The sequence below is a fragment of the Haemaphysalis longicornis genome, unplaced genomic scaffold, assembly GCF_048455015.1.
Source record: "Haemaphysalis longicornis isolate Haplotype H1 unplaced genomic scaffold, Haemaphysalis longicornis Haplotype H1 scaffold_6, whole genome shotgun sequence".
In the NCBI taxonomy this organism is placed as follows: domain Eukaryota; kingdom Metazoa; phylum Arthropoda; class Arachnida; order Ixodida; family Ixodidae; genus Haemaphysalis; species Haemaphysalis longicornis.
In genome coordinates, this window is record NW_027526407.1 from 125,995,091 (window position 1) to 126,067,179 (window position 72,089).

Consider the following 72,089-nt stretch of genomic DNA (forward strand, 5'->3'; position numbering starts at 1 on the left):
TCACGTCATACAAAAGTGCTGACACAAAAGAGCTCTCTTTCCTTGCTTTAGCAAGGAAAAAGAGCACTTAGCACTTTATTTTACCTCATGTCGTCTATAAACCTAATTTCCACACGGACGGTTGACTTACGCATGTTCACACTATTTTCCAAATTGTCCACGCTTCCACAATCTCTCGTAGTCGTATCTTGGTGGTGGAACGGAACCACCGTTAGGTCTAATACCCTCTCGCACTTTCTTGTTGCCGACTGCGCACTATGCGCAGCCAGATGCGTGTCTGGCCGACCTTCAAAGCTGGAGATGTGTTCCCTGAGCCTTACATTTAGGCATCTACTCGTTTGACCGACGTACTGGTGCCCACATGTGAACGACATTTTGTATACAACGTTTTCTTCCGAAATTCAAACGTGTGTGTGGGTGACGCATGGAACATTTACTAGGCCTGCTGGTTGCCCTTTCTTCGTTCAGTCCGCTAACCGCTGTGCAGAGGCGTTCCACTATTTTTGGCTGAAAAAAACAGATTGACATTGCACTTGTAAGCGGCTTTTTGAACCGGTCAGACAGACCGTGCGTGTGAGTGATTGCTCAATTTCTCTTGTTCTGATTGCTCAATTTCTCTTGTTCTCTTGTTCCTTACCCCGAATTTTTACTCATTTTAGTAGCCCTTTGCTAACTGTTAGCCACGTCGTCGTTGGGTACACTACCTTCTCTATACGGTGTGTCTGCTCACTGAACGCTTCTATAACGTTATACCTACTCATTTGATCACGCGCTGATGTTGCCGAAGAGGGTATTCATGATGGGAGTGGTGAAAAAAAATCCAGTTGTTAGTCTGTCCTAGTCTTCGTATCGTTCGGCCCTCATCATTCGGCCCTCATTTTTGTGCGCCCAAGTTATAGTCATGAATTGTCACCACCTAGCCCGCGTTTCAGTGTTATTGCACTTTATATCTTTTTACGTGCATGAGTTCTAAATACGGCCCTGTTCCTGTGTATAGACGTTTTGTAGTTGATGACCTTGCAATCGAAGAAGAAAGCATTGTCAAGCGGCAAGTTCAGCTTGTTCTTTCACCTCCTATTGTTTCTCGCTGAAACGTGAAATTAAATGTCTGTGTCTATGCAAAAAAGCTGTCGAATGCTTAAAACTGTATGCAGTGGTTATCATCGTACACTTCACAGACATATCTCCGGTTTGATGGGAGCGTTGTAGGAAGATAGGGGAGAACTCTGTATTCCCATAATTCTGTATATACGGTTTGTTTTAGTACGATAGTTGCATGGTAAATGGAAGCGTTTATGAGAAACGACGTGAATTTAGCGTTTTGTAACATTTACCGACTTCAGCGACTCTTGGCGCCACAGGGCACGAGTGCCGAGGTCTGATAAAGTTTTGTGCAGGTTTTTGCACAGCCAAAATAGTTCTTCAAACCTGCACCACTGAAAAAATACACCACAGGGAGAAGCAAGCGGAAACCCCGAAAGAAGTATATACAAAAATTTGAAAAATTTGATACACATCGGTTGTCCAAGTTTTTCGCTGTTTCTGCAACGGGGCTTCCGCTCGTCTCTATCAAACTCTCACCCTTCATTCAAATCAAATCAAATCAAGTTTTCTTTTGCAACATTGGTACAGTGGACAATGTTTACAGTCACTCTGGCAAGAAGCTGTAGAGACAGCTTGACGGGGCCAGAGTGGCGGTGCAGCTGCGGCAACTTTGGTAGGAAACAACACATTAAATAGAAACAACATTACTATACACTGAACAAACATAGAAAATCATCTTTGGGAAATATAAAATATATTGCAGAAAACGTTACTAAGAAGAGCAAAAAAGAACAAAAAACATTGTTAATAAGAACATCACTACAATTTATCGTTAAAAATTAGAGAGTGCACTTCTTTGCGACTAAACCTATCACATTCAACAGTATGTGGGTGCAAGCGGTTTAGCATCACAGGAATGTTGTGACTAAGTGACTGTAAGTAGTAATCGGTGCGACGCCGAGGAACCACATATTTATCTCGTTCACGAGTTCGACCTGTTTCAGTTCGCAATGATAAACCTGATAATTCAACAAGAAAAGCATGGTGGGCAGTGCTCGAAAAATGAAGATAATACAAGAGGCGGTACTTATACAGATTCTGAATGTTGATTATGTTGTGTTGTTCGAATAACTGTTTGGTGGGATGCAGATACGGAACATTGCTAATGCATCGGATTGCTTTTTTTTCAAGTAGTAGGAGGGTATTAATGTTCTTTTTAGTGGTCGTGCCCCAAACTAAAGTGCATTGTATACCGCTGTCCTGCCGCTCCTTATAGCACGAGTACCATGCACAATTCAATCATTCAGTAATGTCCTACGGTTTTTCTTGCTGTCTTTACTGGATTGGCTGCTCCGTATGCCGCTTCTTTTCTGTTGGGCTCGAAAATTCTGAAGCCCTTGTGGTTTCTTAATATTTGAGTTTATGTAATCTGTCTTTTTAAAACGCCGTTTTAGAAACAATTTTTTATTTCAAAATGGGAGAAAAGTAGTTTTAAATTTTGCAACAAAGAAAAGACCCTTACACTCGCATTGTGCACAAATTCCTTAGTCAGAACATAGGCCTTAACATTGTATAATGCCAATAATCTTAGTGCTGGCTGCAGTTGAGCTGTAGCAGAGTAAGAAGTGACGTGGCCATTTTTCTGGCGTCGAGACAAGTGGCGGAATAGATCGACAGAGAGATAAAAAAATCCCTCCAAATATGTGCATTAGGGCAGTCACACGTAGGCCATGCCAAAAAGGTCATACACGCGTCCAAACTGAGGCCACAATAAACCCAGTAGTGCACGTTGGCAGGAAACTACCAAAAGAAAACAAAACAGTGACGCGTCATCCGCCGCAGTTAAGAAATAAAATATAAGTGCGTTGCAAAAGATTCGGGGAAGCTTTTAAAGGCCGGGGAGATGTACGTTGTAGTTCACAGGCACTAGGCTTTGAGCACTCATAAAGCGTCAAAATTTCACTATGTTACTAGCTTTCTGAACGGAGCTAAACACCTACAATGACAGGCGCTATAAAGAGCACGGATAAGCAAACTTGACGAACCAATAAACGACAACATCTGGGGCTACTGTTTACGCCATACTCACTAGGTTTCCGTAGTTCATTGCACGTCTTAACGAATGCTCTTGAAATTTTTCTAAGCGTAGGACAGAACACAACGTGCCATTCGTGCCACCCTGGCCTCACAACAACATCCTGTAATAAACTTTTCACGGCCGCAGGGTAGATAGCCAAGTTGCCGCACAGGTTCAAGATAATGACGCAGCCTATACCTTACAGATTATTATCTGAACCCAAAATCCAGCTAATTTTTTAAGAAGCTCGTTATACTCTGAGCTCGGCAATATTTCATTGGTCTAGACAATGGCGAACAACAATATTTGCCGCAATAACTTGCTCAGAGGGATTAAAGCGAACGAGAAGCGTTTCCGCGAATTGAAGTGTTCATCAGAATATACGTTTGTGTGGAGAGTTGGCCACTACGACGAGAATAGGGGAATTACGTGTCCCTAGAGAGGGATGAAACTCTACGGAAATATTCTTCACTATAGCCATACGTGAATAAACAGAACATAAACGATAGTGCGAGTGTAATTATTCAATATTGTTAAAAATTGAAGCTTGATACAAGAAAACTAAACACTTTGTGCAACCACGCAAAAACAGTTCTTTGAGTCAAGCGAACTTTCTACCGAAGACAGGTGTTTCCTATCAGAAGAGCAAGCCGCACTTACCTTCCTCACTTTCGTCATAAAACATTCTTTCTTGTAGCAGAAGTTGTGCTCTGCTTTGCATAAAACGGTAGAAAAACTCGAAAGGATTACAAAAGTCCGACGTATAGCGAAACGCTCGGAAAATGATTTTTCTAACTGTAGGATTCTCGTAAACAATTAAGATGGTTACGCATTGCCTGCACGGAATTATAACAGAAATGCTCCTTGAGAAGTCGTAGTACTGATGCAACCAATTTTAATAACTCCCTTGCACTGTGACTTAAGAAAGCATTATTGTTAGGCCTCTCTCCGTTGCATACGAGGCTTTCTCCTGACGGGGCACTTTTTGTTTTGAGGGCGCAAGTCAGGGTCGACCTCGCAGCTGCTGTAACCAACCATGACGCATTGACGAAAGCAAGGAAAGGAAGACTTGAACGTTGCCCAATTTAACTCTGGTCCTGTTCTACCTTTCGAGTTGACCTTGGCCATGTTTTCGAGTTGACCTTGGCCATGACCTTGACCGCCATTGCCTCGGAGGGCGTAGTTTTTCACTACATATTCAGCACGCCCTATTAGTCATGAAGGGAACGCTCGCAGACTGTTTGCCCCCGTTTTCTGCCTATTTTATGACATAAAAGTCAGGCACCGAACAATTGATTGGTTTCTTAAAACGGCCAGCACGCAAACACAAAACTCAACATTTTACCGCGGAACACCCTCTGAGTCTATCAGGGTTAGTTTTATTGTACGTGCGTGCGCGTGCGTGCGTGCGTGTGCGTGTGTGCATGTGCGTGAGTATGTGCGTGAATGTGCGTTAATGTGCGTGTATGTGCGTGAATGTGTGCGTGTGTGCATGTGTGCGTGCGTGCGTGTGTGTGTGTGTGTGTGTGTGTGTTGTTTTTCGGGGCTCGTACTCTAGTAGTGGTATCTTTGGCCTTTTCTGTTGGCTTGGGCGTCGAAGGCCACTCCTTGTGCTGCGTTGCTCGAAGGCATGGCCCAACATCCCTCTTCATCAGACGTCAGGGGTTGCCCGACGGACCGAGCTCCCTGAACGTAAAACCCTTGTGTGTGCCTTACGTATGAGTCACCATCGCCGCGGTCGCAAGGAGTGCCGCAGGGGGCAGGGAGGTTGTTGGCAAGGGTTCGAGTCAATGCGAGGTGCCTGTTGCCCATCTCAACGGGAAACTTCAATGTTGTGAAGGCTGGGAAAGCTGCGGCAGGAGCGGTATCGGTCCTAATTGTGAGTGTAGCTCCACAACCGCTGCTGGCTCAGCAAGCGGTGTGATGACGGGTTGGGCTGACTGAGGCAATCCGAGCTAATTCCGATTCCCGGTACTGAGTCGGTGTCGTAACGAGACGCTGCTACAGCACACCCGGCGAGTGGCTTTGGCGGTCCTCCCCAGAAGGAAAGAGGAAAACCACTTTCGCGTCTGTGGAAAAGTGATGTTGGCTGTGACCTTCAAGTTGATTATTTGTTTTCTTCTTTTAGAGAGCAACAGGAAGTGGCTGGCGTACGCGACAACTTGATCAGCACGTCCTTGGCATTGGGCCAATACTGCTCCAATGCCATGGTCACTAGCGTCGGTACAAGTTTCAGTGGGAGCAGAGGCCTCGAAGTGAGCAAAAATCGGCGTTCAGGTCAAGGGTCCACTCAGAGCGAATAGTGCTTGCTTTCGGTCGGGGAACCAATTAAACGTTGTGGTCTTCTAAAAATCGGTAAGAGTGCGCGCGGTGGTAACAAAATGTTTGATGAAGTGGCGGAAGTATAAGCATAAACCAATGAAGATACGGTCGTCTTTAGGGGAGCGGGGCTTAGAGAAATCGCGGACGGAACTTATTTTGCTGGGTATGGTCGAACTGCTGTCGAATTAACCAGTGGCCGATGACAGTGGGCTGGTGCCATCCGAAGCCATATTTTTTGGCGTCGAAATGGAGATTGGTTCGAAGAAAAACTGGTAGGATTGCAGAGGTGCGGGAGATCCGGCTGTCAAATGTGGGTGAGAAAACGGTGATTTCGCCTAAATAACAAAGGCAAATGGACCGTTTGCACTAGTGCAAAAACGAGTTGATTATTCTTTCAAAAGTAGACGGCGCATTACAGAGGCCAAAAGGCACCGCTTTAAAATGATAAAGGCTGTCGGGTGTCACAAAAGCGGCCTTCTCTCGGTCATTTTCTTCGACTGAAATTTTACAATAGCCTGATCGTGGGTGCATTGATAAAAAAAAATATTTGGATAAATGCAGACAATAAGGGCATCGTCAATACTGGGTAGAGGGTAAAAGTCTTTGTTATCTTCTTACCATGTCGGTAATGATCGCAAAAGTTCCAGGTGCCATCGTTCTTTTTTCATTACGACGCGATACGTACATGGTTTGTACGAAGGCTCTATGATGTCCTTGTGAAGCATCTTGTCGACTCCCTGCTGTATCACGAGCCGCTCAGGGTGGGACACACGGCACGGCTGCCTGCGGATCAAGTTTGCATCACCAGTGTTTACCCTGTGCTTGACAGCAGAAGCCTGCCCTAACGGGAAGACACTCAAGTCAAATATGTCTTTATATGACTCCAAATGGTAGTACAGCCCTTCCGCTTTTGCTGCAGAAAGTCCTGAGGCAATCATGTCCACCAGAGCGTCGTCCTGATTAGAATCCGGAGGGATCTCGGTGAAAGGACTTGAACGCCGTCCGACTTGACCGCCGTCCAAAGGGCAAATGGTGGCCAGCAAAATATCCTGGGGCAGCGCTTGCGGTGACAGGCTTAGTTCCAAAAAGGAGGTCATCACATTATCAGTAATTGTCACTACAGTGTGGGGAAGAGTGGCGTTGTGCTCAAACAGCACTGAGCGTATCGGCGAAACGACGTATTGGCCATTACGTACGGGCGGCCGCGATTACAAGGGAACCACTGTCATGGCTTTTGCCGGCGGACGCAGAATTCCACCGCAATAAACGGGTGGCGACAGTTCGTCAAATGCTGTTAGAGAAAGAGGCAGCACTAAATGCAGGACACCGGAGGTGCAGAGTTTGAGGGCAGCATGTTCTGATAAAAAGCCAAGACCGATAATCACTTCATGGCCTCACTTTGCAAGGACAGTGCACTATACGGGGATTTTGTGACCGAAAATTTCAACGCGAGTAGTGCATAGCCCAGAGGCGACCGGCATACTTCCGTCGGCAACACGTATGACACTGTTTGGGGCAGGTGTGAGGATTTTCGCAGTTGGCGGCGGAGATTACAGTTCTTCCCATAAATTTGGGCTCCAGCGTCCATAACAGCATTACACAGACGCCTTCTACATGAACGCCGAGTAAAATGCACCCTGCAGGTAACAGCAGGAGAGGATTTTGCGGTCATGTATTCAATGCAGCGTTACTTTAATGCGCTGCATCTCTTAGTTTTCCGGTGATGTAGCGTAAGTAGTCGGCGAGGAAGAGAGCGGCGACACGGCGGCGAGCGCGACTGGCGATTTTGCGGGGCGGTAGCGGAGGAAGTGAGGGTGAAAACTCTGGCGGTATCGTGTGGCTGGCGTCGATGCGAGAACGAACGGTGGGCATCATTGGCGTACTGGAAATCCGCATAGGGGCAGCAGGATAGCCGGAGATGACGGCTTTGGCAGTATTTTGCAACATGGCCAACCCTATGGCAGTTGAAGCAAATCCGCCTGTCATCGGGTGTCCTCCGTTCAGCTGGATTCCGGTAAATGTATGGGCGATAAGCATTTTGGTTTGCCGTCCCGAAAGGGGTTTCGTGCTGCTGGGATGGTTCACAGCGCAGACGGAGCGTGTGCCCAAGTTTTGGATCTTCTGATGTACCACGGCTAATATAAGTGGGAGGGAATGGATGAGTGGCTGCTCTCAGATTCATGCTGAAATAGGGAGGCTGGTGCGATTGCCTCTACCTCGCATCGAATGATGCCAGCCAAACTCTCAGGAGCATCTTGGCCAACGTTAGATGGGTGAATGTCGGCGAGAGGATACGAAGGATGAACTCTTCACCGCAACGACTGCCAGCTGATACGCACAAAAACACTAAGAGTACTGTCCCACTGGCTATGCCAGAAGGCTAGACGTTTTTGCCAATTACCACCACTGGCACTGTACTTACAAAACATTTTCGAAGTGTTACAGCAACGCTTATGCTTCTCCTATTAAAAAAAAACAGCAATGTCGTCAGCGTAAGCCGCCACCCGTACTTCACACGACTGAAGTTAAAACCCTGTGACGTCTTCGCTCCTGATTACACGCAAACAAAATGCTTCAATGTACAAACAAAAAACCAACGAAGACAATGGGCAACCCTGACAAACGTCGCGTTGAACAGCAACGGGTGTGCCGATCGTTCTGTTAATAACAAGCCTAGTAGAACACCCAGTATACGCCATGCGCACACCATTAGGAGAAACAGAACCAACCTTCTCGTGTTCCAACATATTTACAAAAGTTCGTGTGACACCTGATCTAAGGCTTTAGCCATGTCTTCCTGGACCATTGCCAAAGTCCCTTACATGGCGTCACAAAACTCAAGAACACTTTGAGCAGTAGGAATATTTGTAACTATGGACTGCCCTTTGATCCCGCACGTTTGATGCGGCGCTACCACGTCCTTTAGGACAGTCGGTAAGCGGCTAGCTAATAGTTTTATTAAACCCTTATAATCGACATTTGTCAGAATAATAGGATGATACCCAGGGATCTGCCTAAGTTTCGCAAACTCCTCCTATTTTGGTAGAAACACAGTGTGCGACACGAGAACAGAAGGTGGTAGCACACCTTTGGGGTACGCCTCAGAGTAAACTTTACATAAGACCTGGCTAACGTGACCCTTAAACGCATTGTAGAAAGCGGCGTTCAGGCCATCAGGGCCTGGCGTCTTCCATGGGCTCAACGCGCCGATAGCGCCGCGTATCTCTGCTACTGTAGTATCTCTTTCGAGATGCGCCATAACTTCCCCGTCTAAGCACGGTAGCAAGCACGTAAACTCTTCTCTAAACTTGCCGGCATCGACAGGATGACAGGAAAACAATTTTTTATAAAAGTCACAAAAACAACGCTCCATTTTAGCCTGGTCACTAAAAACCACACCTTCGGCTTCAATTTCCACTTTCGCATTTCTGCGAGCGTAGATGTTTTCCGCGCTGAACGCTGTTTTAGTCGGCGCTTACCCGTGCAAAAATCGTTCAGCTCTTGCGCGCACAAGCGCACCCTCGTACTTCTCTTTATCTATTACTTCGAGCTGTGCTTTTATTCCTCTAACGTTATCCTTCAACACCCCGGGCGATTCACATTCTTCCTTAACGTAAACGTCCAGGGTACTTCGTAACCACGCTTCTCTTGGCTTTTCGTCGTATTTTATTGCGGATGATCTGTCAAAGGCCTTTACTTAACTTCTTGTTTCAAGAGAACCTAATTGAGCATTAAGTTAACGTTCTCTTCTTCCACTAAAAACGTCCGTGCGCATGCGTTAACAGCCTTAGTGAAATGGTTATCCTGGAGCAGCTTGTTATTAGACTTCCAAAGCCCCCAACAGAACGCGTTGCCTGGCTTTGCAATTCTACCAACGGTTACGGTCACAAGGGAGTGATCGCTGAAGGAAACGGGGGACACTCGGTAGCTATCACACTCCGGCAGAATATCTCACGAAACATACACTCTGTCGAGACGCACATGACTGCTGCCCTGGGAGTGTGTATAGCGAATGGTACCGCTACAGCCAAGGCTATCGCCCACATCTTCCAGAGCAAAGTTAGTGACGATATCAGTTAGGACTATCGTACTCGCATCGCGAAACCTTGTCGAGCTTCTTTTGTCTTCCGCGGAACATACACAATTAAAGTCCCCAAGTAAATTAACAGCCCTCTTCGTAACGCAAAACCCGCGAACATCCTAAAAAAAGCCTTCTTTTTCGCTACCTTTGTGGGCGAGTACACACAAATCAAGCGCCATTCGCTTGACGATAAAACAAAATCGTAGAGAACAAAACGCCCACATTCGGACGCGGTGACGGTCTCTAGGGTCGCCCCCAAACTCCTTCGTACCAACAGGACAACGACCGCAGACATCCGATCCGCGTGAGCAACGCACACGTCGTACCTCGACGCAACCGGCGCACCATACGATATGTCTACTCCTCTCTCTCAACCTTCGTTTATTGCACCGCCACCATATCCAGGTCCTCTTCGGTCACTAAACAATACTACTGATTCTGCCTTCTCCTGTCAGCAAGCCTCCTGACGGTAATCGTGGCAATACAGATTGGCGTGTTTAAATACACCAGGTTAGGAGAGAAAACAAACAGACCCCAAAGCATTTACGCTGGTACATAAGAAAATAAAAAAAACAAAATACCGTAAAACGACGAAAACACCCCCCCCACCCAAAAAAACGGATTCATCTTTAGCCCGTTGAGAGTGCTTCACTTGACGCTCGTACATATAAAACAGCCGAAACCCCCGCCCTGGCACGAAGGACGAAGTCTTCGACACGAACACCCCCCCCCCAAAAAAAACGCGCAATTACCGTAAGGAAAACCCTTTGACACCCGACACAGAACCAAAAACCCACCTAATGCAACTAACGAGCTTAAGCCCATCACTAGAATACGCCCTGCACTTTCCTTGCTTTTCAAAGACACACAAAGATAATTTAAAAGTACTTTTAGCAGTCCGAAAGCGAAGGCAAGGATGGCGTTCTTACGAATTCCTTGTTGCCGTGGGTCCTGTGTCGCAGGGTGTGTTAGGTTTCGGCTTGAAGCTCGAGCTCCGCGACGTAGGTCCCACACTCACCAACCCCACTGCTACGGAGCCGTCTCCCCTCTTCGTTGCCCGACACTGTGGCCAAGCGTCCATGACTGCTTGGCCAGAGACTGGTCCTGGTCGCCATTTTTCAAGTCGACGCCCTGTTGGGGGGCGGGAGTTTCCAACGACGGAAACTGACCCGCCACGCTCAGCGGGCTCTCACCGTCGCCGTCGTACGTCAGCTGGTATCGTTCGTTGGCACTTTGTGCAGGTAGCACTACGACGGCGACTGGCTCCTTCACCTCAGAGCTCTTTTTAGGTGGCGCGTCTTCCGTCAGCGGGTCTCCGCCGCCCCCTGCTGAAGCCTCGTCTGCCTCCTCCGCGTCCATGATGTGCTTCGTTCAGTCCACATACCCCACCGGTCCGTCCATCTTCGCGTACGTACGCACGCACTCGTTCGCTTCTTGACCAAAGCGGTGGCAAAGAGTGCAGCGCGGCACCTCGCACTAGCGCCTCATGTGACCCGTGCCAGTGCAGCGAAGGCACTGCGGGGCTCTGCCAGCCACGACGACGAGCGCCTGCTCACCTGCGACATGGAGCTGGTGGGCAGGTCCTCAGCCCTTACTAACGCGTTGAGCTTGAGGGTCACGGACCATGTCGTCGAGCCCTTGTCATAGACGCCTTGTACACGCCAGCGCTCTCGTGCAACGTCGCTGACCCTCCCGTAGGGAGCCAGCGCAACTAGAACGTCATCCTCGGTCACGTTGTGAAGCAGCCAGCGGAGCTTTAGCCGCAGCTCCTGGTTGGCAGGGTCGATGACGAGTCAGTATCGACCTTTGACGTGAAGCCTATTTGCTTCCAAGATATTCTTGAAGCCTAGCTCCGACTTCAACGTCACCGCCCATACGGGACGCATTTAGAACGCCACCAAGGCAAGCCGCTCAGGGAGCAATTCCAGCCCATCCAAAGTATCGCGGAAATTTTCAACGCAATACTGACGCGCACGCATGTCACCGTGCAAAAAACGGTAATAAAAACAATACGTCCTGTATGGAATGTCGGCAACGAAACTTCATATCTATCGTCCTGAGCCAACATCCTGTTTCCGCGGCCAGCATTGGCCGCATTACCGCTACTGAGGAGCCCTGCATCGTGCTCAGTGGTGTGATACCAGACCTGCGGTGAACCCATCAAGTAATATCAGACATTGGCCAGCATGATTGTCGTGTCCCACCTATTGTGGGGTCTGCGCGCTTCTATATCTTGAGCCAATCATCAACATCAATGCCGTCGGTGAGCAAGCCAGGTTCGGGAGGGTGGGGGATGATGACGAACTGTGACGCGGATCCTGAGTCTCTAGAAGTACACATGGTTCCTTCTGGAATGCGGCGGCCACTTTGAAGCTCCGTTTGGGCTGCACCTTTACTACCGATGTTGCGGAGAAAGGAATACGCCTATTTACAGGTAATAAATGGGCAATACTTTATTTACGGGAAATTTTCAAGAAAGATTGAGGCAGGCAGATAGGTCGTTCCGTTCGTGCACACTATAGTCCACAAGAGCGCCATCTTGTTCCTCAAGGCTACCTAGGCTGCCCACAACACCTGGCATACCCCCAAATTGGGTGTTTGCAGCTTTGCATATCGAGTCTCTGGATAGTTATCTCTTTGCACATATCGCTATGCGGCAATATATATATATATGTGACAAGTCTGTGGCGCCCCCCATCCTTGATATTCGTTCGCCGCTAAGTTCAGTGGCCCCACCAGGCTCGGTGGGCAACCTTGTGACCGGGCAATAAACACCGCCGAGCACGGCTGCTCGGGGGTCAGTCACCGTCACTACCAGAACGCTGCATGTCGTCTCTCGGCTGGAGGGTATCCCTACCCTCCCAGGTTCACGAACGAGGGTCTAAATCGTGACACTGGCGACGAGAGAAGAAGCCCGCGGAGCGGCCGAAGCCACCGTGAACGCCGCCACCGAGAACGCCTAAGACACCGCCCCGTCAAGCCAGCCGCCATTACGCCATGCCGCTGTACGGGAGGCTCGAGCCGTTCGAGGGTGAAGGGTCCGCCTGGCCGGTCTACGAGGAGCAAGTCGGCGTGTTTTTCCGGGCGAACGACATACCCGAGGCGAAACAGCGCGCCATCTTCCTGGCCAGCAGTGGGACCCGCGTCTTCGCTCTCCTGCTCGACCTGCTCAAGCCGGCCACGCCGCACGACAAGTCGCTGGGTGAGCTTCTCGCTACGCTACGCTCGCACTACAGCCCGGCTCCGACGAAGTTAATGGAGCGTTTTCGCTTCAATAACCGGAGCCGCCGAGACGGAGAGACGCTCGGGCAGTTCGTCGCAGCGCTGTGGGGGTTGGCGAGCGGCTGCGCCTTCGGGGAGCAACTCGACTAGCTGGTCCGGGACCGTTTTGTCTGCGGTATCAACGACCCCGCCTTGTAGACGCGACTCCTGGAGCTTCCCGACCCCTCGCTGGACGACGCCGTGAAGGCAGCGCTGGCGATGGAGGCGGCGGCCAAGGACGCGGGCGAGCTAGCGCGTGCGGCCGGCTCACCGTCGGCGGAGGCGGCGGTGAACAAGATGGTGGCACGGCATGGCAGGTGCGTTCGCTGCGGTGGTGACCACTCCCCTTCACAGTGCCAGTTCACGGAAGCGGTGTGCTTTGCGTGCGGACGAACTGGGCACATTGCTCGGGCGTGCCGAGGGGGGACGACGGTGGACGGATGGAAGCAGCAGCCAGCGTCGAGCACAGGTTTCGCGCCAGCCCACGGCCGAGGGAGTCGGCGCAAGGGTAGGCGGCGGGGGCGTGCGGCAGCAGCTTCGGGTGCAACGGCTAAGCTTCACGTCGTGACCGAAGACCCGCAGATTTTCGACATGTGGCACGCGGACACAGTGCAGCCGTCGGTGCCACCATTCATGCTGACCGTCGAAGTCTGCGGGCGCCCCATCTCCATGAAGCTGGACACAGGGGCCAGTGTGTCGGTCATGGCCGGGAAAGCCTTCAAGCGCACTTTCCCTGGCGTGGCCGTCGATGCGTCGGGCGTCATGCTGCGCAGGTACTCCGGACAGCTCGCCCAAGTCGAGGGTCAAGCCCACGTCAGCGTCCGCCTTGGCGACAGGGAGGCCACCCTGCCCCTGTAGAATGCCAAGGCCGACGGCCAGGATTTGCGCTTGCATGCTCTCTAGCGCTTTGAGAGTTCCTGTTGATGGAGGGATAAAAGCAGGGATGGTGTTACTCATAAGGCCCACGCAAAATGCTTTGTACACTTGTATACCAGAATTGATTGAACAACCGCCGGTGTTGGTGGAGAGCATGCAGAATATGCGTACGAATGAGGTTATCTTATCCTTGAGGTGACGAACATGAAGTGACTAGGTGATACTATCAAATGTTACTCACAAGAAAAAACCCTATATTTGGTTGTTTGTACAAAGTGGTTCTGATGTATCAACGGCGCCCACCGATATCTAAACTCGGTCGCCATTGTGAAGCGATGCAGCAAGAACCCGGCGCAACCGCTCTGCATTTTCTCCACAAAGTTTTGCGCAAATGTATGCTGTTGGCTACGTTTTCTCACTTCCTCTGGTTGTTCGATAACCCACCCGGGGTGGCGCTGTGGTCGCCTAGTTGTGTGAACGTGTTCACGTCGGTCTGCAAGTATGTCCAATTATGCAGTGTTAATTATTTCAATCCACGAAGCTTTTAGCACCATCGTGTTCGAAAGGTGTGGGTCATTTACTGACACCGGATTTTTGGCAAAAGGTGCGGCATTCTCCAATTTATCGCACTTTTCATTTTCGCCGCCGGCGTGGCGCGGCTAAGCCTAACGCGCTAGACGAAGGGTACGCATAACTGCCGGCGTCTCGCCCGGCGGGATGGACGGAGCCTCATCTCCCACGCCAGCACTGGCGGAGCTCGTGACCCAGATGTTTGTGCTATGCGAGGGAGAAGATATTACGCCCGAAGAGTTCCAGAAGTCCAGCAGATGGGTTAGCGGCGGCGGGAACGGCAGGACATCGAGATGGCGACGAGACCAAGGTGAGGTGGCTCACCTTCCCGGCATTGAGAGTTCAGCGCTTGAAAACAAGGAGGACAGTGGCGATAGCGTGAACAGAGAGTTTATTCCGGCCACCCGCATGCGTAGTATGCCCGCAGAGGAGATAAAGATTGTGGTGCGACCCCGCGGCGGGTTAGACATAGCAAAGACTTACCCGGTGCGTGTGCCGGAGGCCATTAAGGTGGCTGCAGGTATTACCGAGAAAACGGAGAGGGCAGAAGACATGATGTGCCCCAATGTTCTCCAAAAACATCGTGGTGATCATCACGCCGACCATGGCGAGGGCGAAAAATACATCCAAGAAGGAGAGACAGAAATTCAAGGCAAGAAGCATTAAGTCAACGCGTACGGGACGACCGCACATCGCACCCTCAAGGGAGTAATTAGGGGTGCCCCTGTAAAAGATTCTGAGAGCAAGCTCAACGAACAGATTGTGACAAAGTATAACCATACTTTAATATGGGCCAAGCGCATTGGCACGTCGAGGAAGGTTATGGTCGCCTTTGAGGGCGAGAAGGTCCCAAGATTTTTGAGGTACGGCTGTATTCTTTACCAGAGTAGCCTGTACATGAAGCAAATTGAGGTATGCAGGTGCTGCGGTACAGTTGGACACCGCGCCGACGTATGCCCGACTCCAAGCGCGAAGGTTTGCGTGCCTGTGGGGTCAGTAATCCAAGGGAAGACCATAAATTTGTACGCAAGTGCAAGTTATGTGGCGAGGGTCACCCAACGGGTGACGGAGCCTGAAAACGAAGATACAAGATTCCGTACGTAGTAAGAATAAGAGGTTGGGAACGAAGAAAGGTCGAATGACAAAAAAGGCAGCCGCGGCAGCGGACGCCTTCACCATGTTCTTCCCCATGGCTTGGAAGCGCAGGTGGTGTTACGACACATGACGTAAGCCGTGGATGACGTGCATTGCGGGGTGAGTCACAACACCTGCTGTCAAGGTCACGTGGTGTGTCACGCGAGTCTATTCGCGAAAACGATGGCGGGGGCCAGAAGCAGCCGCAGCAGCTCCGCGTGGGGGTGAGCTGTACGGCCGCAGCCCGGGGCAACGGCAAGACAGCAGCGAATTGGCGCAATAACGACCAGGGTTACGAGAAACTACGGAGGGCCAACTATCAACTAAAAGCCACTAATGAAAAGCAAATGGCACCCATCGAAATGCTGGCGAAGCGGCTGGCATAGGGGGATACAAGACTGGGGTGTCAACATCCACTACCGCAAGGGCAGCAGCAACGGCATCAATGGCAGACAAGGCCAGCGGGTACCGAGGTAGAGGTTCTAGCGCAGCAGAAGCAAGTCCAACAGCAGTGAAAAGCAGAGCCGCATCAGGAAAAAGTTCCGGCATCGCAACTGCTGCCGATGGAGATCGCCGGAGTCGAAGAGGAAGGAGAGGCATCCGAGGCGCCTAAAAACAAGCCATGCAAGTCAACAAAGGTCAACCTTGAAGGCCTGCTCGAGAAATTAAAGGAAACGGTCGCTACTCTGACGACGGTGCTGGAGCAGAAGATGAGGACAAAAGAGACAGGGTTCGCCAGACTTGAGGAAACGATTAGTGCAATGGCGGGAATTGTATAGTGAATGCGAGGTTCGAGGTTGTTGAGCAAACGGTAAAGCTTATAGTAAGAAGCCAGGTGTTTGCGCGCAGTTCGTCAACCACCCGTATCTACAAGACCAACTGCAGCAATCAGCAGAGCAGCACCCATGCCAAGGCGGTCCTATCACACAGTAGAATTTAGGCAGGCGACCACGTTGCTCACAATGTGGCAATAGAATTGCCAAAGCCTCAACAACAAGAGAGCGTCGATCCAGCAGCATGTGCGGGGAGTGGCGGAGAAGCCAGACATCATCGCGTTACAAGAAACGGTGGTAAAGGAACCGACCTTGCCAGAGTACAGGTCCCGCGCCGATATGTCCGGTCGGCGAGGTGTGTGTACCCTGGTAAGGAAGGGCTTAACCGCCATTGAACATCAACTAAACTGCCCAGAAGAGCAAGTGCGAGCATGTGTGTGTCGAGATCGCGCCAGGTAAAGGCTGCAAGTGCGCCGTGTTCTTGGTGAACGTATGCAGTAACCCGACAGACCACAGCCAGAAGTTCAAGACCCTGATGAGGGCGGCGAGCCACCAAGCCAAGAAAGGGACACTAGTGGTAGCGAGAGACTTCAATGCGTCGCATTAAGTGTAGGGCAACAAGTATTATACGTCCAAATGAAAAGACCTGATGTACGACGCAACCGACAAGGGGTTCACCCTGATCACTCACCCCAAGCAACCAATGCGGACGAGCGGCTCCTCGACTTAACGGGACACCACGCCGGACCTGACCTTCGTCAAGAACGAGGTAGAGGTGACGTGGCGTAACACCGGGGAGGACCTGAAGAGCGACCACTACATCTCAGAGATCGAGCTGGTCGTCGGTGGCGGCGGCCGCAAGACGGAGCACAGGTGGGCCGACTGGAACGTTTTTCGCAACCATAGGCCAGAATACCGGGTGGCGGTAAAAGACATTTTTAATATCGCAGAGTGGACTGCTGGCATCAAGGAGGACGTCAAGCGAGCCACAAAGTCGATCGAGACTCACGATGACATCACGAGCTTCGACAGCAAGCTTGCGCACTTGATCGAGGCAAAGACATCGATCAAGGAGTGGTGGAGCAAGCAGAAGTGGAACAGGAAGCTGCTGAAGAAGGTGACTGAACTGAACCGCACGATTTCGAGGCACAGTGCGCTGCTCTGAAGACAGCAGTGGGACGAGCTGTGAAACCGCTTAGATGGTAGCTTGCACCAGGGCAGGCCTGGTCCTTGATCCGCCATTTATTGGACGAGACCAAGACCAAGTCGTTCCAGCACAATCGCATGGTTCGGGTCATGCACGAGGCCGAAAAGAGCATCGGCAGGGACAAGCTGATTAAGAGGCTGAGTGTCGAGTGTCTTCCTGAAACGCGGACCGAGCTACACCCGGCGTACGCAGGGGTCTCGAACGAGAAACCAGATCGCCACTTCACGACGGTCGAGGTCAAGACCGCTCTGCAGGTGCTGAGCACCAGGTTGGTGGTGTGACCAGATGGGGTTTCGTACAAGGCCCTGCGAAATTTAGATGACTTGTCAACCGAGGCGCTTACGAGATTCTGCAACGTGTGCTGGCGGAGTGGCAAGCTAGCGATGCAATGGGAGAAGTCGAAGGGTATTGATCCCGAAAACGGGCAGGCCACCAGGCATCGAGAACTTGCGCCCCATCTTGCTGATTTAGTGCATGGGAAAGGTCCTCGAGCACGTGATACAGCCCCTCTTGCTCTAGATTACCTAGAGCAAGAGGGGCTGTATCCTGACTCGATGATCGGGTTTCGGAGGGGCCTGAGCACCTAAGACGCGATGATAGAACTGAAAAACGAGATAATCGAGAACGAGACGAGAAACAGCAGGGGTGATCCTGGGATTGGACCTGCAAAGCGTCTTTGATCGGGTCAAGCCCTCGGCCATCCTGGCGCAGGTGACGAAGCTCAACATGGGCGAGAGAAGTTATGAATATATAAAGGAGTTCCTCTCGGGGGGTAAAGATCGAGCTGCACGCAGGGGAGATAGAGCTACCAGAACGAGATATTGGCAGCGTAGGCGCGCCCCATGGGTATGTTATCTCAGCGCTGCTGTTTAACATCACCACGATCCGGATCGCTGAGGCGGGTGTCAATGGCGTCCGGCATACCATCTATGCTGACGATACTACGCGGTGGACGACCGGCGGCACGGACACCACTATTGAGAGGAGGCTGCAGAGAGCAGTCTCGGCTATCGAAGAGCGTCTTGGCGGAGCGATTTCCTCTAAGAGATCACCAAGACCAGTCAGAGAATTCCCGAGGTTCCTGAGATCCGGGTGCTGGGCATGCTGATACTCTGATACGGAAGGAAGGATACTCTGATGAAGAAGTTGGCGATCAAGACAGCAAGTACCCTGCGGCTGACCTAGCGCGTGTCATCCGAGCAGGCGGGCGTGCGTGAGAACGGGTTTGCGATGCTGGTGAAATCCTTCACTGTCAGTCACATAGCGTACACAGCGGCTTAGCACAAGTGGTCGCAGACGGACAAGAACAAGATTGACACCAGGATCAGAAGGTTGTACAAGCGAGCGTTGGGGTTGAAGGAGTCAATGAACACAGAGCGGCTGATGCACTTGGGCGTTCAGAACACTCTAGACGAGCTCATTGAGGCGCATCTGGCTTCACAGCGAGAGAGACTGGCTAGGACCAAGACGGGCCGTGCATACTCGAGACCTTGGGGTGTGGCTATCAAGTCACGGGGAGGCAGCTTCACGAGCTCTGTGATAATCTCGAGAAAACGTGTGGGTGAGTCCCATCCCGAAGAACGTACATCGCGAGCACAAGCGGCAGCGGATGCGAGCCCATGGCCAAGTACCTCATCGAGCACTACAGCGGCGACCCAGAACGAGATACGTGGATGCAGCAGACTACGAAAAGGGCATATACGCAGCGGTTACCATCAATGCGAAAAAGTGGTGAGTGTCCACGCCAGCGAGTATGTGGTGTGTAATGCAACCGAAGCAGGAGATTGCCATCGCCCTAGCAATGGCCGAGCCATAGTGTGACACCGTCTTAAGTGATTCGCTAGAAGCCATTGGAAACCTAGCGGATTGCCGGATCAGTAACAAGGCAGCCAAGATAATCGTACGAGTGGTTGCGCAGGAAGAAATAAGAGTGGAAGTCTGGTGGATCCCTGCGCACGCGAATTAATGCTCTCCCAATACACCCAACCACAACGAGACGGCCCACAGGGAGGCGCGCGCTAATAATTACTGGGCTCCCAATGTGGAGAGTCATCCCGAGAGCGAATGGTGGTCAGAGACGAACGATCGAGCGAGAGGCTATGGCGAAACACTCAAGAACATGTGGCTTTCGAGACGGGCATGCCCGCCACCACATCGTTCGTTGGGTAGCGAGCAAGCAGTGTGGCTAAGAAGACTCCAGGCAGCGTCGGTCGCATCACAGGCAGCGTTATATCGGATGTTCCCGGACGAATACCCCGAGGCCCTGTGCAGTGTGCGCAAGAGAGGACCAGCCAACCGGTGGCACGTTATGTGGGTCTGTGCCACCGAACCAGACCGTGCGAGATTCGAAATGTATCCAGCGAAACTTCAAGGAGTCATCGAGTCAGCAAACAAGATGGATCAGAATGGGCCATTCAGCACATCTTCATGGCAGGGGCTCCGAAAAGGAGCTTGTGCCCAGTAGGGCTGCGAAAGGAGATGCAACGTTAGGCGGCGTGGAGGCGGAGCCGTAAATCGGCCCCTTCTACTGCAGGATCTTTGTCATAGAGTCTTTTACAATTCAATCCAATCCCGAAAACCCACTTACGCACAGTGCTAATCAAGCAAACTTTGCGCCTTCAACAGAGTCTCAGCATTGGCTGAAACAGTTTCATGTACCGCAAAAACTAGGCACATGGCGAGAAACTCTCTTGTACTACGCAGCGGAGCACACCGTGCACAGTGATGTTAACCGCCCAGCGGGCACAGGCAGCGCTGTTCCACCGGAAGCGGAAGGCACGCGGGCCGCCGAGATAAGTTGTTTTGGAGCATTTTCTTCCTTTCCTGCGGCCTTTGAAAAATGGTGTTTATCTGGTGGATGATTTCTTTAGGCATTTCGCTTGTGCTAGAGGGCACGCACTGAGAGCCGAGACGGCACGCAATCTATGGCGACAATCAGGTGCCCAGTGCTGGTGAAGCAGCCCTTTCACCCGCGCCTGGTCACGTTATCCGTTAGCTCTGTAAGGCGCGCACGGAAGGGCGAGGCGGTGGTGAGCGACCAAACGCATCCAAACCAGTCGTTTGCCCCTTGCGTACTCGCGTGGTATCGCAGTAAAAGGCTATGAGCGATCAAAGCGATAAGAAAGCAAGGCGGTGTAGCTGGCTCGCCAGCGGTCAAGGTCATTTGCAAACTCATGAACACTAAAGAAAAACATATAGCATAGCAAAGCTTAGAACATATTGGAGGAATGATATTCCGGTTACTGATGAATAATACGACGTTTTGCAGGGCTTTTTGCCTAGATTAGTATTTTAGTTAGTCACAGGGCATTCAAGGGAAAGTTGGCGTTGCCGCACAAACGCGTCCTTTGTGCGGACAACAAGCTACAGACACTTCAACCGTTATTTTCGCTCTTCTAATGACCCTGTAATACAAGGCAATCGCAATATTCCAGGGACATAAACAGTGCTGCGTAGCATTACCCTAATATTTTCTAAAACACGCGGTATAGCTGAGAAAAGAGACACAACATTCTCCAAAAACGTGGCTCAGAATGGCGAAGAGCAAAGTCAGGTTCAACCAGGCATTGGTTCAATGCGCCCCGCGACGCAGTACTTGAGTGCAAGCAATGAAATGACACTTACCTACTGTCACGCTATCTATCGATCGAGCGATAACTGCGGACGTGCGCAAGATATCTAGAATACAAAGACTTCTCCCATCCACACCCGATACCTGAGCAAAATCAAAACAAACCAAGCACGTCGGCAGTAGGCGGCGCCATGACGGCAGCATGCGGTGCCATGTTAGCGTTCCTTATCGCCAACTGCCGAAGCCTCAGGAACAAAACAGACACTTTTTTTGGTTTGATTGACACGAGTAAACCATGTATGTTTTTGGGCCCTAAATAGTGGTTCGATGGTAACGACAGGAATTGAGATGTCTTCCCAAGCAACTACGTTATTTATTAGATGCGACGCTGAGAGCATCACTTGTCGGCGACCCTGTCATTCCTGCGTGCGTCCTTTGTTGTCCGCGTGCGTCCGTTGTGGTCCGCATCACTGCGCCCCACCTCCTCTCGCCGTGATAGCGTGCCCTCTCCCCCAACATCTGTGGGCGCGCAGTGGGGCGCGCTCTCTCACTCCGCCGGTTGGCGGCGCTGCGGGCGGCGCAAGCGCGCTGTGCGCATGTGCAGCTCCCTCTCTCTCCGCGGTCTCCTCTCCTTCGTACGCGCTGCTCATGTAAGCGGAGTGCCGCACTCCTGGCGGTCTCTCAGTCGACGGTCGTCCGCGCTACGACTGCTCTCTCTCTCTCTCGCCTTACCCGACGATTGCTAACCCAATTCGAGTAATCGACCCAGCGGAAACGCACAATAGAACCCCCTTCAGCGTCGCATCACACCAGGGTTGCCGCGAGGGGAGGTGGGCGTAATGTTTTAAAAGATAGAGACCGTCATGGGGGTGGTGTGTTTATTCGTGTTGATAAGAAAATACAGTCGCAAATGTGAAGCAACTCATATGATTCTACTGAGGCTCTTTGGGCGCGACATCGTTTAAAATGAAAAATCGCTGGTGGTTTGCTTCTTTTACTGGCCTCCTGGCAGTAGGGTACAGGTTCTAACTAAGCTAGTGGAAGACGTAGAGATGAAAAGTTTTGATTTCTTAGTGATCGGTGGCGATTTAAATTTACCCGAAAATAATTGAACGCCAAAAGCCACAATGCCTAAAGTGTCTAGTGCGTCGGCAAAAGACTTGATGAAATTAAGCAACTCATTTGCGCTATCGCAGTTCGTGTGCCAACCTACGCATAGAAGTAATGGGTTAGACTTACTTTTTCCTAATTTGCCTGTGGGTACGGAACCCGTGCTCATCTTGCCAGGCATAAGTGACCATATTGCTGTTTTGTGCAAAGTGAAATCTGAGTACATTAAGGGCACTAATGGTGCATGCAGACAAATATACAGCTACCGAAAGGCTCGAGTCAATGACATTTTGCTGGCACTTGACTCGTATTGCGACGTATTTGTCAGAGTCGCTGAACATAGAAGAAGTATGGAGTTTACTTAAAAATAAGATTTTAGAGTTGCGTGACCAATTTGTCCCATCATGAATAATGACATCAAGACAGTGTAGAAGTAAGCCGTGGTCCACGAGGGACGTTCGTAGGGCACGAGAAAAAAGAATTGCGTATACACTGCGTACAGAAAAAAACCGACACCCAGAAAAAGCTACAATTGCAGCACGCTTCAAATGCCGCGAGGTCAGCAAGTTTACACGCGAAAGGTGTTTTTTATGCTTCTTTTCATTCTACGTTAAAAACTAACCCGAGGGAATTCCGGAAATTTATCAAGAGAAATAGCAAAGACGAAGTGTCGATTCCTGTGCTCGAACAAAATAGGTGTCTTGTTCATGAAAGCCTCGATAAGGCAGAATGTTCTAGCTCTTTCTTCAGCTCTGTATTTTCTGCGTGCTGAACTAACACGGATCCAATGTTTCACTACGGGCTTAACGGAAGCAAACCCATGGATGACGTCGCCTTTGACAGGAGGGGCATTCAACTGCAACTTAAACGTTTAAGTACAAGTAGCGCCAGCGGGTCCGATGACTTGCAAATCTTTCTGCTGTCCGCTTGTACAGGCCCTTTGTCTAAATACCTGTGTGTGCTTTTTACTAAGCCCTTGACATGTGGTTTATTGGCTGCAGACTGGAAAATCTTCGGTGTTGTTCCCATTCCGAATCGGGACCTCGAAAATTTGTGTTCAATTATCGGCCTGTGCCCTTGACTACTGTCCTCTGCAAGAAATTTGAGCATGTACTTTTTAGCAACATCATGAGCCACTTGAACGAGTTTTCCTTATTGATTCCCCTGCAACATGGATTTCGAAGTGGTTATTACAAAATGAACACACGACTTAGCGTTAAACCTGGACAAAGGGGGTTGTGCAAATTGCCTTTTTTTATAAATTTAAGGAAGGCTTTTGACGTAGTCCCTCATTCTTTGCTGCTTGAAAAAATGTCGTGGTACGGCATAAATAAAACGGTTGTTGAGTGGATAAAAGAATACCTAAATTTTAGGACGCAACGTGTGGTCGTTGGCGGTGAACGTTCGCACGGTGTTGATGTGTCATTGGGAGTGTCTCAAGATTCAGTTTTGGGTCCGCTCTTGTTTTTGTTATACACGAATGTTATTTCCATTGGCATATCATCTTGTATCAGATTGTTTGCAGATGACTGCGTTTTGTATCGTGTTATAAAAGGTTCCGATGATTACAATGAATTACAGAAAGATTTAGGCAAGGTTGCAGAGTGGTGTGATAAATGGGGCATGGGTATAAATCTTGATAAAACGGTGCAGATGTGCTTTACTAGACAAAGGTCGCCACATATATATACGTATAGCATTAACGGGACAAATCTTGCACCAGTGTTTGAATATAAATCACTTGGTGTTTACTTGACCCAACAACTATGCTGGCCCCGTCATGTTGACTATATAATTGCTAATGGGTGTAGTGTTGGTATGTTGAGTAGAAATGCGAAGTGCTTTCCTTTAGAAACCAAAAATTTACTTTACAAGACTAACATCAGGCCAGTACTGGAATATGCTTGTACCATATGGGACCCCTGCAACTGTGACCGACATAAGGAAACTAGAAAGGGTACAAAGCTTAGCAGCACGTTTCGTGGTTCAAAATTATACTCGGTATTTTAGCGCATCCCAAACAAAAGAAAACTTAGGCTGGAATACCCTTCAAAATCGAGGAAAGACATTAAAATTAAAATTTTTGCACAGTATATACCATATTAGAAGTGGCCTCAATCGTGATAGCTATAAAAGGCACCAGAGAACACTTCTACAAGGCGCGATCACCCACTTAAGATTAAAAGATACAGATGTAGAACAGAACTTTTTAAGATGTCTTTTTCCCCTAAGATGGTCAGTGAGTGGAACTGGTTGCCTAGTGATGTCATATCACTGTCTTCAAGTGACGCATTTGCTTCAGCCATGTGATTTGCATTTTCGCATTTGGGTTTTCATTTCCTTTCAGTGCTTTCCTTCTTGCGCCACGAGAACCATGTTTTGCTTCGCACATGTGCGAATATGTGTTGCGTATATTCTTTGTTGTCGTTGTTGTTGCGCATACATTAATGGTTCTTGCTCTTGGTTTGTGTCAGTAAATTGTTCGGAACTGTAATTTTTATTTTCATGTGTTCAGTATTAACTGCTTTCTTTGTGTGTGATATATATGTACTTCTTTCCTTCCCCCCCCCCTTGTAATGCGAAACTGGCGCTGTGGGTACCATAATAAATAAATAAATAAATAAATAAATAAATAAATAAATAAATAAATAAATAAATAAATAAATAAATAAATAAATAAATAAATAAATAAATAAATGTGCATACAGAGTCCTACAGAGAAGCCAGCAATGAGGTGCGGTAACCAGTGCCACCGCGTTTGCAGGCAACGTTTGATTTTTTTTCTGCGAGACGTTGTAGACGAACAATACTGCTGCGAACCATGCATTGCATTTGTTTATTTATGTTTTATTCTTTACGCCTGACTGCACCGCGCTGTGGTATCTGCGCGACAAGTGATGTGCGTGTTGCACCCTTTCGCTCTCATGGTGCAGTGGTTATCTCAATTGATAGGGCGAATGTATCGCCCTAACATCAAAAGCCTAGAATAGCGTTTTTTAAGCTACAGTGTCCCGGATGTAATCACGCCGTTAGAGAAACCCCTGCGCCGAAAGTGAAATGCCCTCAGAGCAAACGCCGCGAAATTCAACGCTGCAAAAGACAAGGGCAGCTTCAGCGGCTTCTGCTCGTATTTTCTCCACTAAATACTGAATTCGGCTACCATCGCACGTCCCTTACCTGCTTTCTTCTTGCAACGCAGGTTCTTAATCAGGCAGGCCCCTAGCAGGAGCTCTTTTTAAATTCATTTCCACTATACGGTGTCTACAGTGTTGGACCACTCTAATGGCGTACCCCGACATAGGTCCATGCAGACGGCAGTGGCCATAGTGCAAGTGACGCTCTACCTATATAACAACCCGGTTATGAGTGCGTCGTCACGTAAGCATTCTGTATTTTCATTCCTGAGTGAAATTACTTCATTAAAGAGAGCGCTTACTTTGGCTTGTTGTGAGCACTTGCGGAATTCAAACTCTACCATTATCTCATGTCTTTCTCCGCAAATAGATGAGCACCAACGGTGTTGACTCTCTCGTTAAAGAACCTGATAGGACCGCTGGTCCGCTGGACGTTGAGCTTCTGACAGTAAACCGTTTCGGTGCCCTAAAAGTCAGCCGTTTGTTGCTTGACCCAGATGGCCTCTTCCTTAGCTAAGCCGACCTACACACTCTCCTTGCGAATGACTGTGACACCAGCATTCACGCCAAACCTGACCGACGGTATATACGTGACAAGCAACACACTGAACATTCCGGTACTATAGTCTATGGTCAAAGGATCTGATAATAATAGATGTACAACAAAACAAAAAAGCATGGCAAAAGCTAACAAAATCACCGTTTGTTTTTGTGAGTCCTTCATAGAACAGCTGTAAACAGGCACTGAAAAAACATACGATAAAATAAGGCATAACTAAATTACCACGAGTCTCAATAAAATGAAGGATTACGCAGTGTAATAAAATGAGGCAATATTACACTAGAATGAGCCTCAGCGAAATGCGGTGTTAGTGAATTTACATTCTTGGGCTCAGAGAATAGCACAGTGCGCCAGACCAATATTGTTCTTTGATATTGCTGCCAGCTTGACGAACATAATCTATGAAAAGCGATACAAAAATATTTGAATAAGAAAAGTGCGTATTCCCGAATATTCTTAGCAAACTGTCGTTCTTGTGTATTGGACGCAGTGTCATCAGGACAAAGACGCATAAAAGGTAAAAAATTGTTTCCTTCATATTTAGAGCCAATGCCAGTAAAATTACTGCAGTGTTCATTATTGGTAACGTATGAAATGTATTTTATAGCAATGAAGGTGCCTTTTCTTTTTTCTTGTAATATGGTAACTGTACTCTTCTTAGAAGATCATGATAATAAAAAAGTTACGTCATTTGCTTTAAGTGAAATTTATTGCTTGGGAGTGAAAAGTCGTCATCCCTTCAGGCTGAAGTCAGAAACTGATGTGACCTGCGAGCATCTCCACTGGCAAGACGACTTAAGTGTAAAGACGACTTAAGTGTCAAGACGACTGAAATTGTCGACGCGCGGGCTTTTGTGGCTCTTCTCTAGTACAACTTCTCGTATCACTGGCAGAAATTTAGCTAGTGTGGCGACATTACAAGCTTGATATCTCACTAGCTATTTAACTACGGACATTTCACTTTTCACCAAAAACAAAATTTCCTGGTGATCTTCTTCACCGCAGAGTCAATCGGGAAATTTGATTCGAAGTCAAAAGCGCAAAGGTTCACAAAACTTGCGGTGCAATTTGTAGCCTACAATGTGTGAAAAAGATTTAAAGTTAGTTTTATTTGTTGAATTATCCTAGTCTAAATATCTGTTACGTTACTACAAACATTCCTGACTTTAAGGATTACAGCATACAGCACCCAGGGCAATTATCCTATACTTTTCCTCTCTGCATGTGAACAGCATCCGTAGAAAACGTTTGAGAACTTAACACGGACAGACATGAGTAGACGTAAAATCTGCCAATTGTCTTTGCCAAACCATCTAGCAGTGTTGCCATACCTTTTTTTGTGGAGGAACTTGCGCAATGTAGAAGTTTTCAACTTTCAGCTGTTTGATAGAGGGGGTGTGCTTCGTTCTATTGAAGTTCCTTTTGCGTGCACACCATTTACTGTATTTTCAATGCCTTGACAAGACACCTCTCTATGATGCACGCTCAGCGACTGCGTGGAGGGCGTAATGAACAGTACTTTTTGTCTGCAACGGCAGCTTATTTTGACATCTATTGTCCTAGATGATTAGTTAGTGTCTGAAAAGGTTTTTGTGCGGACGCCTAAAGAGGTCGGGTTACAACAAAATACCCATTAGGAAATATTGTCAGCCTAAAAGCACTCCTAGATGAATTATGGTTAATTAGGCAGACACTATTCGGAAGCTGTTCGTGAATGAACCATAGGTCATAACAAATTCACTGCCTCGTTGAAAACAGTTAGCATGAGAGGCATAAATAGGGGAATCCTGGTTCCTAAAGCCCATATTACTCCCCTAACCAGGTTATTTTGTGTCAGAAATTCACTTGAAAATGAAAGTGTGTACGTTAGTTCTAAACTATAAGGGCATAATTGTCGTGCTTTTTTGTGTCCGTTTCCAGGTAAGTTCACAAATTTGTTTTTTTTTGTATTTTAGACAGTCTCTACAATTTCGCAGTAAAGGTGCAATAATTTTGCGAAGAGCCACCCCTCCCTTTAAAAGCTGTGGGGTTGAAAAATGTTCGTTTTGTTTCGTGCAAGCCAGTTTTACAGCGTTTCAACACAGAAGAGAAGGCAGCACAGCAAAAAAGGTTGTTATGATGTTTTACTTCCTCAGCGAGAAATTCAGATCTTAACTTTTCTCACCTTGTATGTATCGGGATCAGGATGCAGAAACATTTTAAGTTATACGATGGGAGCATGAGGTGTTGTAAGATTGCTAAGATGATAATATTATGGGGTATATTTCTTATCACGGCGTAAAGAATAGGGTTATGCATCAGTGCTACGATGTGGAAAAGTTGATAGCAATAAAAGTTTATCTGGAAACACATTAAAACAATTCGCGTGGGCCGTTCTATTTTCGGCGCTATTAGGTTGAAGATGTTTGGCGGAAACACACCAACAAAAATGTGCTGAGGTTGTGCTTCTTGGGTCCTTCACATCTCGCAAGAAAAAAGACTTTTAGGCAGTGGCCGGCACCTAAGTAAATAGCGGGTAGTCAGAAATTATAAAAATGCTAACAGCCCCTCAGATCGTAGCGAACCTTCCTAAATCCGTATTACGTATATGACGCTATACATTTGTACTTGTAACGGTAACAGCATTGTTTCGGACTACGTTCATGGTTCAGTCTCAGAACAACTGTGTCTCTGTAGCGCACTTGGATGGAAGCTCTGTAAAACCTGTTATTATTCTTGAGTTTTCTAAAAGCCTATACAATCATTGAAGTTACGAAGTCTCATCACCTCCTCGACTTGTTATAGTGTGGTGATAAATAGCTACTTAGTTATGCAGTTGCAAACGTTCAGGACACAGGTCTGGTGCAGTTACTTGGCTCCTATAAAAGAGCGTTGCTTTTAAGGCAATGCTGCCTGTCACACCTGAAGCGTATGCCAGAACTTTCGCGTACAATATTAGGCTGTTACTATGAATTTTTGTCGGGACCACTCTCTCGCGGCTTTTCTTAATACTACGATGTAGCCGCAGTTTTCAGTACAAACAGCACTGGACAACCGTTGTCATAGCTTATTTGTAACCTGCAATCACTTAAGAAAACACCTTTCATTAGTCAAGGTGTTAGAATATATTTTTCCATAATTGTAAAAAATAGCGTCACGCTCAGAGGCACTGTTTGATTTTCCTTTGAAATAAAGTACGCTTTCGCTTAACAAACCGGTACATTCAAAGGAAAACAAGGGCGGAAGCACAATGTTGACCTGTCTAGTCCTATCAAACAACATTTGACTTATCCCTGTGTTTATTTAGATGTCCCCGGTGGTAGAGCGCAGCATTATTATAGATAAATGCCAACTAGGCGTATTCGCTGTCATACACTTAGCCATTGAAAATGTTATTAGTTAGCAAATTATAACCAAGATTTAAAGTCTTTCCATACCAGTTATGTCCTACTGCCTGAGTGTATTAAATAATTGAAAGTACCTTCAACTCTCAATGTTTTGTAACGCAGTTATGCATTTTCGCCGAAGCGCGCAAACATCGCTTTTACTAAAGAACCTCAAAAAAATATTCAGTTTTTATGAAACTTGTTTTAGTTCAAGGCTATCTTTGTGGTCACGTTGTTATTTCTTCCCTCAAGTTTTCGCAAACATTGTTTAATCTGGGCTCTGTTAAATTCCTGGTGTATTGCAGAACTGAAAATTAAACAAACTAGTTTACCGTGTGACTTTCTCAATGTCCAGGGGCTAAGTGAGATGATTAACAGCAGCGGTAAGCAAACACTGTACCAATTTTCGTAAAGCACTTATGCTCAACGATCCCTGTGGATTACAAGGCTTAGTTACCTTGTGTAAGCAGGAGTGAAATAGGTGATGTGACAATTACCAATAATGCAAATTTGTGGCTTCTGGAATTATCCAAATTGCTTAGGAGATAAACTACAACTAAATGTTAAAAAGACAAAATGCGTAATATTTAGAGCAAAAAATAGGCAGTCAAATATGGCTCCAGTGCTTCTATTTCAGCTATCCATTCTGGAAGTGGTCCCCTCAATACGTTTCTTTGGTGTTACTTTCAATAATACATTGTCATAAAATTGTCATGTAAATCACATATGGACGAAGTTATCGCGTCCTGTCGGTTTTTTATGGAAACTTAGGTGTCTTTACCCTGTTGGCTTAAAAAGCAGTTGTATTTTGCTCTTTTGGAGTCCCTCTCGCACTATTGTATTCTGATTTGGGGAGTACTACAAATTCAAATTAGAAAGCTTTACTTGTATTACAAAAAAACAGCTATCAGGGCTATTTCGAATCTATCATATAGAAAAAGTACAGAACAACAGTTGAGAAGCTTGCGCATTTTAAAAGTCTACGATTTAGCTACTTTAGGACGCGCGTAGGGTATACACCACATATTTTATGAACACCCCGACCTATTTTCGAATCTTGAATTTTCAAGTTAGACATCGTACCCCCTAAGAAAAAAACATTATAGAAAGCCGCGAATTAGATCGAATTATGGCATGCAGTTGAAGCAATATCAGGTCATAGAATTTTAAATAATAACGAGGAGATTGAAGTGCTTATAAAGAGAATTAATACATAAAACTGTTTAAAAACATTTGCTTCGGGTGTTTTTACAATGATATGCCCAGTTTACAATGATTTACACACAGTATAATTTTCGCGGGAAAAGGGTTACGTTTGTGTTTCTTACTTTAATAATGCTTGCTTTTTTTATGTTTAAATGAAGCAATTTTCTGTGTTAAACTTGTCTTTCTTGTCGTGTTTTCACTTTTAGTTGAGTTAGACTATAATAAATGTGTACATGTTACGCTTTTTTAATCTTCTCTGCTGATTTGGAAATCAATGCGATAAAATTGGTATTGTTTGGTATATGTGTGTTTATATTTTTATTTCTTTTACAATGACAATTTCTTTTTTTGGGGCTGCGAAAAATGTACGGGCTATGTTGTTCCTTTTCTGCATGGTATAGGGAAATATTTATATATATTTTTTCTTTTCATTTGATTTTGTGATGTGTGCTGCTCCCGTCTTCGGTGCAGGCTACTTTGGGAGGAAGGGCCCCGTCAGGCTGTAGCCTCTTGTCCTCCACCTTACATCTGAATGTACTTTCACCCCTCTAAAACAAATATTAATAAGAAATACACTTTTGTTACATATAAGGACATCTTTTGCGCAAGGGCATGGAAGATTTTTCAGTATTTAGTATACAAAACTAGGATACTTACCAAAGTGTTTTGAGAAATATTCGGAAAATCTCCCCTTCAACAGGTTAAAACATAAGCCTGCATTGTTGAGGTTTTTGCATTCTCAGTGTACCTCTGTTTTCGATAAGTGGTATTTCTCACCCCGAGCCATGGTTGCTAGAAACATTTCACTGGCACTGAACTTAAAACTTTCCACTCTGATACCGCTGTTGCATAAACGTTCAAGAAATGCTCTCAGCTTTAGAATAGTTCTGCTTCTTTGCAAACGCTCATTAGTTATTGGCGGCACGATGCAAAATGCCAACAAAAAGCAGTGCGCTGTGAAATGTAAACAATCATTCTCTCGTTCAAGGGTACATTATGCCTTCGCTGTTTAGTTTTTACGCTTGGGAGCGGAAACAAGATATATTATTCAAAAGCAACTAAACTAGCCAACTGCCTGTTAGCACTGTTTATGTTAAAAGAGTTGACAAAAAAGTCAGACCAACAAATTTGGGCACGATTACAGACAGCCACGAGGAATATTAATCGCTTGCCTAAAGGCAGCCTAAAAGAACAAAGAGTGTGGGCAGTAATTGCGTTTTAAAAGATAAACACAAAAAATTATTTGCTCTCTTTTTTTTCTATGCTTAGAGAGGGAAAAAAAAGCGAGAGAGTGCGTAGTTATACCGGAATAAAGAACCTGCGAGCCATCGTCTCCAACCTTCTGTACCGCGTCAATGACATTCGGCGAACTCTGCCTTTGCTGCGGGTCACTCAGATAACAGGAACTACCTGGCGCAGCAAACATACAGTGATTGATCTTTGAAGCTGCAACTTTTCTCTCAGACAATTTCCCAATGAAAGCTAACATTATCTTATCTGCTTTCTGCTACTGCCGTGTGATAACAATTTGGCATTATTTTGCTGAAAACGCAAACACAGCTTTTTGATTTTTTTGAAATGGGAAAAAGCGGGATCAGAAATTATGTTGTCGGCGATCCGTGATTTCTACAGGTATGCGGCGGGTCGTTAACCAGTCCCTGATACCTGATGTACGTGTTCAGATGTGTGAAATGGATGGATGTTTTATACGCACAGTGTTGCAATTAGGTGGGTAGCATTAGGCAGCGTGTACGAAGCAATAAAAGTTATATCTCTTGATTGATAAAAAAGGTATATACATAGGTTTATGTCCGTTACCCATAGCGCTTTTTGTTTTTGCAATCGCTTGTTTTAACTTACTCCCTGACCGCAAACAAAAAGGAAAAGCTGAAGGTGACGACGGTATAATCGTTAATCATTTGAAGTACGGAGGACATATGGTACTGGAAATATTGCTACGCAGTTTTTGGAATGCTTAAGGACACAAAAATGCCCATAGCCTGGAAAAACGCGAAAAGTTTTCTCATTCATGAAAAGAGAGATACCAAGGACCACTACGAATTGCATATCCCTTAGGCTACTCTTAGTTGTTTACAAGCTATTTACCCAAGATGTAGTTGCCCACATAGGAGACAACCTGTATTCTTAACATACCAGAGAGAAGGCTGGGTGTAGGATACAGAGCATAGCAATGTATCTTGTCCTTGTTGTCAATCAAGGGATAGAAAAATGCAGAGAATACACTAAAGCGCTTTTGATGGTATTTATAGTATATAAGAAAGCGCTTGAATTAGCACAGACCGGAACCTTAATAAAAGCAATAAAGGATTAGGCAATAGAAGAGACCTAATAAATTTCCTAGCCGAAAAATATAAGGTATCACGGTCGGGATAACACCTCATAAGCAAAGCTAAAGTTCCCGATACGAAATGAAGTAAGCCAGAGGCACACCATCTCGACCACACTGGCCACAGCTTGTCTGGCGGGAGTATTCACAACGCTTGACTGGAAAAACTCAACATTAGGAAATAACGGACAATGTTTGAGTGATTTAGGGCGGTCTGCCGAGTTAGTATTGCTGAGTGGGACTTAGAAGATCTGCAAAACACGCTTGAAGAACTACCATCACACAACATGCCGTGGGGCTAAAAGTACATTTGAAAAACTCTAAAATAATGAGGAATAACCACGCCGAAAGCGCTCTGTTGAGCTCAGGAAACAGAACCGCTGTAAGTGGTAAAACAATAAAACTACCTCGGTCAGGTGGTTTGGGCTTACCCCAACCACGAGAGAAAAATCATGCGCAGAATAGGAATGGGCAGTGGAGCAGCCGGCAGGCACTCCTTGAGAAAGAAAAGTAATCTATTTTTAGTATAAAAAGTAAAATATACAAACTGTGGACACCGCCAGTTATTAAATACTAGGACCTAGCACATTACTAAACCAGCGGAACGCAAACGTAGATCGGCTGAACGGGCCATTGAAGGGATGATAATAGTACGAGTTATATTTATGGACTGGTCACCAGCTTACTGGATCTAGGAACAAACGTGAGTAGATGATATCGCAGTTCAAGTAAATAAGAAGAAACGGTCTTAGGCTGGCGATGTAGGAGACAAATAGACAACCGGTGGACAATTATGGTAAGAGAGTGGATACCATGACATAGGTCTTGAAGAAGGTTGAGGGCAATAACACGATGGAAGGATGAAACGCGGAAATTCGGCGGCCAACACTGGAATCGAGTGGCGCAGGACAGGAGCTGTTGGAAGTAAATGAGAGAGTACCTCGCCCTGCAGAGCGCCTGAGTAGGCTGTTAATGATGCTGATGACGCTTTCGAAATTGTCTGCACATAAAGTTGTTCCTTATTACCGCCTTACACCCCATTGTGATATACACTAGTGCGCTGTGATTGTGTTTGCCCATTTATATTTGCATGATTACCTTTGTCTAAACCAAAACCACGGTAAGTTTTAAAAAGCCAACTATGACGAGTGGCCATCACTCTACGTCAATTCCAAGCTGCTATGAAGGAAGTGAAACAAAGCTGGGATTGATTAGAGACATTTCCACGAAAGAATTCCTCTCCAGCAATTCAGTGCAACTGCTATGCTCATTCCAGGATGTGGACGGTCAGAGCCACGAGGGAGAATTGTCAATGGCAAAGAAGCTACAAAGAAAAAATCCCATGGATTGTAAGATTTTTATGTTATTCATAGAACTGTGCAAATGATTTTGATATATCTTGGTGTAAATGTAGGCAGTAAAATTTTCCGGTCGTTGGGAAATACTGTAACCAGGAAAGATCTTACGGCACTTAGTACTGATATAAGGAGGGTAATCGGGGTCCCGGTGAACCACGGTCTCTTTTCATTAACCTGGATCCTAATTTAACTAGAAGCGTCAGACCGGCCTCTTTTCCTCTAGAGTACAGGACGTGTAATTAGAATCCGGATTTTCATGTTCCGAACATCAGTGTTCTCCCAACAAATATGCTCTCAAATATAAGACCATAAACTTATCGCACCTAGAGGGCACGGTTTCACACCGAATCAGTGCTAAGAGAGGGCAAAATGGGCATACCAGTGTACATTTGCCGTTGGCTGACAATGACCAGCTGTCTAAGAGCATTTAGCTGACCAATGACAGATGATTCTCTGGCAGAGCTTTTGTAGCACCGAGGTCAGAAAGTTTAGAGCTGTTGCTGCACATCGGTAGCATGGCACTAATCGCGGAGCGAAGAAAAGATCACACGCAGGAAAAGTTACAGGACAGTGTAACGGAAGGGGTTGCGAAAAATATTGTCTGGTTCCAAACGAGGGAGCAGAACCTTTATCGCACGTTTAGCAACCGGAGAGGGTAGAATAAGACCAAATATTTGTATCGCGGGTCTATCGTCAGTACTAGTTGCGTCTCGACCACAGAAAATCATGGCCAGGTCACCTAGGCATACGAAAAACAAAAGACCGCCAATTGCATGAGTACTACTGCCCAGGATGCTTTCGCGACGCCGAGAATCTTGTGCGCACTTGTGATGTGTTCCAGAGAGTGGACAAGGCCGGATACATAACCAAAGCGCACATTAAACTTGTGCCGGTTATCACAGAGCCCTTTCGCCGCCTCGTGGTCGACGCGGTTCGACAACTGCTCACGACGACCTCTGGCTACTGTCACATCTTGAGAGCGTTCTGTTCTGCTACTAAGTTTCTCGAGGCCGTAATCTTGCAGGGGTTAAGGCCAGTGCAAATTGGGAACGCACTAGTGTCAGCGTCTGCGAGGGTTGGCTTCCCGACAGTAATATAGCCAGATCAAGGTATAGGTTTTACGAGCGCACTAACGATGGCGTTTCTCGAGAAGAGAGGTATGCAGTTCATGCATACTTCCATGTATCACCCTCAGTTGAACTCTGTCGACCAGCTACACTTGGTAATGAAGCGCGTTCTAAGAGCCATGGTTACGAGTGAAAGGCTGACAGGAAGCTGAGTTCACCTGCCGCTATATTTGTTTGAGAACGGCTCCTCACAAGACGACGGGTTCGTGCCTGAGGAATGTGTTTACAGACACTGGTTACGTTTCCATTTCCGCATGCTCCTGAATCGTGGGAAGGTAGGCGTGAAGACCCGACAGTTGGGGATCGCGTATTTTTGCTGATGGACCGCTTGGACATGGCACAGCCGCTAGCAGGCACCGCAATGAGCACAGCCGAGAAATAGTCGAAACACTACAACGGTGAAGGGTCTAGGACATGTCAATTTGAGGTTGCCGATCAGGTAACGTTTTTGTGGCCGTCTCAACGCCACAATCTAGAAGTTCAGTGGGAAGGCGAGTCAAAAGTCTCAAACGTTGTCTCTTACCAACTACCCGTGAGTGTTCCTGGAAAGCACAAGCTCAAGGAAATATACTACAGCAATCTACAAAAGCCTTCACGCAGCGAGGTGTGGTGGAGCAAATGCTGGTTAACATTCCTATGGAGTTTCCCCCGAGATAGCGGAAGTGGATCCGCTTACCAATGACGGCACCAGCAGAGTAGTCAACGGCGTAGTAATGACGGCGGAGCCGAAGCATGACCAGAAACGGGAGTTGCGGGAAGAGTTATAAGAGTTCTCAGACCGGGTTTTGTGTAAACCAGCTGGAACGTACCCCTTATTTATTTCTTTATTTATGTTTATTTATTTATTTATTTATATTTTTAAATATTATTTTATGTATTTATTTATTTATGTATTGTTACCCCCAGGAGTTACAAGAAGCGTTATGGAGTGTAGGGGCTACATCAACAGTACAATACAAGGGACGTAAAAAAAGGTAACTCAAAGAAATAAACCAACAATAATAAGGCATAAGCCAACACACGCTTGTTGCGGTAAAATAACACGTATAAAGTGAATGCGATGAACAACTGAAAAATACAGTGGTAACTAAACATAAAAATATAAAGGGAACATAAGCAAGAACTCACAAATTCAGCGCTGCGAAAGAAATTCAGAGATGATTTTAGTGCGCTCGTTTTCACGTCACCGCGATAAAAAGAGAAAGACAAGCAGAAACGATTTAGGGCCGTACGGTTTAGATAAAGTTTGTATGAGCAACGAGAAAAAGACAAGTGTATGTGATAATGACGATTGAAACAGCCAGACGATTACGATCAGCGCACGTCTCAGGGAGGAATGAGTTGACGCATGACATCGAGCTTAGGTCTTCGCAACCCGGTGCGTTGAAAGGCGTATCGAGTGTCGCCGAGACAGGGCAAGATTTTGAATACTGAAATCCTGAAAAATGTTTGCTCTTGATGTAATACAGCCTGCAAAAGGCACTATACTTCGACCCTGATCCACGTTCAAGTTCCTGGCAAGGCTCCGCAACCATGTATAAACTATACGAAGTTAAACGTTATTAATTCAGACCAAACATACCCGATATTGTATATACAGGAACGTACGCAGAAATTAAGCAGCCTTAACTTTCCACTGATGAATTAGTGCGCGGCTACTGGCCGGTTCTACTCACAAAGAAGCTCGCCGATATGCGGCTTTATTTTACTCACGAGAACCTTCCGACAAAACATTTTGAGTTTTGGCCTTAAAACGCGCCTTGCTGTTTTTCAAGTCTCAAAGACAAAGTGTTAAGGGGGTTCGACGACGTGGCTATCTATTCCGCCTCGTGGCAAGAGCACTTGGAACACCTGTCCTTCGTGCTTTCCGTTTGCGGAAAGCTGGAATAAACTTCAAGCCGCCCAAATGCCAAATGGCTCGCGGGAAGGTTACGTACCTTGGTCAGGTTTTAGTTAAGGGTGATCGGGGACCTTTCAAAGTTCAGATATCGGCAATCCGAGACATTCCACAGCCTCCAACAAAGACAGACATTAGGTCGTTTTTGAGAATGGCCAGTTACTGACAGACGTACATTGCGATGTAATGTGAGGTGGCTAGCACTTTAACCGTTGCTGATCGTCATACGATCCGTTAACAGTCAAGTGTTAGGGCAAAAGTGGGGTGATTTAGGTTTCGCTAACCCTAGTTGATTGGAAAGCTTCACTGCTCGGGCTAGGCTCATTGTCGAGGTGTGGTCGGCGTGATATTTCGCAATGATATGCAGACATGTTTGCAATGAATACACTGAATATTCATCATCTTTTTATGCCTCACGGCCTTTTTTAAGCCTCGCCGCATTACGAGTGACCACCGCTAGATTTTCGACTTTCTCCATCGCACACGGCTCTGCGCCGCGCGTGGCCTCGTGGCTTGCATTGGTGGCGTGCGCTCCTGCCTGCAGAAGCGGTCTCCTCGGCTTCCTTCGCGAGGTGGCGACGCGGGTTCCAAGAACGTGTTCGTTCCCTCCTCGCCTATTTCTCCCCTACCGCCTATGTCTCGTTGCTATAGGACCCCTACTGCATGCCAGTTCTCCACCAGGTGGCGACACGGGTCCCGCGCACGTCTCCGTTCCCCACTCGCCTACGTCCCGCTAGAAGGGTTTCAATCAGGGATGATAGGAAAGACATATTCATTGATTAAACTAGCGCGAACCTTAACAAATACAAAGGAAGTGGGCACAAGTTGTATCAACCGGCGTTTGAGAGAGCATAAATTGTCATTAAAGGGCCCCCATCAACCCATATTAATTCACCTTGTAGTTAGTGCCACGGATCTAAACCTAATTTTTCTGCTACTGACATTTTAATTAGGCACCGTCAACAAACGCCCCGCGAAATTATGGAGGCATTACATATAGCAGAACGAGTAGACAAGTGTGTCAGCCACAGAAGCGTGTGTCTTCATTCCGAAGAGATTGTTTGTCTGCGTGGACCTTGGCTGCAGCCCGTGTCTATCTAGTTGCCTTATGGTGGGTTTGGTCAACTTGTTTTGCTCATGCGCAGTGTTTTTTGTTTCCGAATTTCCAATTTCTACATCTACCAGCGAATGGTTCTTTCGTGGTGGTCGGAACCACAAACTACCAACGCTGCGGAGGCGGGGGAAGGGGGCGCGGAGTGTTTCACTCATGGCGCACACCTTAGTCGGCGCGGCGGATTTACCCAGCGTTCCCCGCGTAGAAGTGCCTGCTAGGCGGCGGCGATGGCGTCACTTGTACGGCTTTGTCGTCTGCTTTAGCAGTGGTAACTTTGGGCCCGTTTTGGCGCAGCTGCGTGCCCTTGGCGCGCTGCCTTCGCACTGCTTGATTAACTTGTTAGACAGAACTTCCCATGTAACCCAAAGATAACGGAAGTAAGTAGTCGCACGGTAAACATGCGTTAACGATTGGTTTGCTGGGCGGTAAAACAAAATGTACAAGCCACGAACACACATCAGGCCGCTAGAGAAACGTTACCTTTTGCGCACTGCTTGCCACAAATGGGACTCTGTATGTAAACTGATGACTACCAATTGGGTTCTGTTTCAAGAGTTATAACAAAAAGCAAAAGTACCTACTGATTTTGATAAATAGTGATTGTAAAAGTTCTATTAGTTTTCTCGCAATCCACAAACTAAACTTACTAGTTTATTTCGGTATAAATGGGAATCACTAAGCGTACTTGTCGAATTGTATCGGTGTCTGCGCTTGTGTAACGTGGTGGTGTAGCCCCAAGCTAGCACATCAGGATGGCTAGGTTCCCCTGTCTCACGTTTTGAAAGACGGTCCTCTCCATTTTCTTTCTCCCGACTCACGGCCTGGCTACAGCGGCGGCGTCCGCCGCTCTAGCCCGGTCGTGGCTGATGCTGCTGCAGCGTTCGCGTCGCCGCCCCTGTCAATTCCAGGTAAAGGCTGGCAGAATGTCTGGTTTCACTTTTTGTAGAGCCACGTGTGGAAATTCAAGTGACGACGCATGGGGTGTTGTTGTGGGTGTCATTTAAAGCTTTGCTTTTCAACCACCTTCACAGCGCGGCTTGGAGCCAATTATTTTTCAGAGTTCATATTCACCCTTCGTGATGTTGCCGCGAACCATGCATTGGGTTTATTTGTGCTTTGCTTTTACTGCCCGGCTGCGCCGGTCTATGTTCTCTCTGTGTCAAGGGAAGCGCGTGTTCTATACTTTCTCTCTGTGCCGCATGTCTTATCTGATCTCATAGGGAGAGCATTCCGATGTAACGTGAACAGCCCAGAATAATCTTCTTGGATCTACAATGTTCTAGATGGGAATCGACGGTCCGAGAACCACGCGCCGAAAGATAGAAAGCCTGCCAAGCAGACACCGAGGTACTTGACTCGCCGTAGCTCGCATGCGTGCGTCACTTTGTTGGCTGCCGCTTCGCCGTGTCGGTATTCTGTGAGTTGTTAGGGGAGCACAAGTTCGCTCCAATAAACATGTTTTCCTCGAAGACAACTGCGTCGTCTGTGGCTTCGTGACATCTGGTCGATGTGCTCGGTACATAAACCCTAAGCCATCGTCAAGCCGGCAGGCAAGTCCCAATTGTGCCGGCCGCGGACAGCAACGTCTTCAGCCCGAGTTTGGACTGCTTTCGTATAAAGTGAAGAAAAAAGACGCCGTGACTACCACTATGATCAATGCAGGCACCATGACCAGCACTACAAATCCTGCCCTTGTTCTTCAACAGCCCCGGGAACCACCATCGTTCTGCGGATCCCTCGGACAAGACACTGAGGATTGGTTGGAGAAAGTGGAGCGCGTCCGCATCTTTAACAGGTGGGATGACGAAGAAACTTTACGCCATGTTTTCTTCTATTTAGAAGATACGGCCCGAACGTGGTTTGAAAACCATGAAAGCTCCCTAACCGACTGGACTCTCTTTAAGAGGGAGTTCCTCAAAACATTCGCTACAGTCGTGCAAAAAGAACAAGCCGCCCTTTTGTTGGAAACCTGCAAGCAACACCCCAACGAAGGTGTCGTGATCTTCATTAGGGAGATGCAGCAGCTGCTTCGCCGCGCGGACCCCGAAGTGACGGAAGAAAAGAAGTTGCGCTTCTTAATGCACGGTGTGAAGGAGGAACTGTTTGCTGGACTTGTCCGAAATCCGCCAAAGGCGGTAGCCGAATTCTTCTCCGAAGCCAGCACCATTGAGAAAGCCCTTGCAATGCGTGCACGCAGTACGACTGGAGCTTTGTTGGCACGGCCAACGCGAATATCGTCGACAGCATGCGCATTTTCGAAGATAGCCTACGCGAGACTATCCCCGAAATAGTAAGAGAGTAGCGGCGGAAACTGCTCCAACGCCGCCGCAACGACAAGTCGCTTACCTTACCGACGTCATTAGAGAATACGTGCAGCAAGCTCTGGGAACTTCAACGACGCCAGTAGCACCTCGCGAGCCGCAAGCCATGAACTACGCTGCTACTGCCAATCGCCCTAGGCCACCTGCGCCATAGCGTCATGAGGCTCCGTACCGTCGTCCCGTATCCACGGCCCGACCACCTGTGGTGCAACCCCCCGCCCCAAGGAAGACCACCGTGTAGCGAACGTCCGATAATCGTCCGCTGTGCTACCACTGTGCAGAGGCCGACCACATCTACCGTAGTTGCCCCTACAGGAGGCTCGGTTTGCGAGGGTTCTCCGTCGACGCACCCCGCCCCCGAACCGGCCAGCGCCCATGGGAGATCGAAGAGTACCTGTCCAACACCAGCGGTGGACCAGCCCGCTTCAACCGTTCGCCGTCGCCCTATCTATACCAGTCGCCGAACCGCCGTAGCAATGCTGAGTTCTCACGGGCAAGATCCCCCAGCCCGCGCGGGCGAAACTAAAGGCAGCAACTTCTGGAGGTGAAGTTGCCCAACGGGGAAAACTGAAAACCCTCCAACGATGCAAGGGCGCGCCGAAGACCGTGATTCACGACATGCCCTCATCCCGAAGATCCGACAGAACCGTGACGAAACTCCCGAACACGACGACAGCTACGCGGCGCGGCGCGTACCCAACATGACCGAGACGGCCGCTGAGAAGACGAGGACAACGACGACGCACAGTACCCGACCGTCAACACGCACAAGCCGAGATGCGACGCCCCGACGCACCCGGAACTCAAGGAACGCGGCCTCCGACGTTCAGTTGTCCATCGACGGCTTTGAAATATTCGCCCTCATCGATACGGAAACCGACAACTCATTAATGAGCGTGTCATTCGAGTCTAAGCTGAAGAAAGAGACGACAAGATTGAACGGTCCGCATATACGCACAGCAGGAGGCCGCCTCGTGGCGCCAAGTGGAACGTGCACATCGCGTGTCAGCATAGACGGGACGGCGTACCCAGCGGCGTTCGTCATTTTGCCTAACTGCTCCCGCGACTTTATTCTCGGAATGCAATTTTTGACGGATAACGTTGCTATAATTGATCTACAGGCCGAGTCTATAGCATTTTCTTCCGATCACTGCATGACGCCGGAACCCAACCGCGAAAACTGTGCTGCTATAAGGATCGCCGACGATAATTTCAACCTGCCACCACGCACAAGCTTGATCATCAGCGTCTACTGTGAAGATGCGGTGCCTGACGTCGACGCTATCCTAGAGAGTGACCAAAGGTGTCTCCTCGACCGCGGTGTCTCTGTCGCATGAGGCATTGCGCGCGTTCAGAAACGCAAATCCCAAATTTTGGTCCATAATTTCAGCATGGAATACAAGCATTTAAACAGACGCGGTGCAATTGCGCACCTCGAATAAACGCAAAAAACAAACGACGTGATCGCGCTTGCCGACTTTGAACGCGCACCCGAAGATACCCTCACACTTCCGATTCACTTCCGCGTGAATCCGGCATTACCACAAGACGAACGGAAGAAAATATCAGATTTGCTGTGTCGCTACAGCGAGTGTGTTTCGTCGAACTCAAAATACGTCAGACACGTCAAGCGAAGCACGGAATAATAAACGAAGATGCAGCCCGACCTACCCGACAGCCACCGTACCGGGTCTCTTCACACGAGCGGGAAGCCATCCGGACCCAAGTCGACAACATGCTCAGCGACGACATTATAGAGCCATCGAAAAGCCACTGGGCTGCGCCCGTCGTACTTGTAAAGAAAAAAGACGGCACATTAAGGTTTTGTGTTGACTACCGGCGACTGAACAAAATTACGAAAAAGGACGTGTACCCCCTCCCCCGAATCGACGACGCCCTCGACCACCTCTGCCATGCGAAGTACTTCTCATCGATGGATCTGAAGACAGGTTACTGGCAAATTGAAGTGGACGAGAGAGATCGAGAAAAGACTGCATTCATAACCCCAGACAGCTTATTGGAGTTCAAGGTGATGCCATTTCGGCTATGCACGGCACCACCAACGTTCCAAAGAGTCGTGAACACTGTGCTAGCTGGCCTGAAGTGGCACACCTGCCTCGTATACCTCGACGACGTTGTCGTATTCTCCAGGACTTTCGACGAGCACCTTGCAAAGTTGCAGTCAGTGCTCAAAGCCATCCGTACGTCGGGGTTACTCTGAAGCCTGAAAATTGCCGCTTCGCGTACGACAAACTCACGTTTTAGCCCTTGTTATCAACGCCCCGGCAGTCCTGCCTGACCCGGCGAAAACTTCAGCCGTGGCGGACTTTCCAAGGCCGAAAGATGAGAAGGGCGTGCGCAGATTTCTCGGGCTGTGCGCATACTACCGGCGCTTCATGGCACACTTCGCACGCTTTGCAGAGCCACACACACGCTTGACGAAAGATAGCACGTTTTAAAGCTGCGAAAGTGCCCAAGAGGAAGCGTTCTGCGAACTGCAACAACGCCTGCAAAGCCCGCCGTGCTCGGTCATTTCGACGAAAACGCCGAAACGGAAATTCGCACGGATGCCAGTTATATAGGCTTGGGTGCCGCCCTCGTCCAGAAGCAAAGCGGGAGCGAAACGTAATCGTGTATGCCAGCCGTGCTCTGTTCAAGGAGGAAAAAGACTACTCAGCCTCTGAGAAAGAGTGCCTAGCGATTATATTGGCCATTTCAAAATTCTGCCCGTACGCGTATGGAAGACGCTTTACGCTGTGACAGACCACCATGCGCTGTGTTGGCTCGCCAATTTGAAGTGCCGCTCTGGCCGTGTTGGTACGTTGAACTTGCGCCTGCAAGAATTCAACGTTAAAGTAGTCTATAACTACGGGAAAAAACACTCACATGCCAACTGCTGTCTCGCCCCCCCCCCCGTCGACCCACCACCACAACACTCCGACAAAGAAAACGCATTCTTCAGAGTCGTGATGGAAAGCGGCCTAGCAGCCAAGCAGTGTGCCGACCCCAAGTTACTTGTAATGATCGATACCTCGAAGGACACAACGTCGCCGTTCCTAGGACCTTCAAATGGAACTTACCAGCATTCAGCCTGAAAACTCCGTCCTCGTGAAGAAGAATTTAAGCCCCGGAACCAGAACGAATTATCTTGTTGTCGTCCCTACAAACCTTCGTGACGAAATTTTGGAAGCATGCCACGACGACCCGTCTTCCGGACATCTCGGCACATCTCGCACTATTGGAAAAATCAAGACAAAGTACTTCTGGCCCCGCCCTGCATCCGACGTCACCCACTACGTCCGGAGCAGCCGTGACTGCCACCGACGAAAGAAGCCACCGACGATGCCCGCCGGACTTCTGCAGCCGATCGCCGTCTCATCAAGGCCCTTCCAACAGATTGGAATGGACCTTCTGGGCCTGTTTCCTACGTCACGATTCGAGAACAAGGGGATTGTCATTGCAACAGACTACATGACGCGCCACGCGGAGACCGCCGCTCTTCCGATGGGGAGGGGACTGCACAAGATGTCGCCAAGTATTTCATAAAACAAGTTGTGCTGCGACATGGAGCTCCTGAAGTCCTCATCACGGACCGCGGAACGACATTTACTGCGGAGCTCATGCAAGGAATCTTACGCTACAGCAACACCGATCACCGAAAAACGACGGTGTACCACCCCCAAACGAACAGGCTAACGGAACGTTTGAACAAGACGATTGCGGATATGCTGTCCATGTACGTCGACGTTGAACAAAAGACCTCGGACGAAGTGCTCCCGCATGAAACGTTTGCGTACAACACGGCTATCCAAAAAACCACGCAGATGACACTGTTCGAGCTTGTCTACGGAAGACGGCCGACTACAATGCTTGACGCAATGCTGCCGCACGTAGAAGACGACGACCTGAACTCCGACGTCCAAGGATACCTTCAGCGTGCGTAGGAGGCCCGCCAGCTCGCTCGAGTTCGTATAACGGACAAGCAGCTGGTGGATGTCGGCCGCTACAACCTACGACACCGAGCCGCCGAGTACCACTCAGGGGATGGTGTGTGGGTTTCGACTGTGATCCGACGGCGCGGACTGAGTGAGAAACTTCTGTGACGGTATTTAGGACCCTACAAGATTCTACGACGTGTTGGCCAACTTACCCATGAAGTGATCCCTGATGGTGACTCCGGCACATCGCGACGACACACGCGTCCCGAAGTCGTCCACGTGGTTCGCTTAAAACCTTTCTACAGACACTGACGAACTTTTATTTTTATTTGGTCGGACTATCACTTATGTAAGCATCGGGTCGATGAACTCTTAAAGGGGGGGGGGTAATGCCGCGAACCATGCATTGTGTTTTTTTCAATTTTGCTTTTACCGCCCGGCTGCGCCGGTCTGTGTTATCTCTGTGCCAAGGGAAGGGCGTGTTTCATTCCTTCTTTCTGTGCTGCATGTGTTATTTGTTCTCATAGGCGAGCATTCCGATCTAATGGGAACGGCCCAGAATAATCTTCTTGGATCTACAATGTTCTAGATGTGAATCGACGGTTCGAGAACCTTGCGCGCCGAAACATAAAAAGGCTGCAGAGGAGACGCCAGGGTATTCGACTCGCCGTAGTTTGCATACGTAGGTCACTTTGTTAGCCGCTGCTTTGCCGCCTCTGTATTCTTGGGTTCTTAGGGGAGCACAAGTTCGCTCTCCAATAAACGTTTTCCTCGAAGACAACTGCGTCGTCCGTGGCTTCATGACAATATTAAACTTCACTGTTTATACCAACGGCTGTCCTCACGTTCCACTTCATTTGTGTTTGTTGAAGTTCGCGCTCGTTTCATCCAAGAATAAGTCTATCTCTCTCCCGCCGCCTGTCTCTCCCAATCATGGGGCCGCTGCTCTATACCGGGCGCTTGCGAAAGGGGGTAAGGATGGACCTCTAGCTCTCAAGGTCAAAGCTGGCCACCTCGCGAAGAGTGCCGGAGGCAGTGTAGTGCAGTTTTCCCTACAGCAGAAGAGCAGGCATTCGACGACCTGAGAAATGCGCAAACTAGACACCCGGTACTGGACTCGGCACACTACTGAAAACCCTCCTTGGTTCAGTGTGATGCTAGTGACCGTGCGATTGGCGCTGTTTTATGCCAGAAGGCTGAAGACAATGAGGAACGAGTAGTATTGTACCCAAGCCGTCAGATGACGATTCCTGAAGAAGCGTACGGCGCCTTACGAAAAGGAGTGTGAGTGTGTTTTTTGCGCAGTGCAAAAACTGGCCTGTAACCTCACCGGCTCGAAGTGTAAAGTAGAGACCGACCGCTATCCTCTCACGTGGTTGCACGCGATGTTCTCAAACAGCGGTCGCCTCCTAAGCTGGAGTATGGCGGTGCAGGAGTATAGGTTTCAAGTGCGGTAGAAAAGAGGGAAAGCGAATGGCAATGCTGATGGCTTAAGCAGAGTCCTCAAGGCAAAGAACGTACTGTAAACACATAACTTTCCCGATGGCTCAATTTTTCTGGTGCAGGTTTCGCCTTTACGCTTACATTTTCTTTTGTGTGGGGCATTCGCATTCACGTGAAATGCGACTTTTCAACTTCGTCTACGTAAATAACGTACTGATGGGCTAAAATTTAACTAGTTTATTTAGGTCATTGCATTTTTCATCGCAAGTAAAACGCTGGCAGAGCTTCAGAGTTGAACTGTCTTCGCACTTGCCGGTGATGCGAATGGGTTTTCTTGTGTTGTTTCATTGCTTGCCCGTCCAAGCCGGAAACGTTAGTGGGGAGCCACTATTTTTCCATTGACCGGCTCGGTGAAGCTCAACCACCGTGTCGTACACCCCAGGCCTAGAGATGAGCGTCTTTCAAGCACTGCTCTTCGAGAGCATCCGTCTGGACAATGGTGGAACACAGTTATTTAAAAAGATCTGGGTACCCCGGCGGAGAAGCGCACCGCGTTGCTGCAAGCTTCGTGCAGCACGCTCGGGCATTGCGGCAGAGCCTACCAAAACGTGCCCCTTCGGCTTCGGCGTCTTTTTATCGGTCACTCAAGCTTGCAGCGACAGCCAACAGATCACAACATGCCACAAAAAGGCCGTCTCAAGGGCGCCTCGCTTTCTGCGTGATACAAACTGCTGCAGTTGCAGACGCAGCGAGGTGATATTTGTGTGAGGGACTCGGACGCCGCCAAGGGGAACTCCTCTCGTAGATGGCAGTAGTCATTCGTACACATGGTCCGAGTACACCTCTACTGTCGACACCCGCGATAACTTAGCAAACTATTCTCATCCAAGTAACAACCTAGGCGAACACAAAATAGGCTTCATTGAAGAAACCTAACATGTCCAAAACACTGCCACGCCCCTAATGACACTGAAGTATCATACCATGAAGCAGTTATCGGCTCTTTTCGTGTTACAGCGTATTTACGGGCAACCAGTAATTGAGGAGAAAAAAGGTCTCTTCTTTCTTTCCCATTCCGAGTGGGCATTGCATCGCACTCCATCACCACTCTCCTGGTGTAAAGTGTAGCCACACCTTCACCCTTTATGCAACCACTGCTGACAGCCTGCCGTTTAAAGCCCGACTCCTAAAGCTGTCTCCCAAACAAACTGTCTCCTGTGGAGCTTTTTAATATATTTGCAGTCGGCGTGGCCACACCAAGCGACTGTACCTCACATATACCCCACCAATATACGGCTCCGATACGCCCATGGTAAAAAAAACGTTCCATTTTTGCTGTAACAAATAAGATTCAAAGTGGTGCACTTCCCAGCTAAGGAGCTACCTAAAGAGTCCTTTAGCCTAGTTTACGGTGACGAAAACTTGAATTCCGAGCAGAAACGCACCTAAAATGGCTTACCGCTCCCTATAGTAAGGCAAAACTAGTCACTAAACGACGTCGCAGCATTCAAGGAACAAGAAAATATTTACACCTTACGTTTAGAAATGTATCAAAAGCTGTAATCATTTGTTGTCAACTAAGCCACAGGGTTCACGGCTGTAGTAAAACAGTTACGTTTTTGTTATGGCAGCAAAGTATTCCAAAATGGTAAATACGTTGTTCAACCCAAGTGAAAGTTGGTATAGTATGTTTTTAGTTATTGAGATAAAAACAGTGCTTCGTCCTTCAGGCTGGATATGACGATATATTTCAAACTTGATGTTGGCCGACAACCGGTTACACTGAGTTTCGCAGTTAAGTGGATCCACAATTCCACCAATCCCTTTACAACCTGAATAACCTGCACTACATCTAAGTGAACAATGATTGATAAAGTTATCACGAAATGCACTACCAATTGAAAATATGTGATTATCACCCGCTACTCAAGAATTTTGTCAGTTACACTTATAGTGCACAGCGGCGAGAGTCTGACCCTGAATAGAGCGTATGTTTCTCTTGAGACATTCTGCTTTTCTAAACCAATTATTACTTTCCCTAGACTAGTGGCATACAATCGCTCTACCACTGTGACTTAACACTGCTGAGGGAAGTTCATTTCAAAGAACCGGAATTTTTCTGAAATATGTGTGCATGGTCTATGCAGTACCTCTACTCATTGAGGCAGATACTATGCGATTGTCTTGTTATTCGAACCAGCCGACAGGACGCACAGATAACTTTATTTACCACATGCGACACTTTACATAACAAGACGAGACAAATAATGGTATCAGATTTTGGCATGACCTTATCGTTAAAGTTCACGGAATAGAAGTTTTATAGGTGGTCAGCTCTCGCGTTAGTTGTCACTTGATTTGTGTCTGTCATAGTAACGATGGAGACATTAATCAAGTTATGTCGATCTCCATCATAGTGTTCAAGCCGTAGCCCCGGGTGCGTTCTCGAAGCGATGGGTATGCGGAACGCGAGCGTCGCGGCCGGTTTTTGAACTGGTTCTGGCTTGGACGTCTGGAACCACCGCAGGTGCTTTGCCGCGGGGTATCGGATCTTCCAGGATCACAGCTTGAATCCCTGTCAGTAGGCCTGAGGCGTCCTCAGGCCCCTATGAAGCCAGAGCTGTACCAGGCACAATGTTTCTTGTAATATTCTCTAGAAAGGAATCTTGCGCTAACGTCTCTGCAGCTTAAGTGAAGGCCGTCTGTGTCGTCATGGGCCACCATTAAACCATATGATTGCTCTGCTTTGGCCGTTTGCTTGGATTGGAACGTTTTATTTGCCGTAAATTCAAACGCTGTGGAATAAAAACTCCAAGAAGAGTACTTTGTTACATATGTCGAAAAAAACAAAAGTCTGTTTAGAAGCTAAGGGAAAATGAAGTCATGCGCATATCTTTTAAAGAGTGTCCGAACGGTTGTCTTGGCATAATTCAAAGGGAAGAAAAAAACAAAACCCGCTTTATATACAAGTGCCCTTCTAAGCCTCACCTCGTAGCCCTGATCTTCCCACAACCCCCACGCCGATATGAATTTCAATAGGCAATCTCCTCTCTTATATACTACAAAGAAACTGTTTGGACCCAGACGCGTAGCCTGTTCTTCTTGTTGTGGTTGTATACTTGATTAGAAAGGAACGCCAAAGTCCAGAGTAATGAAATGGTGAAGGGGGAGCGCAGTCTTTATGATGCCATCTTCAAGCTATCTCTTCAGAAGTCGTGCAGACCCGTGCTAAATTTCGCGTTCTAGGGCGCTTTGTGCGGAATAAATAATTATTTGGAAGTGCGGGACCTTGGAGAGGGGTGTAGGGTGAATGTAAGTTGAGGTGTCGTCGTGAGGGGAGTGAATGTACGAAAGCAAGAAAACTTGGGGCAGTGTCAGATGAGGTGGTGGAGATCTGCTGCGATGGAGTGGTGGCAGAAGAGACTTCGGGGGCATACTGAGGATAATACCATTGCCGAAAGGTATCTGGTGCCGTACAAGTGTTGGTCAGGAACTTGTTCAAGGAAATTTCTTGTCCTCTGGTCAGGGTAGGAAGGAGGTGAGGTGGCCTGAAGGGGTGAGTGCAATGAGGCGTTGTTCTTTCAATTGCCTGAATCTATGGAGACTGATTGCGGGACCGAGACTTCGGTCACCGTCAGGGCAGTTGGGCCAAGGGTGTTACGAGAAAGGTGGCGCCGGTGGTCCATCGGAGCTTATTGTGAGAAGGGCCTCCTGCGCAGCCACGTGAGCTGCTTGGTTCCCCGGAGCGGCTGGTTCATGACCGGGGGGTCCAGTCGATTTCGACTTCGAAGCCATATGTTTGGAGGGCCAAAATTTGATAAAATATGTGGTGGACAGAACGGTGGGTGAACCTGGGATGACAAAGTTTTAGAGAGCTTTATATGAGTCCATAAGGATGCGAAGGTTGGGGGGAATGGAGAGATGGTAATCGTACATGAAGTAGTCGAGAGAAACGTGGATAGCGATGAGCTCCGCGTCCGTTGAAGTAATATTGGCAATACAGTGATATGGGACTCCCATGATGGATAAATTGTCCGGCCAAATCCATGTTGTGCCGAAGTGCGGGTTTAAGTGGCTAGCGTCTGTGCAGACGTCAACTTCACATGGTTGTACAGTTGAGGAAAGGCTTCGGCAGCGTTGCTGTCGAAGCTTGGGATCTCTGCGTTCAACGGGTTGGGAGGTGACAGATTGAGTGAAGTGGGGCCGCTGCCAGGGGTGTGTTGGGGCTGGAAAATTATGTAGGCGAAAATTACTACATTGATCCCACCCAGTGAGGAGGACGCCTTGGTGGGTGAGTGGTCGTTAAGAATTGTATTGACCCCTTTGTTTCTAAATGATGCGGTCGACGGGTGGGAGAGTGGCTCCTTGTTGGAGGTTTGCCACTTGTGTATGACGTAGGAGGCCAGTGATGTTGCGTAGGGTGGAATTGTGAAGAACTTGTAGCGTGCGTTGTTGGGTGCAGTTTAGGTCATAATGTGTCACTCCGTACGAAAGAATACCCACCGATACTGCACTGCTGAGGGTGGTGATGGTCTTTTGTTTGGCTCCCCATGTTTGTTTGAGAGCCGTCGGAGGGTATGCTGAACGAAGTTCCTTTCTGCTTAAGGCGATTACGCCATATTATGTGGCTGTTCCTGGTTCCAATGTAGGCTCTGAGAAGTTTAATTGGTTCCAGAGTTGCTGACACCGAAATTAAGGCGACACTGACTTGAGGTGGCACGTAATCGGTGGTAGGTTGACGACCGAAGATGGCGAGGAATTCTGCTTTCGTATGTGCGGAGGACAGGCCAGGGTGGGGGAGGACTTTTCGAGTCTCGTCACTGCGCACTGGGTGTTGGTAATCATGGAGTCTGGATTTGGGCATCGGGCTAATTCGGTCAATGTAATAATATCGTCAGCGTAGATGGCAAAGCGGGCTTTGGACTCAGTGGTGATCCGTCTTGTTATTCTGGTCATGGCTAAGGGAAAAAGAGCTGGCCCAAGTATAGAGCCTTGGGGTACACCCCTGTCAAGATAAACACTCGGGGACACCAGCCGGGGTAGGTTCTGTGGGCGCCGAAATGGTCGTGTGGCTGACCCTATATTTATTTACTGAGGAAGATTCGGGGGCAGCAGAAACCCCGCGAGTCGAGTAGCGCCCGTGGAACGCGGCAGAGCAGCGCCGCAGCCTGGGTGTTCTCTGGGCGACGAACTGCTGGGGTGTTACGTACAGTCCTTCATTGTCGGTGCTGTTGGGCTGGCGTCAACGGGGCAAAGCGTGGCCGTAGTAGTCGTCGGGTTGTCATAGAGGGGCACCGTCGATGCCAACATGGTGGTGTGAGGCCGGAGATACCCCATAGGCGAGGTAGGAGGCTCGGTGGCTGGCGCGAGTGGCTTTAGGTACCGACCATAGCGCGTGAGAACGACTTCCCTGAGCTCGTCGTACGGTTGGGCTTTAGGCTCCCGCAAAGTGTAGGCCAAGCTTGATGGTAGGAGCTCGTACATTAGTGAGCAGCGGTCCTCCTGGGCTGTGACGTGGTACAGGTTGAAAACGCATTCCGTCTGTATAAGCCACACCTTGTGGTTCTTGGGGTAGAACGGTGGGAGGGGTGGCAAGGTCGCTGCACTGAGTGCCGTGGCGGAGGCACTTTCAGTGGAGTGGTTTGGCGCAGCCGGCTTGGAGTGGCTCGTAGAATGACGTTCAGTGAAGCCGGGTGGTGGTAGAACGTCTCTTCGCTCTTGGGTCCGATAGTCGTGTTAAGGGCGCGATGGAGGCTGGAAGCCAGTCAGCACGGTAACCATTCCATCGTGCGGTACGTCGCGCGAGGTAACCGTGGAAGGGGGCGATGCAGCGTTCTTGTGGCGGGAAAGACTCCAGCCGAGGCTCTTCATCACGTAGGCCTGCAGCGTGTCGTAGGGCCGCTCACAATGTTTTAGCGGCTCACAGCGTATGTCGGCCGGAAGCAGGGCGGTGGTGATGTGGTAGCACTCGGTGTGTGAGTCGATGCGGCAGATGAAGAAGTGCGCTTCCATTTTGAGGAACCAGGCTCGTGGGTAGCGTCGCTCGAAAGCCGGGTAGAGCGGCAGCGGGCAAGCGGAATGGGGCTCCATACTGCCGATTTCCGGGTCACCAATTAATGTGAGCGCCGATGTGGTCGGGCGGCTGACCCTACATTTATTTACTGAGGAGGATTCGGTAGCAGCAGAAGCCCCGCGAGTCGGGTAGCGCCCGTGGAACGCGCAGAGCAGCGCCGTAGCCTGGCTGTTCTCTGGGCGCGTGGCCCGGTCGTGACTGTCGAGGCCACGCGCTGGTGACGCTGGCACAGCGGTCCAAGGTGATGATAGTGGGCGCCTGCTGTCGATTACGAAGTGCCGCTAGAGTTCTATGTAATCGAATGGGGCGAGCGGCAAGGAAGTTTCAATTCAAGGTTTGACTGTTCTCGCTGGGAAATGCCTTGGAGAGTTATTCAAGGATTGCTTGTTGGCAAACGCAGTCGAAAGATTTCTGTAAGTCTAGTAGTCGGGGGGTTGTCGTGAGTATTTCCGGTTAATCACCCGTCTGAAGAGCCAGAGGCTGTCAGCGGTTCTGAGGTTAGTGCGAAAACCTGTTTGTGAGGGGTGAAAATAGGGCCTTAGTAATTCAAGGTTGTCGGAGATTCGATTATGGATAAGCCGTTCTATTAGTTAGCAGATAAGGGGAGTAAGGGATCTCGGTCGGAGATGCGAGAAGTCGTCGGGCGTTTGTTGCTTCTTGTTTGGTTTCACGGGCATTGTGAAGACCTGGGCCCTCTACTCCGCGTCTTGGGGTAGTGATCATCTTCCTATACTCATAACTATTTTGAGGAGAGAGAGAGTGCAACTTTATTGCACCTCCTGAAGTTGCCCTGCCCCAACCTCTTGAGGCGGGGGCTTAGATCTACGCGGCCTTACGTGATCCCGGCGGGAAGGTTAGCACCCCGAGGGCATCGGCTTCTGGCGAGTGGCCCCTTCAACGCTCGGCACATCCGGTTGCTGCCTGTCGACCACCGCCAGGATCTGCTGGGCGGCCTTGTGTTCCTCTTCGTAGTCTTTGAATCTTTTGGCCGCCTCGAACGGCGGCGGGAGAGCATTACCTCTGGTTGCTCAGGATGTGAGCCAGTTTAGCCCGTTCACTCCCGCACAGTTTTCACACGTCATTCACGTATACCTCCGGCCACAAATGTTTCGCGAGCACTAGGGTTATCATTAAATTGGTTTGCAACTGCCTAAACACGACCGCCTTGGCCCAGGTCAGCCCTGGGTGAGGCGGTGCCATCGTTCTCCTGCCTAGTTTGTACCACGACATCACCTCGCCGTAGCTGGTCGTAGTGTCCTTGTTGGGACAGTCCACGTCGTCGGCGGCCCTTCCCGCGGAGCGGCAGGCTATTCCTCGCGTCACGGCGTTGGCCGTCTCGTTGGGGTTGGCGAGCCCCAGCGGGCTCGCGAACCCTTCCCCCGTCATGTGCGGGAAACCACTTAGTCACGATACTGACATTGTCTCCGTCGGCTACGGCCGTGCGCAGGATACGCGCGGCCGCACAGCAGACCCTGTTCCTCGCGAAGTTGCGCACTGCTGTGCTGGAGTCGCACAGCACCGTCTTGATACCTTGGGTCCACGATGAGCAGTGCCACCTCCGCCTCCTCGGCCAGGTACGGCGTCCTGACTCTCACGCTGGCCGCTGATGTGGTCGCCCCGGTACTGGCCTCGATTACGCTGACGCTGTAGGCACCACCGATGTTCCCGTAACTCGCCGCGTCCACCAACACAGCTCCCTCTTCGTTGGCGTGGGTTGTGATTACAGCCCTGACTCTGGCCTCCCTTCTGCCCTGGTTGTAGGTGGGATTCACGGTCCGTGAGATCAGGCACAGGACGATGCGTCTGCTCACTCCCTCCGGTTCGCTCCTCCGTCTCGATCTCCCTTCTTGCGCTGACCCACAGGCGTCGCAGTATCGCTGGAACGGTCCTTGTCTCCGAGAGCCTCTCGAATTGCGCCGTCTGTCGGGGTTCCGCAATCTCCTCCAAGTTCTTGTGGACTCCCAGGGATACAAACTTCTTCGTGCTCGTGCTGCCCAAAAGTCCCAGCGCCGTCTTGTAAGCCTTGCGAAGCATCGCGTCGATCTTACTCCATTCGCACTCACTCCAGTTGTGGAAGGCCACGACATAGGCCACGTGGCTGACGACGAAGGACATTAGGAGTCTCGTGAGCCTCTCCTCCTTCATTCCGCCTCTTCAGTTGGATACCCTCCTGATGAGTCTCATTGCCGCACCGGTCTTGGCCTCGAGCTTGGCCACCGTTGCTGCGTTCACCCGGTTTCGCCTGATGAGCATCCCCCAGATCCGGATCTTTTCCACCCCGAAGATGACTAGTCCCCCTTGCGTTCACATCTTGATCTTCTCGCAGTGTCTGGCGCACTGCTTATTGCGGCTTGCTCCCTTGGGCGGAAGCACCAGCAGTTCCGATTTTTACGGGGAGCATACCAGGCCCCAGCCCTTCAGCTGATTTCTATTGCCTCCACTGCTTCTTGCAACTTGCTTTCAATGTGGGCGTCGCTGCCGCCCGTGACCCACAACGTGACGTCGTCGGCGTAGATTGTGTGTCCCAGGCCTCCAATTCGCTGCATCCAGTTGACAACGCCGATAATTACCACGTTGAAGACGAGCGGCGATATGCCCGCTCCTTGCGGCGTCCAATCACAGCCTAGCGTCTTCTCCGGTAACTCTAGGTCCCCCGCACATATTCTGGTCGTCCGGGCTGTCAAAGAGTTTCTGATGTACTCGTACGACCTTCTTTCAAGGTTCAGGCAAGACGCTTTGGCCAGGATCGAAGTGTGCCCCACTTTGTCGGAGGCACTCTGCAGTTCTGGGCCCAGCACCCCTCTCTTGTCCTTGGTGTTCGTCTTGCGTCCAGGATCGCGCATTTCAGCTGGGTCACGGCATCTTGGGTTCCCAGTTCGCCCCGAAACGCCATGAGCGAGTCCGGGTACAGCTGTGCTTCTTCTAGGTATCGCTGCCATCTGTTCATTAGCACGTGCTCGAGGAGCTTCCCACGCACGACGTCAGGAAATTCGGTCCGAGGTTCTCGATTCCGGGTAGCTTGCCGGGCTTTGAGATCAGGGTTGTCTTGGCTTCCTTCCACTGCCGCGGGAGCTGACCGGCCCTCCAGCACTTGTTGAAGTAGTCCGTGAGGGCCGCCGTCACCGCGTCGTTCAGGTTCCTTACCGCCTTGTTGGAGATGCGGTCCCGGCCAGCGGCAGATGTTCTGTTTAGGTCTTTCATTGCGTTCCTGATCTTCCACTCCTCGATGTTGCGCCCAGCTCCGCGTTCTCCGCCCCCTGGTAGTCCGGGAGTTCTTCCCTCGGGGAGACCAGTAGGTACTTGGCGTCGAGTCTTGCCTTCACCTCGGCCTCCCCGTGCTCCGTCTTTGCTCAGTGGATGATCTTGCCGAATCTGTGTTGTTCCTCACCCTTTGTATGGGTATCGTCCAGGAAGTGTCTCAGCAGCCGCCACGTTATGCCGACGTTGAGCTGCCCGTCCACTCCCCGGCACGTTTGCTCCCATTGCTGCCTGCTGAGTTCTCTGCAATGGTCCTCGATGTTCCTGTTGATTTCGGCGATCTTCTTTGTGAGTGTTCAGTTCGTGCCTTGACGGCTCTATCTCGTTTTCAGGGCCATCTTGGCATCGATGAAGTGGATCAGTCGGATGTCCATCTTTTGCACGTTCTCGTCGGCCTTGATCTCCGTCATCATCCCGTCGGTCACCCTCGCAATCGCCTGGGACCACGATTCGATGTCTTTTATGTCTGCCGGTTGGGCCGATAGATTCCTTTGAAACTCCTCCAGGCTGTGTATTTGTGCTTTCTCTTACCTGGGTACGCACTGTGGCCCCGCTGGATCAGCACCTACACGATCATGCGGTCGCTTCCTAGGTCGGATCTGGTGTTCTTCCACGTTGCAACCTATTCGTCGCTGAACTTTAAGAACGAGAGGTCCTGGGTGGTATCCCTGGCCACCGACGTCTCCGTTCTCGTTGGGTCGCTGGGTCTGTGATCAGAGTAAACAAATGTAGCGCAGCCGAAACACACGGGACCGACAGAATACACACGCACGAGAGCTGTGTATTCCTTTCCGTCCCGTGTGTTTCGGCTGCGCTACATTTGTTCACTATAAATTTCCAACTAGACCAGTCTACAGCTTTACTGTGATCAGAGTCAGCCCAGCGTCCGTGGTGCCGTGCAGCAGTTCGCTGCCCTTCTCGTACGTCTTGTCATAGCCTCATTCGTAGTTGGGGGCGTTAAAGTCCCCGCACACCACTGTTGTTCCGTTGCCCACAACACTCACTGTTTTCTGTATGAGCATGCGGAACCTTTGCTTCCTGTAGGTGGGGCTGCTCTACACGTTTACGACGAGCGTGCTCTCCCTCGCCTTCTTACCGGTGATCACCTCCACCGCGCAGTTGTCGGTCCAGCCACCGGTGGCCAACTCGTGCTCGACAAAGGCAACCGCCTTGCACAACAAGGTGCACACTCCGCCGACCGGTCTACGGCCGCCCCTCTTGCACTCACTGCTACTGTTCGGGATATTTGCTGCGTTGGCGTGCATTCGGTAGCAAGGGAGCTTTGGCGTTTCCACACTAAGAGTCTCTTTTACCATGACGACGTCTGGTTTTCTTTCGGCGTCTTTTAGGTGCTGGATGATCGTTTCCTTCTTCCAAGCGAATCTGTTGCAGTTCCAGTGCCACATCAGGAGATCCTTCTCTGGCTTCTGGCGCTTGACTGCCACTGGGGTTGGCTTTTTTCTTGGTGTTGGGTTAATAGTTGTAGCTTTGCGATCTTCTGGACTTCCACGTTCTGCATAACCGACTGTATCTGGGCCTGCAGTTGCACCATGCCGTTCTGTATTCCTTGTCGCAACTGTTTCTCCCACATGAGTCTTTCGTCTAGCTTGCTAAATTTTTCGTTCATTCTGCGCAACCGGCTGCTCGCGCTCTTCGTCCATCCATTCGAGTCTCGCCTGCAGCCTTATCTCCTTGGCGTTCTTAAGGACTCTCTTCTTATGGCTGGGCTCCGTCGGGTGGCCGTCATCGCTCTCGGGGCTGTACCGAGCAGCCTGCTCCTCGGTGACGACCTCCCTTTTCTCTTCTCTTGGTTCGTTCGGAGGCGTCACCTCCCTTTTTGGTTCTTGGTTCTCTTGCGGCCTTCTTGGCACTAGTGCTTCTACATAGTAGTAGGCGAGCTTTTCGTTGGTTTCTATTGATCATCTCGTCGTGCTCCTTCAGCTTGACATGAATCCTTTTATTGTTTGCCGTGATGATTTCGATGGCTTCGCTCCACGTCACGGGCTCTTCGTTACCCTGCCGTTGCGTGACGGTTGGCGTCTTCCCGCTAATTGCACCCGTGGCTGCTTCTGCCCACGTAAACTTTTCCATGCGCTGCGAAGGCCTTCTGCGTCTACTGGCGTTCCGACCGCGATTGGCGCTACGTTTGCTGGTCTCACTTCTCCCTCTCGATTCCCTTCTTGCTTGCCACGGCGGGACATCCGACGCATTCGCTAGCCTTTCCTTCTGCTGCTGTTGTCGCTCTTGTTATGCCTTGCACTCGCACTGCCTCTTCGTGACAATGAAAGCCACCTTCAACTTCTTCTTGCACGCGCGGTCGCCGGTCGGGTGCGCTCCGCCGCACAGCTTGCAGCGAGGTTTGCATGTGGTTCCGTGCTCCGTGTTAGGGTTAGCTGCCACGCACGCAAAGCACACCTTGGCCTCCGGCTTCAGGCACACGTCGATTCTATGTGAAACTTTACCACAGCATTTACACACTTCGTGATGTTTCTTGTAGAGTCTACACTTTAGTAGCGCTGTTATGCACTTCACGTACCTCGACACTTTCGGTCCCTCGAATAGAACGATGACAGCGGTGGTGTTTCCGATCCTGTGTTCCTCGAGCGCCAACGGGTTGTACTTCGTCACGATCGCGTCGTTGATGTCTTCGGGGGTTTTCTCGATTGAAATTCCTCTACTTACTCCCTTAGTCGTTCCCTCGGGCGCAGTGCGGTACGCGTAAACATCGTGCGCCATGCCCTCGAAAGTTGCAGACTTGACTCTGCCGTATACGTCTGCCCTCTGTTCGCTCGTTGGGCTGACTACTAGAATGCTCTGCGCCGCGTTCACGCATACCATGCCATCTCTCTCGTACTGCCTCACCGTTCCTGATGCCCCCATGAGGGCGTCTGTGAAGACTGAGGCCTCGATTTTAGCCACGTTTAGGCCTCGCCTAGGCCTCATCACAATCTTGACGTGTTCTCTAGGCATCGTTTCGGGCATGCGCGCTTCTCTCTTGATAATTGCGGTAACTTTTTTGACGAAGTTAGCCTTTTCGTTTGCACTTTCTTATGATGGAAGTGCTTTGTAATTCTGCAAAGAGTTATTGCAATTCAAACAATGGCTTGCCAGGAACCCCTCCGCATGTTTCCCGTCCCGTGCATATACTTCAAGAGGCATGCATCAGATTGGCCTCTAACACCCTGGCTGCGAAAAAAATAAATTGCCTTTCCTAGGCTAAGGGTCGCTCACCTTGCTGCTCTCTGGGTTTTCTTAATTTTCTGCTCGCCGCGATCCATTCACACGACTCGCAGGGCGTCACATCGCGGCCTCCTACTTGAAAGAACGTCTTCCCTTCGATGTTGCCGACGGTCGTCGTCGGTCTTGTGCTGGGTTCCTCGGCATCGCACACCTCCATCGCCGTTGCCAACGCCATCTTGTTCGTACTCCTTAGTTAGGCTTAACGCCGGGGTTGTGTGCCCCGGGGGCCGTACTTCTGGCTAAGCCTAAAGCATAGCAAAACGTGCTCGCTGTAGAATTAAAGCTAAAAAAATAAAAAAAATTCTTGTACCACTTGGCCGATACCGGTATCTGTCGGTGACCCGTACCGTTCGGCACACTTTAATACCAATTAGGCTTCGGCAACTGTTGATTACGCAGTATTTATTGAGTGAAATGCAGGAGCCCTAACGAGCCACGTCCGCTCCCTTTGGCGACCGCAGCGCCCTCCACTCATCGAGAAAAACGCATACGAGACCGACAAACTACTCGTAGCATGATAGTCCAGCTTCTGTCTTTTCCAAATGCTAGCCCCCCTTCCTCTTCTTCTCTTATCCCTGTTCATATAAATATTGCCATACTCTAAAACTTTTTGTTTGGCGCACATTCTTTCGGAGGGTGTTTCGTGACAGTGATTGATGTTGTGATTTAGTACCAATGGCGACCTACTCTAAAAACAAGGCAATAGTTCAAACTGGGTGCTCGCAGCCAGTTAAAGGAGAAAAATGTAAAGAATTGAAACGCAATATATCACTTCCATTGTTTAAAAAGCATCGTTGTAGGAGTGTAATTTTACTTATTGGCAGTTTTTTTTTTAACTGCTTGCGGGAAATTTTATCATTTTCCTTCTTTAAAGAAGAATAAACCGCAACGATAGGAACAGTGCAAGAAGTGCGCAAGCCAAAACAACTTTTATTTGTAATGTGCGTTGCAGCATACGTCCTAGCAAATTAACCGAATGAAATCTGGGTGGAAGATGACTTCAGTTAGGCGGAAAAAAATCATGAGGCTCTCCATTTCCCTTAAGAATCGTAGTCATCTTAATGTCTGTGCAACACAGCAACCCCAACCGCAGAGAAATGGTGACAGAAGTGAGGTAGTTTTGGTCTTTGAGACATCCACGTAAAATCTGCCACCATCACAACAGAAGTGTCTTCGATGAGTGCGTGATGCACATGACCGGCCCACTCCACTATCGGAAAACACGCACGCAAAGTGTGGCGACTGGTGATCTGCACTTATTTAGACCCGAAAGACACAAGCCAAAGTGCAATACCGATGCCCTTCAAAGTGCCCGCATTGGGTAGGGGGCACACAGGGCAGAAAATCACATCATGATCCTTTGAAGAAGAACACAATGCACGGGGTAGAAAGACGAAACATTTTCCATATATGCAATTTTGCCCTCCGACGCGATAAGTAGAACAATACAGTGACAACCTTGCTATGAAATCGGTGTTCAATTTCTTCGAGCACTGAAATGATTTGTGCCGGCAGTTTATAACTTCGCTCGTCAATTAAAGTGTAAATGCGATAGTGATGTATTTATTCCGTTTCTTTTCAGGTTTTTGTCGAGAGCACCTTTCCAGAAGTTAATTCAATGACATTCTGTGGTGGCAGCATCATTTCGCCTAGTTTCATCTTGTCGGCGGCTCACTGCTTCATTCTCAATTTTGTATTTTTGTTTGAAACACTTAGTCGAAAGCCGTTTTAAGCTGTTTTTGAAGCAAGCGAGGTAATGTTTCCAACGGTACATGTAAATCAGCTGACACCTAAACAATAATACTCTTTACTATACAACGTTGGCTAACGCCGAAAAAAGCTGCTTTAAGGGTGCAGTTTGTGTTACTCCTCGTAAATGTACGTTTCGCCCTTCAATTGGGGTAGTCCCGGATGCTGTATGTGCAATTCTTGAGCCCGTTAACCTGTAGTTCTCGAGTCGAAAGCAACGCGATTTCGACGAGGGTTTCAAGTAAAATCTTATTTATATTGACAAAACAAGCAGTCGCTTTCCGTTTGTTTCATTTTCATGCGTTTATTTGCGAAGGGGTTTAATGTGCATGTTGTTTGATTTAACGAAAAAATAACGATATACATTCACTCTTTAGAGCTATAATGATTGCGAGCAGCAACTAGATGCAAGATATTTGGCTGCACGTATATCATAATGTAACATATCGCTCAAGCTTTTCTAATGAAAGAGAAAACCACCGCAAGTGTACCGTACAAAGTGCTCACTTCACCAGCTTATGTGCTCATGGAAAAATAAAACGCAACACGACAATATGTGTCCAAGCACACACCAGGTGCACTTTGGTTTCGTGCAACTCAAATTTTCGCGGGCATGTATTAAAGCAATATAGTTTGAAAATGTGTCTTTTCATACCTGCCACTAGTTGGCTGTTATTTTATCTTTACCATCCATTTATATTTTTAGTTGTGCATGTTCCGGCTCACATTTTTAGTTGTCAATTCATTTGTTCATGACTGTAGACTGCAAAATACCTACACCGGTCGCTGCACGTACTTCTTGTTTTTGTAAACCTTAATTGTGAAATGGCTTCTAAATATAGAATGATTAGGTTATCTAGACAAAACAGCGCAAAAAAAGACAAGGACAGAGAGAGAAACACGACAGGGCAGCGCTGAACTACCAATTGGTTTATATTGAAAGAGAGACAGTATATGTTCCCGTCCAATGCAAGTTTTGTCAGCGCATGCGTAGAAAATTTATTTCTTTCGCAGCCAGGGTGTTTGAGGCCAATCTGATGCATGCCTCTTGAAGTATATTCGCGGGACGGGAAACATGCGCAGGTGTTCCTGGCAAGCCATTGTTTGAATTTCAATAACTCTTTGCAGAATTACAAGACACTTCCATCATAAGAAAGTGCAAACCACGGCTCTTATGTGAAACTGTAGAATCAGAACGAATCCTAACACCTCGTGAGGCATGCATCAGCATGGCCTGCATGACCCTGTCTGAGGAAAAACTACATTTTCTACGCATGCGCAAATAAACCTTGGGTTGGACGGCTACATATATTGTCTCTCTTTCAAAATAAAACCACTTGATATTTCGGCGCAGTTCCTGTCGTGTATCTCTCTCTCTATATTAGGCTTTTTTGCGCTGTTTTGTCTAGATTACGTACCAACACGCCCACTTTTCCGCGTTATTGATTACGTAACTCTGTACCGTGAAATTTGTTTTTGTTTTTTTGTTGTTTTTGATTGGTTTCGTAACTAAAGATGCTAAACAAGTTTGCAAAATTGAAACTGAAGCACACGGACAAAAAAAAGATCTAGTGGAGAAATTAAAATCACTGCAATCTCTATTTCTGCGAATAACCCATTAAAAATTACCCAGAAGCGACTAGGATTTCTTTGTACACAAGTTCGCCCCGCACTCCTCTCTGGCGCAGTACCCACCGTCGCAGAAAAAGGTATATTTGGTACCATTAGTGACGACGCTGCCAAAGATGGTCGCTGTTCACGTTCATAAGACATGCACTGCTTCCCCCTTTGATAATATCCAGATGAACAAAGCCTACCAAATCCTCACGGGAACTGCAAAAGGGCACTAGTTTTACATTATTGCTCAAGGGAAGCCTGGCCGGTCTCACAACATTGCGATTTCTGTTCAAGAACGACTAGGCCTTCGAGTTGTGAAAATAAATTTTCATATCCGGGAGTTCAATTTGATTGCCAGTTAAGAGATGGTATGCACGAATCCTATTTTATTGTGCTTGCTCTTGACAATTTCTCAATCATTTTTTTCAATTGGTACCACTTTAGCAGCCTTCCAGTCCACAATGTCTAGTATTTCGTATTTTTTTACCCACGGCAAAGGCACCGAACAACCGACATCATTCAAAAACAGAGCGTAAAAACGGTTCGGCGACATCTTACTTTATGAATTACGCCTTCTTATCTTGCAGTCGAGATGTATAAGAAAGGGTAGAATACGATAAGCACTCTTTGGTAAAAACATTTTGGCCTACTGTCATCATCATCGTCATCATCATCGTCATCATCATCATCATCATCACCCTATGTACGCCCACTGCAGGGCAAAAACCTCTACCATTATTTTACAATTACCTCGGTCCTGTGCCAGCTGTGACCAATTTATCTCCGCAAACTTCTTAATCTCATCTGCCCATCTAACTTTCTGCCGCCCCCTGCAACGCTTGCCTTCTCTAGGGATCCACTCTGTAACCCTTAATAACCGCGGTTATCTTGCCTTCGCATTACATGCCCTGCCCACTTCCATTTCTTCTTCCTAATCTCTACTAATATGTCCTTAACACGTGTTCGTTCCCTGAGCCACTCCGCTCTCTTCTTGTCCCTTAATGTTACACCTATCATTTTACGCTCCATTGCCCGCTGAGTCGTTCTGAATTTAAGTTTAACCCTCTTAGTGAGCCTCTAAGATTCTACCCCGTATGTGAATACGGGCAAGATGCAGCTGTCATACACTTTCTTCTTCAGCGACAATGGTAGGCTGCTATTCATTATCTGAGAATGCTTGCCATATGCACCCCACCCCCTTCTGATCCTTCTAATTAACTCTGCCTCATGCTTGGGATCTGGGGTCACAACTTGGACTAAGTAGATATATTCGCTTACCACATCCACTGCCTCGCCACCTATCTCAAACCGCTGTGCTGTCCCGAAGTGACTGATCATTACTTTAGTTTTCTGCATGTTATTTTCAGGCCCACGGTTCTACTCTGTGCGTCCAGTGCGGAAAGCATGCTTTGCAATTCGTCCCCCGAGTTACTGAGCAAGGCAATGTCATTAGCAAATCTGAGGTTACTGAGGTATTCTTCATTAACCCATACTTCCACTTGTTCCCAATCCAACGTTCTGAATACTTCTTGTAAACATGCTGTGAATAACATTGGAGAGATTGTGTCTCTTTGTCTGACACCCTTCCTTATAGGTATTTTACTGCTCTCCTTATGAAAGATGATGGTAGCTGTGGACCCATTGTACATATCATCTAGTGTTCTTAAGTAATGCTCATCTAACCCCTGGTTCCGTAATGCCTGAATGACTGCTAGGGTTTCGACCGAGTCAAATGCTTTCTCTTAATCTACGAAGGCTATATATAGGGGTTCAGTATACTCAGCGCACTTCTCTATCACCTGATTGATCGTGTGAATATGGTCCATTGTTGAATACCCTTTGCGGAACCCTGCTTGTTCTTTAAGTTGACTGAAATCTAACGTTGCAGAAATTATTTAAGCGATTACCTTGGTAAGTACCTTGTAGACGACATCCAGTAAGCTGATCGGCCTGTAATTTTTCAAGTGTTTCATGTCGCCTTTCTTATGGATTAGGATGATGTTCGCGTTCTTCGAAGATTCCGGGACCATTGCGGTCATTAGGCATTGCGTATACAGGTTTGCCAGTTTTTCAAATGCAATTTCTCCGCCATCCTTCAAGAGGTCTGCTGTTATCTGATCCTCACCAGGTGATTTTCACCCTTTCGTTTCTTTCAAAACCTTCCTTACTTCTTCGGTCGTTACTGGTGGGATGTCTGTCTCCTCTGAGCTACTGTCTCGTTCGGCATTATCCTGGATGTCCCGGCTACTGTGCAGATCCCTGTAGAACTCCTCGGCCACTGTGACTATTTTATCCCTATTTGTGATGACACTGCCTTGCTTATCTTTAAGTGCATATGTCTGATTTTCCCCACGCCAAGACGCCTCTTTACAGCTCTTCAGGCTACCTCCGTTCTTTGCAGCGTATTCGATCCTCTCCATATTATACTTCCGTATGTCAGCTGTCTTACACTTATTAACTTCGAGAGCTCCGATAGTTCTGTTCTGTCAGCTGTGGTAGAGATTGTCATGGTTTGCCATTTCTTGATTAGATCTTTCGTCCCCATGAAGGTTTGCCGGTATCCTCTCTAGCCATAGTGCCCCCGAATTTTACTGCACACTCCGTGATAATATGTGTAAGGTTGTCGCTGGCTTCCTGTGTCGTAAGCTCGGCTTGCTAGTTAAGAGCTGAATATCGGTTCTGCAGCGCTGTCCTGAATTCTTCTACTTTACGTCTTACTGTTAGCTCATTTATCGGCTTCTTTTGTACTAGCTAGTTGTGGTCCCTCCTCAAATCTAGCCTAATTCGAGATCTTACCATACGGTGGTCACTGCACCTTACCCTTCCGAGTGCTTTCACATCCTGCACGACGCCAGGGTTATCGCATACTATGAGGTCAATTTCATTTTTATGCTCCGCATTCGGGCTCCTCCAGGTCCACTTCTGAATCTCCCGTTTACAGAGGAAGATATTTATTATGCATAGGTCATTCCGTTCTGCAAACTCAACTAGTAGGCCCCCCTGCTATTTCTACAGCCCAGATAATAGTTCCCAACTGCCTTGTCTCCAGCCTGATTCTTGACTACTTTAGCATTGAAGTCCCCCATAATAATGGTATACTGTGTTTTTACTTTAGCCATTGCCGATTCCACATCTTCATAGAGGCGTTCCACTACTTGGTCGTCGTGGATGGATGTGGGTGCGTAGCCCTGCACCACCTTGAGCTTGTACCCCTTATTGAGCCTAATTACAAAAGCTGCTGCCCTTTCGTTATTGCTATAGTGTTCTTCTATGTTGCCAGCTATGCTTTTATTGAGTAGAAATCGCCCTCCCAATTCTCTTCTGTCCTCTAGGCCCCGATAACATAGGACGTGTTCATTTTTCAGCACCGTAAAGGCTTCGCCTGCACTCCTAACCTCGCTAAGCCCTATTGCATCCCATTTATTGCCCTCTAATTCCTCGAACAAAACCTCGAGACTCGCTTCGCTAGATAAGGTTCGCGCGTTAAACGTTGCAAGGTTCAGATTGAACTGAGATTTAATTAGGCTCCAACCAATACATTGCAAAAAGGCAAAAACCCGACGTTTCGAAGCCGGCTCGGCTTCTTCTTCAGGGGTGACAGTGACCACGCTGCAGCTGCGTCTTATAGTCTCACATTTGCTGGCCTCGTACAAAGCCCCTCGCTGCGGCAAGTAATCCGTGTGTGTACACCGAGGGGAGAGTGCCAAGCGAGCGATTAACATTCCCAGGTGTGCGTTGAATATGCCACGATTCGAGGAAAAGCCGCTTCCTCCAGTTCGTTTCCCTTTCGAGGATGGCCGTTCCGGAGAAGTCAATTTTGTGGTCGGCCACTTCGCAGTATTCGGCGACTGCACTGCGGACTCTATTTTGTTTCCGGACGTCTTTCGTGTGTTGTATAATCCTCTCCGGCAGGTTTTTGGTCTCACCGATGTACGAGGCGTTGCACCCCGCGCACGGGATGCGGTAGACGACCCCGGGTGCCTTCTCTATTGTCAGCCGGTCTTTGGGGCGAGGGATGAAGCGGCCTATAGTTGTCGAAGGCTTGTGGGCTATTTGTACTCCTACCCCTTTGAAAATGCGGGCCAAGGCCTCGCTTGTTCCTGGGATATACGGCACCGGCACGCGTTTCAGGGGTCCGGCGGTTGAAGTTCTTGGAGAGTTTGTCACCCTCTTCTGCTCTTTGCGGCGGGTCACGGAGTGAATGAACTTTTTCGGGTAGCCGTTTTTCTTGAGGTCCGCAAATACAAGGCTTACTTCTTTCTTACGTTCTGATTCGGACGAGCAAATTGCATCAGCTCTGTTAATTAAAGACGACACAACTGAGGCTTTGTGGTTAGCGGGGTGGGCCGAAATAAAATGAAGGTAGCGGCCGGTGTGCGTAGGCTTCCTGTGAACGGAGAACACCAGGCCCCTGCCTCCTCTTGTCACTTGGGCGTCAAGAAAGCGAATGGAGCCGTCTCGTTCACATTCAACCGTGAACTGGATGGCGGGATGAACTGAATTTAGGCGTTTTTTCAGGCTGTCAACTGCGGAGGTCTTCACTATGCAGAAGCAGTCGTCTACATACCGGAGAAAAAGTTTAGGTTTCGGCCGGAAGGAGCTCAAAGCCTTCGCTTCCACGTGTTCCATCGTCAAGTTCGCCATTGTTACAGAGATGGCAGCCCCCATTGCGGTTCCAGTTTGTTGTTTGAAACTTTGCCCGTTATGCGAAAAATATGTGCTGGCCAAGCAGAACTCGAGTAGGCGGCATATCTCGTCGGCAGTGAGCGGCGTCCTTTCTTTTAGGGTTGCGTCATTTTCGAGGGCAGTTCGGGCCGCGGATACAGCAAGCGGTACAGGAACACTAGTGAACAATGACACGACGTCGAATGAGACGAGGCTCTCGTCTTCGTCAATGCACACCTGTGACGCAAGTTACACGAAGTGTCTGGAGTTGCGTACATGAGTCGCGGTCTTCCCGGCGAGGGGGGCGAGGATGCGGTGCAGGAAATTTGAAAGGGCTCGGCACGGGGATGATGTGAAGTCTACGATAGGGCGAAGGGGGGCGCCAGGTTTGTGGATGTTCGGTAATCCGTAGAAACTAGGTGCGGAGCCATTTCGACAGATCAAGCGAAGGTACAGAATTTTTTGTTCCGGGTGGTTCTTGAAAATCGCCGCGAGTAACTTGTTCAGCTGCGTCTGCGTTTGGTTTGTAGGATCCCTCTTTAACTTCGTATACGCGTCTCCGTCCAAGAGAGCCGAAACCTTCCGGTCGTAGTCCTGACGGTCTAACACCACCGTCGAATTGCCCTTGTCGGCAGGTAGGATGACAATGCTTTCGTCTTTTCGAAGTTCCTGGAGTGCTCGGTTTTCCTCTGCGGTCAAATTTTTTTCCATTTTAAGCGGCAATTTCGATAGGAGGCCAATCGATTTAAGTCTTATTGCATCTCGGGCGTGCGGCTGTACTTGTTGAACGGCTTCCTCTATCGCGGCAACGACCTTTGCAAGGGGGGGGGGGGCTCGTAGCGACATTGTAGCTGTGTCCTTTGGCCAGTAGAGAAGTTTGCTCTTGAGTGAGAGTGCGGGATGACAGGTTGGTCACAAAACCTTGATCTTGGGCAATTTGGGGCGAAGGCCTTATCGACAAACAAGAAAGTTTCTTATCTTGCGTGATCCGGTGCTTGTCCGCAGTCGATGCGGCCACGCTGTCAGCAAACTCGTCGACGGAGGCCATCAAAAGAAAGGACGCCGCTCACTGCCGACGAGATATGCCGCCTACTCGAGTTCTGCTTGGCCAGCACATAATTTTCGCATAATGGGCAAATTTTCAAACAACAAACTGGAACCGCAATGGGGGCCGCCATCTCTGTAACAATGGCGAACTTGACGATGGAACACGTGGAAGGGAAGGCTTTGAGCTCCTTCCGGCCGAAACCTAAACTTTTTCTTCGGTATGTAGACGACTGCTTCTGCATAGTGAAGACCTCCGCAGTTGACAGCCTGAAAAAACGCCTAAATTCAGTTCATCCCGCCATCCAGTTCACGGTTGAATGTGAACGAGACGGCTCCATTCCCTTTCTTGACGCCCAAGTGACAAGAGGAGGCAGGGGCCTGGTGTTCTCCGTTCACAGGAAGCCTACGCACACCGGCCGCTACCTTCATTTTAATTCGGCCCACCCCGCTAACCACAAAGCCTCAGTTGTGTCGTCTTTAATTAACAGAGCTGATGCAATTTGCTCGTCCGAATCAGAACGTAAGAAAGAAGTAAGCCTTGTATTTGCGGACCTCAAGAAAAACGGCTACCCGAAAAGTTCATTCACTCCGTGACCCGCCGCAAAGAGCAGAAGAGGGTGACAAACTCTCCAAGAACTTCAACCGCCGGACCCCTGAAACGTGTGCCGGTGCCGTATATCCCAGGAACAAGCGAGGCCTTGGCCTGCATTTTCAAAGGGGTAGGAGTACAAATAGCCCACAAGCCTTCGACAACTATAGGCTGCCTAATCCCCCGCCCCACAGACCGGCTGACAATAGAGAATGCACCCGTGGTCGTCTACCGCATCCCGTGCGCGGGGTGCAACGCCTCGTACATCGGTGAGACCAAAAACCTGCCGGAGAGGATTAGACAACACAAGAACGACGTCCGGAAACCAAATAGAGTCCGCAGTGCAGTCGCCGAACACTGCCAAGTGGCCGACCACAAAATTGACTTCTCCGGAACGGCCATCCTCGAAAGGGAAACGAACTGGAGGAAGCGGCTTTTCCTCGAATCGTGGCATATTCAACGCACACCTGGGAATGTTAATCGCTCGCTTGGCACTCTCCCCTCGGTGTACACACACAGATTACGTGCCGCAACGAGAGGCTTTGTACGAGGCCAGCAAATGTGAGACTATAAGACGCAGCTGCAGCGTGGTCACGGTCACCCCTGAAGAAGAAGCCGAGCCGGCTTCGAAACGTCGGGTTTTTGCCTTTTTGCATTGTATTGGTTGGAGCCTAATTAAATCTCAGTTGAGTAACTTCCCAACCACACAGAGGTCTGTCGAAATGTTCACTTTCAAGGTTCAGATTCCATTGGCGGCCTGTCTGGATCCAGGGATTCTTAGCACCCTCTTCTCGTCACAAGTCTGACAGCCGCCGTGGTTAGTTGCTTCGCAGCCGATGGGGACTGAGGGCCGTGGGTTAATTGTCGTAATCATGAGAGGTTGTGGACGTTACTACACCAGGGTGGCCAAGCGTGCTCTGGTGAGGGAGGGCATTGCCGGCAATGGTCGCTGGGGTCAGGCCGCACCCCAAGCCCCTTTGTGGATTTCCATCAAAACGCGTATTTTTTTAATCCGGTGGGAATTGACCGGCACCGGGATTCGAAGCACGGTCCTTCTGCAGGCGAGGCGGATGCTCTACCTCTACGCCATCGCTGCATTCTACCCATCACTGCATTCTACCCTGCATTGAGTAGCTTTGGTTAACCCTAGTTGACTGCGCAAGCTTCACTATTCTGGCTAGACCCACTGTGGCGGTGTGGTTTCGAAATGATGTACAGACATGATTGCAAAGAATACATTGTTTATTCTTTACTTTTTTCACCTCACGCCGTTGCTTCAGCCTCTCCGCTGTACGAGGGAGTAAATTCGAATATTCACCTTCCACCATGGCATACGACTCTGCGGCGCACGTGGCCACTTCGCCTTCTTTCATGGAGCGTGCTTATTGCTGCAGCAGTGGCCTCCGCGCCATCCTCTGCCAGGTACCGACATCTCACCCACGCACGGCTCCCATCCCTCCACGCCTAACTCTCCACTGCCTAATTTCTCTCCCCGCCATAGGGCCGCTTCTCCGGACAGGGTGATGGCAGAAGGGGGTGTGGCTTGAGCTCTAGCTCTCAAGGTAAAAACTGCTCACCCCACAAATATTGTCGGGCGTAGCGTAGGGTAGCTTTTATTATAAAAATACCCCATGTGTATTTTTTCGGTCCCTCTCTCCCTTTGACATTGCTATAGCAAAAGGGTGGTATTTTAACAAAGCGTATGCGAAGTATCTTTTTTATCGCATTGCAGGTCTGTTTGACCAACTGTTACGAACAATGCAAGTCAAATAATTATGACTTTTAAAATGCAGAACAATGTGCGTAACTAACGTAATGAGCACATTGGCCGTTGCTCTTGTGCTGTTTCCTTCCGAAGAGAGCAGCTTCCGAAGAGAGCAGCTACCCTGGCAAATGTTTTCACCCGACAAAAAATCGGCCTTACCTGCGTGGCGGGTGGCACCAATACGGGACATTGGACGGTAGCCGCCCTCTTATTTACACAAAATGAAACTCTGCATCATGATGACTCGTGAGGTATTCCGCAGGGGCATATCTCACTCTTCGTTACAATAAACAACACCTTCCCTACAACAAAGACTTAAAGAATAAAAAAGTACAGCATTAGTGTTGCTAATATCTTCAAAAACTATGCTTTTGGTTAGCTTTTGTTAACCCTAGTTGATAGTGAAAGCTTCAGTGCACTGGCTGGACCCATTATCGAAGTGCGGTTGGCGTGTTATTTACAGCAAATATTCAGACATGTTTGCAATGAATGCACTGCTCATTGATCATGTTTTTCGCTTCACGGCATTTTTAAGTGCGAATTCATTTCTTAAGCAAGCCTGAATCGTCCGCCGCCGTTGTCCGCATAGCAACAGCTGCGGGTGCGCGCGCTCCTAGACTTCCTCCTCGTCTTCCCTAGCAACGGGGGGAGACGGGCGCGCGCTACTCTCCTCCTTCTCTCCCCGCTCAGTGACTGCGGGTGTTGGGCGGCTCCTCTCCACTTCGGGCGGGAGAGCTCTCGCTCGCGTAGCGGGCGCTCCGCATTCCGACGCGTGAGGGCGCTCGTGTAGCACTCGCCGTAACGGCGGGCGCTACTCTCCTCCTCATCTCTCCGCTCAGTGACTGGGGGTGTTGGGCGCCTCCTCTCCACTCCAAGTTCACGATATCCACCGTAATCGCGCAATCAACAACCCTGCGTTCGCACTTACACACTCTCCCCCTCGGGGAAGTGCGAGGGAATTTTTTTAAGCCTCGTTGCTGTACGAGCGACCACAGCTGAATATTCGTCTTCCTCCATCACACACGGCTCTGCGCCACGCGTGAACTCCTGGCCTTCCTTTGTCGTGCGCGCTTTTCGCTGCGGCAGCGGCGTTCTCCGCTTCCTCCGGCAGGTGGCGGCACGGACTCCGCGAACATCTGTTTCTTTCTCGCGTATGTCTCCCTGCCATCGAGCCGCTGCTTCGTGCCGGGCGCTCCACCAGGTGGCGACACAGATCCCGCGCAGGTCTACGTTCCCTCCTCGCCTATCTCTCGCTATACGGGTTGCGAGCTGGGCTAGTTGGAACGATGTATTCTTCTACGAAACCAGCATTAACTAAACAAATGCAAAAGAAGTGGAACACAAGTTGTATCAACCTCCGTTTGAGAGAGCATGATTTGCCATTAGAAGGCCCCCATCATTCAATCCTAATTCCCATGGTACTAAGTGCCGTGGTAGTAAACCTAATTTTCCTACTTCTGAAATTGTTTTTAGGTACCATGAACAAACTTCCCATAAAATTATGAAAACGTTCCACATAGCAGAAAGGGTAGACAAGATTGTCAGCCAAACAAGAGTGTGTCTTCATCCCAAAAATATTGCATATCTTCGTCGGCCGTGACTGTAGCCGGTGTTCATCTGGTTGCCTTATCACCGCTGCTTTTGTGGTTGTTTTGCTCAGGCACAGTGTTGTTTTCATTTGGGTAATTGTTTATGTTCACCCTTCTTGATTATAAACTTCAGTTTTTAGAGCAGCGGCTGTCCTTGCGTTCCCCTTCCTTTTTCTTTGATTAAGTTCGCGCTGGTTTTATCCAAGAATAAAACTATTTCTTTCCTGCCGCCTATCTCTCCCGCCATCGAGCCGCTGTGCCTTACGGGGCGCTTGCGAAAGGGGGTGTGCTTTGACATCTACATCTAAAGGTCAAAGCAGGTCACCCCGCGAAGAGCGTCATAGGTAGCATAGTGTAACTTTCTCTAGAAAAAATCTTCTGTTGTCTAGATTCTCCACCGTTTGTAACGACAACCGCACTTCTCTCACAGGTCCTTGCATGCCTGCGCTACCACTCATGCATGAGTCAAGCCGTTGAAGTACGGATCATATCTCCTTCTGTGAGCCTTATAAAATTTTTATTCTACTCAACACATGATCTGTTTGAACGAGTTGGTATATCATGAGCAGGTGTCTAATCTTTAGGGCGCATTATTGGTTTTGACGTTTCACCGACGTGCGGTGAATATGCGTCATAATACTTTCTACACAACTCAGCCA